Source organism: Melanotaenia boesemani, chromosome 5, assembly GCF_017639745.1.
Source record: "Melanotaenia boesemani isolate fMelBoe1 chromosome 5, fMelBoe1.pri, whole genome shotgun sequence".
Lineage (NCBI taxonomy): Eukaryota > Metazoa > Chordata > Actinopteri > Atheriniformes > Melanotaeniidae > Melanotaenia > Melanotaenia boesemani.
In genome coordinates, this window is record NC_055686.1 from 23,466,681 (window position 1) to 23,537,507 (window position 70,827).

At 37.6% G+C, this 70,827-nt stretch overlaps 6 protein-coding genes and 1 long non-coding RNA gene across 9 annotated transcripts; 5 read left to right on the plus strand and 2 right to left on the minus strand.

The window, feature by feature from the left end:
• Positions 1-1,213: 1,213 nt before the first annotated feature.
• Positions 1,214-6,256, minus strand: LOC121639277. The gene is made up of 8 exons (XM_041984436.1): positions 6,046-6,256; positions 5,316-5,440; positions 4,576-4,659; positions 4,087-4,251; positions 2,425-2,521; positions 2,199-2,314; positions 1,666-1,870; positions 1,214-1,474 (listed from the first exon to the last, which is right to left on the minus strand). The coding sequence occupies exons 1-8, from the start codon at positions 6,254-6,256 to the stop codon at positions 1,371-1,373; spliced, it is 1,107 nt and encodes a 368-aa protein (XP_041840370.1). The 3' UTR covers positions 1,214-1,370.
• Positions 6,107-12,140, plus strand: LOC121640790. The gene is made up of 7 exons (XM_041986664.1): positions 6,107-6,713; positions 6,814-6,894; positions 6,976-7,053; positions 7,233-7,367; positions 7,589-7,714; positions 8,649-8,723; positions 8,842-12,140. Exons 1-7 carry the CDS (start codon positions 6,618-6,620, stop codon positions 11,020-11,022), a joined length of 2,772 nt encoding a protein of 923 aa, XP_041842598.1. The 5' UTR covers positions 6,107-6,617; the 3' UTR covers positions 11,023-12,140.
• A 5,297-nt stretch (positions 12,141-17,437) lies between these two features.
• LOC121640624 (probable E3 ubiquitin-protein ligase ARI5) lies at positions 17,438-20,596 on the plus strand. The gene is made up of 4 exons (XM_041986417.1): positions 17,438-17,543; positions 18,342-18,442; positions 19,141-19,314; positions 19,847-20,596. The coding sequence occupies exons 1-4, from the start codon at positions 17,462-17,464 to the stop codon at positions 20,300-20,302; spliced, it is 813 nt and encodes a 270-aa protein (XP_041842351.1). The 5' UTR covers positions 17,438-17,461; the 3' UTR covers positions 20,303-20,596.
• A 4,044-nt stretch (positions 20,597-24,640) lies between these two features.
• LOC121639395 (ubiquitin carboxyl-terminal hydrolase 47-like) lies at positions 24,641-31,985 on the minus strand. 2 transcript variants are annotated; one of them, XM_041984591.1, is made up of 12 exons: positions 31,912-31,985; positions 31,615-31,720; positions 30,941-31,046; positions 30,715-30,830; positions 30,430-30,500; positions 30,215-30,340; positions 27,646-27,741; positions 27,396-27,527; positions 27,184-27,315; positions 27,038-27,072; positions 26,775-26,812; positions 24,641-26,689 (listed from the first exon to the last, which is right to left on the minus strand). In XM_041984591.1, exons 2-12 carry the CDS (start codon positions 31,625-31,627, stop codon positions 26,607-26,609), a joined length of 948 nt encoding a protein of 315 aa, XP_041840525.1. In that variant the 5' UTR covers positions 31,628-31,720; positions 31,912-31,985; the 3' UTR covers positions 24,641-26,606. The 2 variants fall into 2 exon arrangements, with proteins under 2 accessions (XP_041840525.1, XP_041840524.1); XM_041984590.1 differs by having other exon boundaries at positions 30,941-31,049; positions 31,912-31,984.
• A 3,015-nt stretch (positions 31,986-35,000) lies between these two features.
• On the plus strand, positions 35,001-37,719 carry LOC121639369 (probable E3 ubiquitin-protein ligase ARI5). Of its 2 annotated transcripts, none has more exons than XM_041984552.1 (5): positions 35,001-35,084; positions 35,324-35,486; positions 35,774-35,874; positions 36,171-36,344; positions 36,893-37,717. In XM_041984552.1, the coding sequence occupies exons 2-5, from the start codon at positions 35,405-35,407 to the stop codon at positions 37,346-37,348; spliced, it is 813 nt and encodes a 270-aa protein (XP_041840486.1). In that variant the 5' UTR covers positions 35,001-35,084; positions 35,324-35,404; the 3' UTR covers positions 37,349-37,717. The 2 variants fall into 2 exon arrangements, with proteins under 2 accessions (XP_041840486.1, XP_041840485.1); XM_041984551.1 differs by lacking the exon at positions 35,001-35,084 and adding an exon at positions 35,143-35,160 and having other exon boundaries at positions 36,893-37,719.
• Positions 37,720-54,073: 16,354 nt separating this feature from the next.
• On the plus strand, positions 54,074-57,723 carry LOC121639278. The gene is made up of 12 exons (XM_041984437.1): positions 54,074-54,592; positions 55,077-55,178; positions 55,268-55,500; positions 55,602-55,780; positions 55,898-55,991; positions 56,110-56,199; positions 56,419-56,477; positions 56,766-56,970; positions 57,091-57,208; positions 57,302-57,393; positions 57,477-57,594; positions 57,707-57,723. Exons 1-12 carry the CDS (start codon positions 54,169-54,171, stop codon positions 57,721-57,723), a joined length of 1,731 nt encoding a protein of 576 aa, XP_041840371.1. The 5' UTR covers positions 54,074-54,168.
• A 15-nt stretch (positions 57,724-57,738) lies between these two features.
• Positions 57,739-58,322, plus strand: LOC121639946. Its single transcript, XR_006010287.1, has 3 exons — positions 57,739-57,811; positions 57,911-58,081; positions 58,257-58,322. It is a non-coding gene; the product is annotated as an uncharacterized LOC121639946 (long non-coding RNA).
• The last annotated feature ends 12,505 nt before the right edge of the window (positions 58,323-70,827 follow it).

Genomic DNA, 70,827 nt, shown 5'->3' on the forward strand with positions numbered 1-70,827 from the left:
CCTCAGCGTACATCATTTAAGACAGTCTATCTTGCCATTAAAATGCCTATGCTGGAAGCTTTTCTTTTCAGGAATTATACATGAAAAATATGTACATTTGTTTTCAGGCCTTTAGCAACCACTGTAATACAGCAGATGCATGCACTGTTTTTTGGTTTGAGTTCATCCGCTTTGTGCCGTGCTCTTGGGTGCTAGGTATTTCGAGGCATGGGATCAAGTGACCCCAGGCGAAAAAAAAGTATACTTGAACATACTAAATTTAAGTACACTTAGTGTACTTCATGAGCACAAAAGTATTGTACTCAAAGTGTGTTATTTTCGAGTACTAAAAACGTACTTAGTATACTAATGATATGTCATTATTGCTACTTAAGATATACTAAAATACAACTTAGTGTACTTGACTGTACTATTTTGAGACACCATTAAGATCAACTTAAATATACTTAAGTACACTTTCCTCTACTAATACTGTACTTATTTATAATGTTCTTTAGTTCGATTTAAAGTATACTTTAATCAACATCTCAGATTACTATTAATAAATTTAGAATATACTGGAAATGTATTTCTAATGTAATCATAATGTGTTGCCATTGCATTTTAAATACATTTACAAAAATTAAATAAAAATGTAAAAGTTGTACTTAAGTATACTATAGTTCATCTTAATGGTGTCTCAAAATAGTACAGATAATCACACTAAGTTGTACTTTAGTATGTCTAAAGTAGCACTCATGATATATCATTAGTATACTACTATACTACTACTACTATACTTTGCACATCAAAAGTAATATACTTTGAGTACACTAATTATGTGTGCAGAAAGTACACTAGATGTATTTCATTAAAGTACACTTCAACAGTACACAGAAAGTATATTTTTTATATAATTAATTTGAATTTTAAATTACTTTTAAGTAAACATAAAAAATAATTAGAACATACTTGAGATAGAAAAAAAGTTTATTTTTAACATGCACGGCATTACAGGGAAAATGTGCATAATAAAGTACATTTAAGTACATCTTTAAAAACATCTAAAACAACATTTTCAAACAGTTTCTCTTCATCGTAACATTTTTATTCAAATTTGGATCATCTGACCCCAGAGAATTCTTTTTAGTTTTAACAACTTAACTAAAAAACAATAATAAAAGTAAAAAATAAAAAGAAACAATAGCTGTGTAGCACTACCCTGATAGCTGTGCACTGCAGAGAAGCTAGTAATGACAGGGATGAACATTAAACTGACTCTTGAAACTTTTACATGTGAAACATTGACACAGTTTGTTAAAACTCAAAATGTATGTCCACCAAAAAACAAACAAACAAAAACTATTACAAACAGTTACTGATGTTACTGCTTACTGTTTCTTTTTGCTCACAAAATTCTCATTGTTACATTTTCTCCGAATCACTGCCCTCACATCAGACACATTTGTTCCTGGAAATTCAGCAATAACTGTATCTGTAAAATAGAAAAGGACAAATAAAATGGTGTTACAAATCATGCTTTTCCAGAGTTATCACATTAGCAAGAAGGGGGCATACATACATGAGGACAACCTGAAACATGTTGCTTCTGGCTATGGCCAAGGCAAGGGTAGAGGCATAAAAACAAAATGATAATAAGGAAAAATAGACTTAACCAATACTTACCAACGAGGGCACTCAGCTTTTCCGGATTTAGCTGCTCTTTCGCTGTTCCAGTAGGCCCTGGTTTTCCTGTGAGAGTCGAGGATGCCAAAACATCCCGCCCAAAGATGAGCACAGCTAAGTCCTGTGTGAACAGGGACATTCTTGTTCGGTTTAGTCTTAGGAAACAGTTTTTGCTGATCTGCACCCCCGTGTTGCCCAAGGAAATCTGTGTCCAGGAAATAGAGTTAGTCAATTATTAGAAATGGTATTAGGAAAGCATTTCTTAAAAGACAAAGCCGAACTATTGAATGCCAAATATTAGTTGAGTTCTAATTTCTGCAAGTGGTCTTCAATGAATTAAAGTATAATTTCTGAACAACTGCATGCTGAAATGGAAAAAAACAGTTTCTATCAAATACAGTTCGTGCAAAATGTGGGTCGAGACTACAGAGACAAAACTGCTAACAGTCAAGTAGTTTACAACAATTTTGGATGAAATGTTTCCTGTAATAAAAAGGCAGTATTTACAAAACGTGTATAAATGCAAAACATACCATTTCTGGAGCTGGACTGGAAGAACCAGAACTTGTACTGTCAGTGTCCATGACAGGTGGCATTCTCTTCATGGTTGTAATAAGATCTCTGACACACTTGACTAAGGCTGGAATTTCTGCATTAAGGAAAAAAAACACAAGTCACAGATATATGAGAGATAAGACTCCTATCGATACAATTACTGACAAAAAAAAAAACATAAGCAATTCTTCTTTGTATGAATACCTTTCAGAGCATCCATCACGTCCTGTTGCATGTCAACACTGGATCTGGACTGATCCATCAGGACACTCTCCTCTTCACTTTCCCCTTGGCCCAGGTCCTGCATAAATGAAAATGTCAACAATGCTATGTTAGTATGACTCACCTGGGGTCTCATTTATAACCGTTGCGTACGCACAAAACGAGGCTGAAAGTGGCGTACGTGACTTTTCACGCCAAGGTTGTGATCTCTAAAAAACAAACTTGACGGGAGAATGTGCGCAGCTCTAAGCTAACTCTGACCCATGCGTACTTATTTTGCGTCGGGCTGATGTTTCAGAAACATATTCTTAGAATCTAATTTAATCACCACCATCTCTCCGTCATATTGTCCACTCCCAGAGCGCAGGAGGAAAGGACAGCGTGGCTGTATGGAATAAATGCATGGTGTAAAATAACTATATGTTCCTGTGATACTGTGTGAACATATAATCCAGAGTCAATTAAATCTCAAAGCCTGGAAAAAAATTCCAGTAATCGTTCGCACAATTGTTACATTCTGTTTTCTTGTAGGAGAAGTGTCAACTGATTATTCAAAGTTTTATCAATTGGTCTAATTACTGTAATTTACAAATTACTAATTACTGTACTGTGAACTGTACTGTACACTTTGAAAGACGCAGAGACTCTTATTCATGCCTTTGTAACTTCAAGGTTAGATTATTGTAATGTGCTTTTATCTGGGCTGCCCAAAAAGAGCATTCGTGGTCTGCAATTAGTCCAAAACGCAGCAGCCCGTTTGCTGACTGGACTATCCCGCTATGAACATGTTAGCCCTGTATTGGCCTCTCTTCATTGGCTCCCTGTTCGGGTCAGAGCCGATTTCAAGGTGCTGTTGTTCACTTACAAAATTTTAAATGGTCTTGCTCCAGTCTATATGTCAGACCTTGTTAAGACTTATGTACCTGTACGACCTTTGCGCTCCCAGACGATTGATTATCTGAGTGTCCCAAAGGTGAATAAAAAAAACAGCAGGTGAGCGGGCTTTTTCCTTCCGCGCACCTATTTTGTGAACAGTCTTCCCTTGGACATCAGGCAGTCATGTTCAGTTGAGGTCTTTAAAGCCAAGCTTAAGACCCACTTGTATACTGTCACGTATGAGTAGGTGTTTTTGCCTTTTCTTTCATTCATTTCTGAATTGTTGTTATTGTTGTGTCTGTTTTCACATGTTTTTTAACCTTCTGTAACTGTACAGCACTTTGATGGAAAATGCTCTATAAATAAAAATTATTATAATTATTTTTATAAATGTATAAATACAGTGGAAAGCCCTGTGCGTAATTCTGCACCGTGGCACCGCTGGAGGAGAAAGGAGAGAGAGTAAGACCATAATGAATGGTTAATAACTCGTTTCAGATTAGAACTGTTGTCACTGTTGTAACTATGTGCCGAACCGGGTCCAGCATGTGAGAGGGCAGCGCACTGAAACAACACCGCGTGAGATCTGTGCCGCTGACACCGTTAACAGCATTTCAGTCAAATTATGTCATTTTCCGTGATATTCAGTGTTAAAAAGTAGATTCCGTTTTTATTGCTCAATTCCGCGATTCCGTCTGCAATTCTGTGATCGCGGAAACAATAGGGCCCTAATTCTAGTTTTATTTCTTGTGTTTTGTAAATACTTACAGTTGATTCTGAAGCCTGAGGTGGGTCAAATAAGTCCACATTGGTGTCTATGTCTGTATCAACATCACTTGTCAAGGAGGTGGAGGTTGTTGGATTTCTTCTCAGCAGCGAGGATTTCAGTTGGGAAAGGGCTCTGTCTCTTGCAGCTTTTGTCATCTTCGGCTTCTTAAACAAAGGGCAGAAAAAGTAAAATGTTAAACTGCAAAGGCAAGAGGGGTAAATATCCATCTTTGTAGATGTTTGTAGAATCTATCACCTACTGTACAGCTTATTAAGGTATTGTCAGACCATATTTCACTAGAGTAACAGTACTCACTACTCACAATTTTATCTTTTAATATCATACAATGTGTCAGTATTTCAAAACTAACACAGCTGGAGTGCCACAAGCCACTTCTGCAACTGCACTGCTGTCAAACCTAAAGCCACTTATAAAGGAAAATATGTCTTATCCTCCCACAATATTCCCTTATTCCCGTAAATACTTACATTTGTTTGAAAAACTTGTGATGGGTCAATCTGTGTTTCATCTTCATCTGAAGTGAGACTGGAAGTTGCAGTAATTCTTTTTTTCTGTACAGAAGAGAAAGAATGTATTACATGACAACAACATATGAACTTTACCATAGACGCTTTCTGGTGAAGAGATTTTTTAGAAAAACATTTCAACTAAAAAACATCATAGTATTACAGTGTCATAAATTCATTAACGATTTTATGTGTTACAATTAAAAATACTATTTGAGTTTAACTAGTTTACTAGTTAACAATAGTGAATTTATTCCAGTGCATGATCATCTATCTGTTCACGATACTTCAGTTACAGTCGATGCAACAGCCTGTATAAACAGTTTTTTAACATTAGAGGCAGATTTGGATGCACATTGAGGAGCCTCTTGAAATAAACGCTGGTCAGTCAGTTTAGTTTAACTTAATTTAAAATATTTTTTATATTTTGCATATATGTAATAAATTCATGCCATCATATATATGCAAATTAGCACATGACGTTATCTAGAGACATCCAGGACTTTTCCTGCAGGCTTTTGCTACTTCCCACTGAAAATAGTTGGCAACACTGTTATCGACTTTGTTATGGACAAAATTGGATGCCGTCAGAACTATCTATAAAATTAGTGGTATTGTGGCATCCCTAGTTGCAACACAATATAACTATTAATTAAAGTGTGTTTTCTAAAGAAACTACCAACACAAGCAACAAAAATAACCTTTGGTTTGCTTCCATCACGTGTTGTGGTACATGGTGTGGTCCTTCTCCTTGCAACTGCCATGTGCCAGATGTCCTCATCCTTGAGGAAGGCTTCTTTTTTCCCCATCAACTCCTTGTAGTTGTCTGTAACCACAACCATACATCAGACAAACTATCAAAACCATGTTTTTTTTCCCTCTTTTGCTCAATATTTTAGGTATTTTGTATGTCTCGTGAAATGCACCACAGTCAATCTAATATTATACACAAGTCACTTTAAGTCTTTTTTATAAACATAGTTACATAAAAATTAAATTACATACAAGGTTAACGTTAACAATCATTAGCATGAGCCCCTGGCAAATTATTCACTAACACTAACAGCACTAACAGTAGGCTAGTGGCTGGCAAGTGCTAGCATAACAAATTTGTACCAACAATTTTTTTCTTTTTATTTTCTTTACAGTGGGCAATTTTGCTAAACATTCTCCACACAGCACGCTCACAAATGTTCACACAAAATCTCATCTGAAGTTGCAGAAGTTACTAAGTTAGCACCATTTACGCTAGCATTAGCTGCCGTCTGCCGCTAACAGCTAGCTAGCTAGTTATTAGCTAATGCAGCTTGTGAATGATAAGTTTGCCTATTATCTTGTTGAACTTAGTCATTAGTAGAAAGAACAGTTATTCAAAAGATATTTTACACCATGTACGAGCAATACAAACCTCCGAGTACGAGCAATACAAACCTCCGAGTAAGAGCAGTTTCGCGGCCACCTTGTTTTTAGGTGCTTTCATGGTGCCCCAGCACACTTGTATCCATCCGTCTTCACTGGAGAGGTCCGGCCGTTTTAATACCTGAACGAGCTGCTGTCTGTACTGAGGTGTCACAATGTCAGTACTTTCGACGTGAATTGTGTTGTCCCTAAAATAAAACATCCCGAACTTGAACTGCGCCATTGTAACTCAACTGCGACAACGCTTCCCTCAGCATCTACTGTACATTCAAGTGCGTTGCATTCGGGGGTAACCAATCAGCGGCAGCACAGCGCCACGAGTACTTTAGGGTCAATTGGGAAAATGTCCACCACATTCAAATTTTCCATTTTGACATTGAAAATGGTCTGTCAGACGCAGACGTTCTTGCAAAAAAAAATATATATATAATTACATTTTTTTTTAAAGTCTGTGTACACCGTAATGTCCATGCACGCATGCGCACGTTTACGATGACGTTTTATCCAGGACACTGCGCGCGCCCTCTGCACTTTACTTTACCCATGGATGTATTTTAGCGGGCTTAGAGAAACCGCCCGCAGACATGGCACCCAAAAGACATTACAAAGAATATCTGCTGAATGAGTCGAGCCAACCTTCAAAGGCAACCAAATACAGACGGCTAGCAAAGGAGAACGAGGTATTTGAGCTTTCACATTTATTATCAACAACAGCAGTGATTATAGAATAAGATGAATAATTCTTCATTTTAAACGCAAGAACTGTCTTGTTCATTGCAGAATACTTTAAACTGCAGAGGAAATTACAAGAAATACCTCAGTGCATCCTGTACAACTAACAATAGAGGAGTCTTGAAAGAGGTAGACCATTTTTTTCATTTGCAACAATATGAATTGCAGATAGTGTTACATGCAAGTTGACATTGCAACTGCTCTCCCCAGATTCCACTTTCAAATAACGGTGAACGAACATATTCTCTGGAGGAATATCCAGGAGACAATCCCACAACTAACAAACAGGTAAAAACAGTGATCATTATGTTTTATGTTTCCATTCTGAAATAAAATGAAGGGGTTCACAAAATACATATTACTTTCCTCTAAAGCTTTTATTCATCCATAATTTTATTTATGTTTATCATACCCTAAATGTTTACAGTATTATAGTTAAATAAATCGATGTGCTGTCTCATGATCAGAATGTTCCCGATGAGGGCCTTGTTGCAGAAGGACCAAGCGGTCAGTCATCTTTAGAATGTTTGAGAGGAAAGCATCTTGTCACTCCAATAACAGAGCATCTGCTTCAGGACAGACCAAACAGAGATTCATCAGAGGTATTAAAATACCAGCAATTGAAATTGTAGATATTAATTGCTGTGTTGTACTATATGTATAGTTTCTGTATAATAGTCATTTCAATTAAATTAAACGTGATGAAAATAATGATTGTCCTAGCCTCTATAGTGTATTTCCTTAAAATGAGACACATACATGTATTATTGTCATTAATACTTCACTTGAGAATTTCCATGTATTATATCTTCATTATATGCAGCCTGCCGGAGAGGGGGTCTCCAGAAATACCCACCCAGTGCTAGAATTGCCACCCTCCACCTACTCACACTGCACTTTTCAATTTTGTGGGGATCAACAAGATATGCAAATCGGACCAGAAGCACAGGTACTATAGTTACAAGTTACTAGTTTTATTTTTATCCTAAAAACAACCCCTTTAATTGATACAGAAAATGTGAATAGAGTACTTTTTATTTTTCTAAACCGACGTCTACAAATAGTAATATAGGCTACCGATAATAAACATGTATTGAAAGTGAACACCAGCAAGGTCTCATTTGGTCACAGAATTATAACTACAGTGTACATATAACTATTTAAAAGTATGATTGCATTATTCATTCATGTTTAATTTACATTGTGATTCAAGCAAATTAGTAGTTCCACATGAGGCTAACAAAGTTTCTAACAGGTGGCTGACTTATAGCCTACATTGGCACTTGATGGCTACAGTTCTTCAGTATGTGAAGCTGTAGTCACCATTTTCCTGGATATTATCCATCTGTTAGATCTTCACTGCACATATAATGCAAATGTGGCTTAACTTGCTTAATGTGACTTAAATCTGATGTTTTTTATTCCGCCAATACAACAATTTTGTTTTTTATTAAGCATTATTATGCAGTTTTGGCTTAATGTTTGAACTCACTGTCTTGATAGAAACAGATGCCCTGTCTTGCATCCACCCAAGGATTAGTGCTTTTCAGTATTCTTGTTTCTGATTTGTTAATAGAGTTAATTTGTTTTCTAGGTTTGGGCAAGGAGTTACACATTTTGTATATTTACTGAATACAGGCACTACATTCATCCTTTCCCCTGAAATCACATCAGTTTTATATGAAGCTAGTGTATATTCCATTTGCATAACTCTCTGCTAACAACCCCAGAAGGCAACATGGCAAATTCTTTAAATGTAAAAACTACCATATGACTTGTAGTACCTACCACTTATCTTTTGGAGCACTAGTATTGTTTTATATGTCAAAACTATAAAGGAAATGAAAATGAAAATATTTATGCTTCCATTTATATTTTGCCAGGACATGTTAGAGAAGCAACCAGGATGCAATGTGCCTGCTACTCCAACTGATCAGCAAGAGACACCAAACCAACAGGTTATTAACATGTATTATTGTACATTATGTTTTCTCTGTAAATCTGTAAGCAATCTTTTTTAATGCAGATGAATGTAACAGTTTTCTACAGTATCTTGTCTTTTTTATGTCTTCGCAGGCAGAGACATTTTTGTTGGATGGAGATGATCCAGCGTATCCTGGAGCTCCACTGACAAAGGGACAAAGTTTAATCTTACTGATGTCTTATGTACTAAGGCACAATGTGACAGGTGTGGCACTGGAACATCTACTGAAGATTGTTAATGAACATTTCCCTGGAATGGTACCAGTAACCACATACCTTTTTCACAAAGCTTATGGACAATATGGAAATTATGTCCCCCATTTTTACTGTCCAGCATGTGAAAACTACTTGGGGGTAAATAATACCAGTGAACTACAGTGTGGAGCTTGTAATGCAGTAACTGATTCAGAGAGCTGTCTCAAAAGTGGGTGTTTCTTTCTAGTGCTTAGTTTGGATTCACAAATCAAAACATTGCTTGAACAAAACCAAAGTTTAAAAAAAGACTGGCAATGTGCAGATGTCATGTCAGATATACAGTGTGGAGAAGAGTACCATAAACTCAAAGAATCAGGTGAATTAGGTGAGGATGACATAACTTTAATTTGGAACTGTGATGGAATTCCAGTTTTCAGGAGTTCAAAGTATCAAATTTGGCCCATTCAGTGCCAGGTTATAGAACTTGAACCTAAAGAACGGAAGGCAAATATCTGTCTTCCTTGTCTCTGGTTTGGCGAGAAGAAGCCAAACTTCTTAACATATTTGAAGCCATTTGTTGATGAACTGCAAATTTTAGAACAAAATGGTATTAAATGGAAGGACTCAGCAAATGTACAACATGTCTCCAAAGTGTATGCTCTGATATGCAGTTCAGATTCAGTTGCTCGCCCACTTCTAAGAAACACCAAACAGTTTAATGGCTTTTATGGATGTGATTTTTGTTACCATGTTGGTGGTGGTCCTTACACAAACAAAGGCCCAAAACCACATCTTAGAACTGAAGCTAAGCATTTTGATCACGCAATGGCTGCAACACCAGACAGTCCAGTAATGGGAGTAAAAGGACCTTCACCATTAATGAAACTCACAAAGTTTCAAATGATAAATGGATTTGTTCCAGAGTATCAGCATTGTGTCTGCCTTGGTGTGACAAGGCAATTAGCAAAACTGTGGTTTGACTCAAGAAATCATGACAAAGAGTGGTACTTAGGAGCAAAATCAGACCGCATTGACAAAGAGCTCATTGCAATTCAACCCCCTGTTGAGATAACAAGAGTACCACGATCTGTTGCAGACAGAAAATATTGGAAAGCATCAGAGTGGAGGTCATTCCTGTTATTCTATTGCCTGCCTTTACTGAATGGGGTCTTACTAAAGAAGTTCTGGAACCACCTTTTTCTGTTTGTGTTCGCTATGCACATTCTTTTGGGAGAAAAGGTGAAACGCTGTGATATTGAAGTAGCTGAAAGAGCTCTCAAGAAGTTCTCACTGCAGTTTGAGAAGTTATATGGTGCAGCAAATATGACATTTAATGTCCATCTTCTGACACACCTTGCAGCAAGTGTTAGGAACTGGGGCCCTTTGTGGGCCACATCAACCTTTTCCTTTGAATCATTTAATGGCACTTTGTTACAGTACTTCAATGGGACAACACATGTTCCAGAGCAAATAGTTAAAAGGTTTCTTTGCTGGAGGAGTCTAACACAAAAAGCCGAAAAGTACATGGTAGATGCTAATGAAGGGGTGAAATGCATTTTTTCACATCTCCTAAACAGCAATGTATCAAGTTCTAATTCATCTACCCTGAATGAAAATGTCAGGGTTTTTGGTAATCCCTGTCATCACAAACTGTCAGCATTAGAAAAACTTGCTATCAAAGACTTGCTAAGTGTTACAGTCGAACACTGTGTTTGTTTTCACCGTTTCATTGTAAAAGGCGTACTGTATCATTCCAGCAGTAACAGAAGTCTAAAAAAAAGGATCAACTCAACAGTGGAGTTACAGGATGGAAGATTATGTAGAATTCTTTGCATGTCAGTATTCAGAGCAGGCGATTTGTCATTGCACTGTATATTGGTAAAGGAGCTTGTGAAGACTGAGGGACAGCTCTGCAAGGATAGTCAACTGAACATTGCTTCCACTTTTATGTCTGAGGTGTCAGAATCTAGGAATGTTTATGCGGTGCCCACTGACCTGTTCCACAGGAAATGTGTTTTGATCCAATCAAGAGACAAACAATATGTTATTCCTCTACCAAATAATGTAGAGAGAGATTAAATAGTTACTGGGGAAGTTAGAGAAAAATTGCTGAAACCACTGCCAAATTGTAAGAAATAGGGATTACATATCAGTGTGTATTCTTGGTGTGCCTTAAAACTAGTGGACAATGTCCAAAAATGGCAACTTCAGAGGATTAAGTCTGTAAAAATGATAAGGCATACATGGGCAAGCACACAAAGACTGTGCTGTTAAACAGTTAGTATAACAGTTGTGGTATAACAAAACACAAACAAAATTGTAGGGGTGAATACTTTTGCAAGGCACTGTACCTGGCCTCAAAATGTTGAACTTTAACAGACTGTTTTCATGCAAAATCAAAGACTTTCAAAGGATTAATTTTTCTGTCAAGCAGCAAAGCAAATTTCCTGTTATCTACACATCTTAATATGTTCATAAGTGTAATGTGTTTTCTGATTGCTGTCAAATGTAAGTGAAACAATCCAAGCTTTGGAATATGTACTTTCCATGTGATGATAAGAAATACACAAGGTTGTACTGTTTTCTTATTAGAAATACTGGTGACTACTGCATTATATAAAAGCACATGGTCAATTGAAAGGAACTCTGTTGTTGATGTTCATGTTTATTCAAAACTCACCATTACATTTGGAGAATGGATGGATCTTTAAATATTGCATAAAAACAACTGTGCTGTTGAAATAGTCCAAATACTTTATAACACTAATTGCTAACATTTTAAAATTGAAATAGAAAAGTAAGGATATTTTTTCAATTAGAAAAGGTATTGTTACATAACAGCATTGTTGCATTTTGCTGGTAAAATACATTATTTTAAAATATTGAAGAGAAAAGGTCAGCTGCAGAAATTAACTGTTATTGTACATTATTTTAAAATGATCTTAGCACACTAAAAGAAATGGCTACATACTGATGAATTTGTTCTGGTTTATAGTGTACTTATCAAGAATACACTAATTTACCACTGAAGTAGTATTCAATTATTAATATACTTATTTTAAGTGCACTTTAACACTGCTGTGCTAACAATGATATAAAAAAAAGTATTATAAAAGTGAACTTATTGAAAGGGTGCTAAAAGTGCACTTGATAAAAGTAGATGCAAATACACTGACATTAAACTTATATTTAACACATTCGAAGTACATAATAAGTAAATATACTAATAAAACACTTATATATATTTCAGTGTTAGTATATTTTATATGAATATACTTAATATGAATTTAAGTATTAGTACTACATAGTGTACTTTATCTAAGTAAACTGAAGTACTACTGAGGGAATAATATATTTTTAATTAATACATTTATAATATATTTTTGGTTTACTTTATTTTAACACATAAAGTCAAAATGTGCTAGAAATGTACTTTCTGAAAATTAAGTACATTTTTAGTACATTAAAGTATATTACTTTTTTACCTGGGACTGCACGTGTTCGTGTAGGCCTACTTGCTTTTTGTTGCAGATGTTTCTCTAAACCCCACTAAGAAAAAAAGTTTTGAAACCATAAAAGTAAATTATTTATTGCTTTTTATTTGGATTCCATAAATTATAAGAAAATATAGTGAGAAATTATAGAGAAGTAGCCAGAGGATTGTTTTGGCGTTTCATCTTAAATCGAGGAAACTTCAACAATGAAATGGAAGGAGAAAAGATTGGCACACTCAGAGCTGCTTTCTGCAGCTATAACTGTGCTCAAAACAAAGTCACGGAAATTATAAGGGGTACAGAACTGGCGTCTCAATAATGTTTTCTTGTAAGTGGAAGAGAAAGTGAAAGTTAAAGACTGTGTTTGCGTTTTTAGAGTAACAGCAGCAAGCAGACATTTCTCGGGGACAGAGGATGTTGTGTTATATGTTCTTCTGTGGGTTCTGATACCTCAAAGAAAGACGGAGATCCGACTTACTGTTAACTGTTTATTCTCTAGCCTTTTTCCGGCCCCTTCCTGTGTAACCCCCCAAACAGGTCCGTGGTACAACACATAGTTTCTCACTAACATTCCATTACACAACACCTCCCCCTTAAGTAAGATCTTCCCATTTTCTCTCTGTGATAAACTCTTAAATGTATAAACATATCAATCCTCTAACACCTGGAACCTGAGTGTTATCTTACTCTGATTATTGCATACATCAACTAATAGAACACATCTCCACATTTCTTCCTCGTTTTTTTTTCTTTTTTTTTCCTGTTACAAAAGAGTCTTATAAATCCAGACATCTGGGAGGGCGTGAGACTCTTCCTGATGCTGTAATGTATGTGTTGGGTGCATCTTTATCTGTATATGTGTGTTTTTCTGTTTCTGTAGTGGTGCGTGCCGGTGAGCCCGTGTCTCCTGGCTCTGGGGTGCCCTCCGGTCCATTGGTTATGTCCAGTGTAGGTGTCTGTGTGTTGTGAACTGGGCGCATGTGTGTGCGATTACGCCTAACTGAGCCTTCATCAGTGTTGATGATGTAGGATCTGGGTGTTGGCGCTTTCTGTACAACTGTCCCATGCTTGTTTTCTGTGGGCAACCACACTTCTTGCCCTGGCTGCAGCTGCGGCAAGACTCGAACTCTGTGGCGTTGGTTGTACCGGCGCTGCTGGTTCTCTTTCGCACGCCTTTCCTCGATCCGGAACCGCCTGATGTTTGGCCACCAGGGGCGAAATGCAGCTGGAATCTGGGGAACGCCTGTGCGAATCTGCCTCCCCATGAGGAGCTGCGCTGGAGAGTAACCACTCTCCAGGGGTGTGGCTCGGTACGTTTGCAGCGCCGCTGCCTTGTCGCCTTTCCCTTTCCACAGCCCTTTGACTGTGGCAACAGCCCGCTCTGCCTCGCCGTTGGCCTGTGGATATCTGGGGCTGCTGGTGACGTGAGCAAATCCATATGCTTTGGCAAAGGAGTGGAACACTGAACCACTGTACTGCGGTCCATTGTCGGACATGACAGTCTCTGGTGTCCCATGGCGAGCGAAGGCTTCCTTTAAAGCAGCCACTACTGTCTCAGCCGTGGCCACTCTGAGGTGTGCTACTTCTATGTAACGTGAAAAATAGTCCACGACCAGCAGGTAAGTGCTGTTTTCCCAACAGAACAGGTCAGTGCCGACGCGTTGCCAGGGTCTATCTTGCACTGCTGTCGTCAGCAGCGGCTCTCTCTGTTCTGCACGATGCTGTGAGCAGATGTTGCAGTTCTCCACCATCTGTTTGATGTGGACCGACAGTCCTGGCCACCAGACTGACTGGCGGGCCCTAGCTCGGCATTTAACGATCCCTTGGTGCCCACTGTGCAGCTGCTGCAATATCTCCCCCCTCAACTCACCCGGGATGACGATGCGTTGGCCTCGAAGGAGCAGCTGTCCATTCAAGGTGAGGCTATCTCTTTCAGACCAGAATGGAGCCAGCTCGAGGGGTAGTGCATGTCTCTCTGGCCACTGTGACTCGCAGTATCGGATCAGCTGTGCACAGATTAGATCGCTTTTCTGCTTTGCTGCTATCTCTCTCAGCCGCTGTTCTGTGGCAGGGAGGCTCTGAGTGACGGCGTCCAGGAACACTTTAACCTCGGCCTCTTTCTCCTTTTCCTCCGCCGTAAAGGTGTGTTGGATTGGGGCCCTGGATAAAGTGTCTGCTGTTATCAGGCTCTTCCCTGGCACGTGCACGATGTCAAATGAGAATCTCAGCAATCTCAGTCTGAAGCGCAGCACTCTTGGTGGGAGTTCGTCAAGAGCCTTGGTGCTTAGCAATGGCACTAGGGGCTTGTGGTCAGTCTCCAACCTGAATTTCAGACCCAGCAGGTAGGAGGACAGACGCTCGCATGCCCACGTAGCTGCCAGAGCTTCCTTCTCAATCTGAGCGTAGTGTCTTTCCGTGTCTGACATGCCTCGAGATATAAAGATGATTGGCTTCCACGCTCCATCTGGCTGCTGCTGGGTGAGGACGCCCCCCAGGCCAAAGGATGAGGCGTCTGCTGACACGCACGTCTCTGCAGCTGGTGAATAGGCCCCCAGCACCTGTGTGGAGCTCAGTTCTGACTTAAGTCTCTGAAAAGCCTCTTTCTGTGGTGCTCCCCAGCACCATTCGTTCTTTCCACACAGCAAATCTTTAATTGGGCGAGTGTATGACGCGAGGTGTGGCAGAAACTTGCTGAGGTAGTTCGCCATGCCCATCAGTCTTTTCACCCCCTCGACGTCAGTTGGTGCAGGCATGTCTTGTATGGCTTTGATTTTGTCAGGGTCAGGTGTCACGCCGTCCGCGGAAATGCGGTGGCCCAGGAACGTAATGCTGTCCTTGCTGAACTCACATTTCTCCCCGTTCAACGTCAGTCCCTCTTCCTGAAGTTTCCTTAGGACCTGACAGAGTCTCTCGTCGTGCTGGGCCTTGCTGTCCCCATACACCAGGATGTCATCGGCGTGACACACTGTGCCTGCACAACCCTCCAGCATCTGCAACATGCGTCGCTGAAAGTGTTCGGGTGCAGAGGAAATCCCGAACGGCAAGCGGTTAAAGGCATATCGCCCGAATGGGGTGATGAAGGTGGTCAGCAGTTTACTTTCCTCCGCCAGCGGGATTTGCCAGAAGCCAGAAGTGGCGTCCAGCTTGGTAAACACTTTCCCGCCCGCCAGCATGCCCAGGGTGTGGTCAACGGCTGGGAGGATGTGTCGTTCCCTCTGAACCCACCTGTTGAGGTGTGTCAAGTCCACACACAGCCGTATCCTGTAATTGGGCTTTGGAACCACGACCAACCCGGCACACCACGGCGTGGGCTGTGTCACCCTGGAGATGACACCTATGCTGACCATGTGATCTAGTTCCGTTTTTACCTTGTCACGGAGGGGAAGAGGCACGCGTCGTGGAGAAGACAGCGCATATGGGACGGCATCTTGATCCAGAACGATGGTGTAGGGCTCCTTTAATTTCCCTAGCCCCGTGAATACAGATGGGAACAGCGCCTTGCAGTCCTTTTGTTGAGCTTCCACTGCGTGGATGCGCTGCACCAGATTGAGGGCCCTGATCGCTGGGAGGCCTAACAGAGGCTTGGACAATTCATTGACCACATACACCTCCTGTCTAGTGGTTTTGCCCTTCAACGTCAGACTCCCTTTAAAACACCCCTCAACCTTAAGCCTGTGGTGTCCTGGGCCGTACAGCACTTTCTTTGGCTGCTGCAGTGCACCATGAACTCTTCTGGAGTATGTGCTGCTGGGAATTGCAGTGACTGCAGCCCCTGTGTCCAGTTTGAATGCAGTCTCCTGTCCGTTCAACAGCAACTCACCAATCCATTCATCTTCTCCTCCCGACCTCACTTCTCCCAAGAAAGCGAAATCCTCCTCCTCACATCTCTTGTGCTGTTGTGTGATGTCGTGCACCCCTTTGGCTGACCTGCACGTTTTAGCGTAATGTCCCTTTTTGTGGCACTTTCGACACTCGGCATCCCGAGCTGGGCATTCTTTCCATGGATGTTTTTTAGCGTTCCCGCACCTGCCACACTGTAGTGTCTGACTGTCTGTTTTCTCGTACCCCACTTTACGCCCTTTCTGTTTTTTCATTATGGTTTCTATCTGTCCTGCTGTCTGCTCGGCCGCCCGCAGCACCGGCTGTTGTTTCTTTACTGCTGCACTTTGCTTCACTTGAGTCATGGCTTTTTCGAGGGTGAGTTCCGCATCCAGCTGTAAACGTTCCGACAGCCTGGCATCTAGGATTCCCACTACAATTCTGTCCCTTATTAATTCATCTCTCAGGGCCCCGAAGTGGCAATGTTCAGCTAGCGTGTGCACGGCAGTGATAAAAGACTCCACACTCTCACCCGGTTGCTGGTTCCGACGGTTGAAGCAGGCTCTTTCATAAATCACATTCCTTTTGCTGACGAAGTGTTTTTCGAATGCCGCCGTGACAGCGTCGTATGATTTCTTCTGAGCTTCAGTCAACGGCAGCACATTTAAAACATCTTCAGCCTCCTCCCCCGCCGAGTACATAAAAGCATTCACTTGAAATTCCTGGGACTGTCTGTCAAGCCCTGATGCAATCCTATAGCGATCAAATCGCTTAATCCACATCGGCCATCCCTTCGGATTTGAAAAGTCGAACTTACTCGGCGGGAGGTACTGAGGTAGCTGTAGCGCGGTGGCTAGCTGTGGCTGAGCTAACGGTGGCGTCGGTTGGGCTTGTGGGTTTTCTTCACTCATTTTTCGCCTTTCGTTGTCCTCACAACGTTCCGTCGTCCTCTCGTTTCGGTACACTTGCGTACTACCACTCTTCTGACACCATGTTGTGTTATATGTTCTTCTGTGGGTTCTGATACCTCAAAGAAAGACGGAGATCCGACTTACTGTTAACTGTTTATTCTCTAGCCTTTTTCCGGCCCCTTCCTGTGTAACCCCCCAAACAGGTCCGTGGTACAACACATAGTTTCTCACTAACATTCCATTACACAACAGAGGAGGTTTGTTTGGAGACAAGACGAGCTGATCAGATCCAACATGAGCGACAACGAAAAAAGATACGACCCCAAAGACACCACGTTGAAATTTGTCAACAGGCCTGATGATCTGGATCCACTGCATGAGCACTAAAAATTGCAATATAATGTGTATCATAATGTTTAGATGTTGTTTTTTCCTTTTACTTCCAGTTATAGCAGGCCTACTGTAATGTCTGCATCAGTTAAACTAATTAAAACAATTGCATGCGTGTCAAGTCGACGATTTGTGAAAAAGTACGGTGGCCGACAGGTGCAAACGCGCTGCAAGTACAGACAAGCGCTATACGAAAACAACGCAGAAGAAAACGCTGCAAATTAACTGACACAACGGAAGTGACACAACGGTTTCTAGGGCCCGCGGTGCGTTTTCACCCGAGAGACAGACAACGGTAAGAACAGAACTGGTGGGAAGTTTGAACAGAGCAGGGAGAGGAACTACATCAAGGTACGTAATTTTATCTTTTTATTTATTACATTTGGCCTCAGTCTTGTACAATATTAGAAAAAGATCAGCTGTTTTAAGTTATTGACATAAGCATAGTAAAAACTTTTGGTAATGTAGTTTCTCTCCCTGCTCTGCTCAAGCTTCCCACCAGTTGTGTTCTCACCATTGTCTGACTCTGGAGTGAAAACGCACCACGGACCCTAGAAACCCGGAGCACTTCCGTTGTACCAGTGAATTTGCAGCATTTTCTTCTTGCAGTTGTTTTCATTTATGCAGCGCGTTTTCTGAATTTGCAGCGCATTTATGTATTTGCAGCGCGTTTGCACATGTCGGAAAGAAGAAGAAAGCAAGAGCAGTATCTTTTGTTCCATATTCGTGCGCTATTTGCAGCAGTGTTGAGTTAAGTGTCCGCTCTTGTTGCTGTGCTTTTCAGCCCCAGAGGAAGGAGACATGAATCACCGAGCAGAGATGTCCTGCGGTCACGCTGTCACCCCGGAGACTCTCACCGGGTGGTGTCGCAGCCTGCTGGATCAGGTGCTTTCCTCCATCTCACACAACTCTTCTAATTTTATTTCCTGCCCCCCCCCCCGAACTAAAGGCTCACATCAGTAAGACCATTCTGACCTACATTTGTGTATCTCATCTAAACGTAATGAGATATTAGTCAACATGGCAGAAACATGTTCAAAATAATATGTATCTGCCCGTCTGTAACCAGTATGCATTATTTGTGTTTAACTTAGGAAGTTATCTAGGAAGATTTTTCATGGTTTTCCAGGCCTTTGGCATGCATTGTTAATTTTAGCCCCCATTTCTCATTTGGTTACCTAAATATGCTTTGCTATATTTTTATACCTTTCGTCTGCTTTGTGGGCAAAAACTTTGCACTCAGAGGATCCCATGGCTGCTGACTTTTGGAACAAGGTTTTAAGAGCAAGTCTTATTAAAGTGTTGGATGGTTTGATCTATGACTTTAGAGACAAATCAGTCCTCTCATATAACGATGAAGTTTAAAGGATTGTTTGACTGGTTCTTTAAACTTGTGCTCACAAAAAACATGTTATTTTCTAGTAAAAATGTATCAATTCAGAAAATAAAAAGGCCTTTCAGCTTTATGAGGACTTCCCTCTGTTCTCATCTGCCATCATTTTGTCTGAGGTCGTCAATTTTCCCAATAATTTCTACAGCTTATGTAAACGGTAAAATAATGATAATGTTCTTTTAAATTTCAGGGCCAGTACAAGTTCAAGTGTCCCGCGTTAAAGGAAGGCACCCTGCAGCAGTGTGGTACTGTGTGGACTTATCAAGAAGTGCGCCGGCTTGCAGTGCTCACACCTGAAGAAATGCGTGACTTTGAACAGAAAATGGCCCGCCTGGCTGCTGCACAGTTCTGTGACTGTAAATCAGTAAGTTTCCCACTACTTTCAGTCTGGTTAAATCCCCAACAGAGGCTGCTAAACAAATCCTAACAACCATGCACAGCACAGAGGTCAGAGCTCTATTTGGTTGTCTGAAATTGCAATATTTATACCACTCTGGAAACTTGCCAAGTTCAGTCCAAATTAAGCTTCATGAAATTTAATACAGTAACTACTACACAGTGTAGAGGACAAGCTAATTTACTTTGTTATTGTGTAACTGGAAAACAAAAAGCCTGATAGTCCCAACAAAATGGTCAACTACAAGTTTTACTTCTTCAGTTAGATAACTTGTATATTTGTGAGCTTTAGTAGTGTGAAACATACATTAAACATTGGTTTGATGGATCAGACCTTTGCTTTTCCTCCACAAATATTGAGAAATTCCCAAATTCCTCCTGATGACCAGACTGGACTCTTTACATGACAACAGCTTTATCAGTGTGAGACTAACTGTAAAGTTGTCAGATTAAGTTACAATAAAAATCTTCCTTTTTTTCTCACTTTTTCTCTGTGAAAGTGTCCTGGTTGCAAAACTTACATAGAGAGAGAGGACCCAGCTAACCTCAGCGTGCAGTGCACGGTGTGCACGGCTGACAAGAAGAAAGTATACAAGTTCTGTTGGCAGTGTTTGAAACCGTGGAAAGGTAAAGCTTCACGCTCTGATCGCTGCGACAATGATGGCTGCATCAACCAAGACCTCGAACTCCAGAGGACCTGCAAGACCACTGCTCTCCCTCAAGTGGAGGGGGTCACCGACTGCCCCTCTATCCGGGCCTGTCCCACCTGCAGTCAAAAGGTGGAGCATGGCAAGATGGGCTGCAAGAACATCATCTGCCCCCGCTGCCAGGTAGAGTTCTGCTTTGTGTGCCTGAAGCTCACTCCTGAGTGCCTGAAGACCAGCTCCTACTTCATCCCCTGCAGCGATGGTGTGGCTCCCAGACAAACATCCATACCTGTGTGGCACAGAAACTAAATACATGCATGCTTCAGTTTTAGCATCTCGAGAAACTAAAACTGTTACAAACCAACTTGTCCATGTTCATTAAGAGAATAAAGCTTAACTGCTGTGTTCCTTTACTCTGCTATTATACTCCTGTTCAAATATACAACTGTAGATTGTTTACTCACACCTGATGTCTTCTCAATTATGGTTAATAAAATTTTCTTTTAAACAGAATGTGTATTTGATGTCTAAACCCAATTAATGCATATTTCTTATTAACTAAATAACATATTGGACAGAATTAAAGACAGAGAGGTAAAATAGCATGAGATGTCATTATAGGACTTTTTTCAAACCTGTAAAGCAGATCAAACCAAAATCATTCACAACACTACAAACTTTCCACTCATACAAAGTGAAATACTTTAATATAAACTCCCATAAACACTGATGAAACTGGCAAATACAAGCATGCATATATGTTTACATGCTTTTACATGTTGAGAATGAGAGAATTTCAGAGAAATATTGAACATTTAGCAAGTCTGAGGAGATAATGGGGTTCCGTTAAGAGTGAGCAGCTAATGAGTTGCATCTGGATGCTGCTTTTAACTGTTAAAATACAAAGAGTATATTATCCATAAATAGAAGTTGGCATCTGCATGCAAGTGTATGTTGCTTGCATGTCTGCTAGCTTCATAAAATATATAGTCTTTCAGTACTGCTTTGCATTTTGCATGTATGCATCTCTTGTGTAAGTAAAATAGTTTCAGTATGTGAATAAGTTTAGAACCAACAACATTATTAGCATGTTAATTTTTATATATAAAAACTTACATCCATATAAGCCTATAGCATAAAAGTAAAAGCAGGAGTATAGATTTTGCATAACATCGCTGACAAAGGGTCAAATCTGTCAGATAGGAACAATCAATGACCAGTTAAGTCTGTAAGACATGTGGAGCTGGAGGTACCCCTCAAAGCCAGTCCTAAAATAATACTGAACAATAATAAAAGTTTAGTTATTGGGAAAATGGTTTACAGTGAACTTAGAAAAGTTCAACTACAAAAACATTTATCCATTCTCCTGCATACAGACAGAAAGACTTGGGCCTGTTTTTTCTTCTCTTTCTTACTTTGTTTTCTGTAAGCAGCACATGACGGCTTGGGTTGTCTTGTTGGCAAACTACAACAAGGTGGCATCATCCATCAGTATTATCATTACGAACATGGATACGCCGCTCCCCTCCTCCAACTCTCTCACCTTGCCAGCCCACAGCAGCAGGTCAGATGAGGAGGTCGACATCATTACAGAATTTTGTGGCTTCTTCTAATTGTTATAATTAGTTTTGTCTAGCTATTATTTACAAGGAAATTGATTGGAAATATGCCTGTCCCACCTGTGGCTGTCTGCTGGAGCATCTCAATACAAACTGTAAACACCTCCTCTGTCCCCAGTGTAAGGTTAAATCTGTTTTGTGTGTCTGAAGGTCTATACTGAATGTATGAAAAAAAGTTACGTTAGTGTACCATGCTCCACTGGTGTTGCCCCAAGACAAACCTTTATACCTGTGTAGTGGAAGAAATAGCGTAAACAAAACAGGCCATGTGCTAACATTTATTTAGATCGGAATGGCTTTTTCAAGTTACACAAACCTTGCTGTAATTTCAATCTTGGATTCTGATAAACAGAAATTAAAATTATGTATATGAAAAAGAAAAAAAGAGGTAACTGTAATACCATATATTATAAGGCAGGATCAAAATGTAAAGTTACAACAACAAATCTATATGTAACTTCAGTACCATGGACAGCACCACAGCTATACTGATATCTAGTCAACACGTCATCTACAATTCCAAATAAGTTGGGATGCTGTTCAAAATGAAAATATAAACAGAAGGCTTTGAATTGCAAATCTCATAAATCTATATGTTATTCTCAAAAGAACACAAAGAACATGTCAGGTCTTAAAATGAAAACATTTTACCATTTCATGGACAATATTAGCTTATTTTGAATTTGATTTAGACATAGTTTGTCACAGACTGGTAATCCTCCACCTATCACACATCTGAGAGGCTCTGCCTCTTTGAAATGCCCATGTTATTTTAACCTGATTAGTTGTGAAATGCTCCTGCAGTTGTTTATGATTCGTGCTAACTACTTTTCCAGCCTTTTGTTGCCTGCTTTTGAAGTCTTTTGAGATGTTTTGAATTCAAAATGAGCTAATACTTTCCATGAAATGGTAAAATGTCTCAGTTTCAACACTTGATATGTTGTTTATGCCTGATGTGAAATAAAATATGGGTTTCTGTGACTCAAATTAACGTAAGTGACTGTCACATTAACAAGTCACTGCTGTTATAATAAAAAAAAAGTTCAAACTAAACATGCACAAGTCTGTACATAACAGATTACAGCAGGTAAATAAAAACTCATGCAAATTTCCCCAAATCTGATTGTCTTTTGATCACTAATTATAAGTAAAACTGTAGTCAGGTCAAGCATTGTTGCCTTAATACATTTTATTTAAGGAAATATGTTTAATTCTTGTACTGTGACCCTTTCAGGTCTCTTAAGTTATTTCAACCAAACACATGTTGTGCAGCATGTTTAGATTATAATATAAATTAACCAACAAATATTGTTTTGTGAAAGAAATAATGTTTGCTTCACCAAGTATCCTGATAACTTTGAATCTTGATCTGACACTTTACAGAGAGAAAAGGTGTGTTCTCCAGTTGGGAAATGCATGAAAACAGCTTTAATTCTCTATTTACTTAAACATTTCAATATGTAAACTTCAGTATCTTATGATGTATTAATGAATCTTTAGGACATCAGTTTGCCTTTACAAAGCAAAATTAAAACCAAAAGTTTAGCTTTAGATCATCTGCAGTAAATAACGTATTTGCATATTATTTCCAGCATGATTTCCAGTGAGATGAAATTTCCTCACAATGCCCTCCTTTTGTCAGTTTTCTGATCAGAAGGAAAACATTGCAAACCACTAGGAAGACAAGCCTGGATCATCCTTTTTCTTTTGTTTTGGCAAGATGATTAAGCCACCACTTGAAAACTGGAAACAACCTTATTTTATTTTATTTATTTATTTTTCGTGTTGCACCACATCTTGAACATCTGTGCAGAGTACTCCACACTGGAAGAGATGACTTCCACAGCAATGAAAATATGAAAGCCAAAATGAGATTATATAATTGGGTGATAAGCATTGCTGCTGTGCAGTCATGTGATTTCTTTTAACTGCAGGAGAAACTGAAAGTAAAAAAAAATATTCTGAAAATGTTGGGGAGTTTCCATGAAGGTAACACCACACACAGCTTCCGTGTATATAGCTACGGTTTACAGCAGCAGGATGATGTGACTTTACACTTTGCCCAGACACTGGAGTCTGGGCAAAGAAAGAAATTTGTATCATTACTTTTGAATATTATATTCAAAATATTCATTAAAAGATTTTTTAAACGGTGGCCATGACCACTTCCCACTTAAGACAGACCACCCCACGCAAAAAATTGTGAAGTCCTAAATTGGGCTACTCATGTTTTCATCAAACTTGAGTTGTAACTGTATATCACTAACTCCGACTTTATTTGGAAAGCAGATTTCATACTAACTGAATGTAGCACAACAATCAGAAAACAACTATACAAAGAAACATTTACAACATGACAATAGAAACTGCTTCTGATTAAATTTGATCAACCAAAGGCCACATAATCACATGTTCATCAGAAGGAACATTTATCAGCATGACCCAAGTAAATGAAACACCAGCAGATGTTGTAAGACAGCTATGCTTCTCTATGCTTGGAAAGGAAGTGATTCCATCAGAAAAGCTTCACTTGGCTTACCAACACATTATGATTGTTTCTTCCTGCAACAGAAAACGGGTTATTTGATGCACAGCTCCCCCTAGTGGGAAAAAAGGTGCAGTTTTTCTGATACTGAGGATTATCTAATATAATTCTGATCAGTGCCTTGAAAAAGAAAAAAAAAGTCAGTCATTTTTGCTTGCTGCTATGATTCAACATTATTATAGAATTCAGGTCACCAGCTTAGTGAAATCTTGTGTTTGCCCTATCCTCATGTGAGCATAAATATGACTGTTCTAAATGAACGAACCATTCACTTTTGGTGAAAACGATAACTCATCTGAATTTACTGCTGCCTTCTTATTACAAAATACATCCACAGATAAACAAGTAACCTGAAGATTTCAACCATTCTCACCCACTTTGTAAGATAGATCAAACAAAAATTGAGGCTCTTTGAATTTCTGGAGTAAAACAGACTTTTGTCAAATGTACATGTACAAAAGTAAATCTCATGTAAACTTTAAATATCAGTGATTATTTTAATTAAAGTCAGGCCACAAGACAAGCCTGTATATTTTTCTGACAACAGAAAAAAAAACAAACATTTGAATTTAAAAACTTGATTGATGTTATTAATTAATCACATTCTCAAATTTTAACACTTTACTACTGAACAAAATAACCTCATTTGTTAATCTTTGCTTCCAGTAACTGTAATATTACTAATGCCGGGGTACATTTTTGGTTTTGTTTATAGATAAAGAAATGTTGTACAAGAATATAGAGAGATGACATTGATTATAATATGAACAGCATGAAAGCAGTATTCTGAATTAACAGCGGATTCTTTTGAAGAAAACTATGCAAAATATTTACCCAAATGAAGCAATTTAACACAGCAAACTACAGAAAAAATAAACACACAAAGAGTTTAATTAAAACATAAAAAAACTACACAAGTTTGTTTTGTCCAACATCATGATGATTGTCTCCCATGTCTCCTCTTTCCATTTCCTGACTTCTTTCCTGACTGCCATATTTCAGAATATTTTGTTTTCTGCCACTTGCTGTTAAACTGTCCTGACAAATTACCATCCCATCCTAAATCAATCTTACCAACTTAATAATCATTAACGTTCTGTTTAATCTCAATGATCCTTCATTATTGATGTTTTGCAGGAGCAAACAAAGTATTCTGCTACAGTTTTTCCTTATGTGCAAACTGCTGGTCTTTTTCTAGTTTACATTCACTATTCTGCCTTTTTTATAGCTAATCTCATTTTATTAAGCACTGGATATATCATTTAAGTCTAATACATATCTTTTGAATCACAACAATGACATGCACAGTTTGTCTTAAACTGGAGCAGATTTCCTCTTAGAATGTCTCTGAATCCTGATCCTTGCTCTTCTGTCTTTTTGGTAAAGAAAATCACTCAAATATTTTCTAATATGCAGTCTTTTCCCTTTTCTGTAAGCTGCTAGCCTTCGTTGTCCCGAGTGGCCCCAACGTAATCTCTTTGTTAAAGCTCTCTTTTTAAGAGTATTTATAATTCCAGCTGCTTCCATTTGTTCATCAGTGACTCCTTTGGTTCTGTAGTTCTCCTGTTTTCTCGAAGGTGACTCTCTGAGCTTCATATTGCTGACAGCTGTAGATGAACTAGCTTTTACATTGTTTGTTATATCAAAATTCCCATTAACGTTTCCTTCGTTATTCCTTTCATGCTTTTCAGTGGTGGCTTGTGAGGTTTCCTCTGCAGTTTCTGTGTTCTTAGTGGTTTGGTTTCTTTTACCACCACTGGGGGCCTCACTAGGCCGTTCCGCTATAATGCATTCATCTCCTGGCTGTTTTGAACTTTGATGGCCATCTGTAACTCCCTGCAATTCACTTCTTGCTTTTAGCTTTGAAATATTTTGCCTTATGTTCTTATCATTACCTGCACCCTGACTCCATATTTGTCTTTCTCTTATTTCTGAACCAAAATTTCCTAGTTTTTTGTTGTGCTTCTCCACACTTTCAGTGCTTTGCATTTCATGTGTAAAGCTGTTTCTCTGCCCTGATTTATTCTGTCCAACATCATGATGAAGGCTGACTGGTGTAAAAACAAGATTTACATCTGGTTTCACCTCCTTAATCTCTAAATTTTCATGATCTTAGACTTCAAGCTGAGCTCCACTAGGATGTAGACTTTTGTGTTCTGTCTGGACTCTGTCATCTCCCTTTTGATCATCCCTCATTATTTTCCCCTTATCACTGTCCTGTTCTCTAACATAACCTTCTGGAGAATAGACAGACCATTTTGGATCAACCTGCTTGGCTTTGACTTCTGGACAACATGTTTTAAATTTGTGGTCAGATGACAACTCATTTTCTTTGGAAACACTGATTGTATCTATAAGTTCAGTGCTGTTGTTAAGGGCAACTGTCATAGTGTCAACACTAATTTCTTCTTCATGTTCATGCTCCTGTGTCCTCCTTTCTGTTTCTGCATCATGACTTCCGATTATAGTTCTCACAGGCAGAAGTTGGGGAACCTCCGTTTGTGGGGACCATGCTTTCTTGTGCACCAGTTTCTAAAGAATTGTTCAGAAAATGTGTTTAAAGTCAACAAAGTGTTAAATAAATGCAGTAAATCACATTATCCTTGTCTTGTCTTACCTTTCTTTCTGTAAAAAAGAAGATAGGCACTTCTAGATCTAGTAGACATTTGAAAAGAAAGTAAAGCTGTCACACAACACCTCGGTTAACTTGGGACATTATTTAAAACATGGGGGAAAAAACTGGTCTCTTAAACTTAAATTCTTCAACATTTGGATTCCAGGTTGACTAATAATATGCAGATCATATTTTAACTGGAAAGAATGCATAAAGAGTCACAAAAATATGTATTATTAGAGATAACTAAAAGGATTAAAACTTACTTTACATATTGCACATCCAGGAAAGGGGAGTTACGCTAATGGAGAGAAAAAGCAAACAGACTCTTTAATAGTTGATATTTCTCTGCTGCTATACGTAACTTCACCACGCAGCAGTTTGGGAGCAGCTTTCTGCTGCTGAATGTTACCTGTGTGACTGTGGTATCATCAAAGCAGAACCATTTGTCTTCATCATCCTGATCCTTGATTGCTGATATGTAATGTCCACTTCTCAGGTCACCAAAATGCTCCACCACTGCATACAGCTCATACTTCTGATTCTGCTCAAGACATGGAAAAGTGACACATTAGAATAAAGAATGAGACATTTTATGTATTATAACCAGGACTAAAATCATACCTCTGACACTTCTACGGTGTTCGGAACATCCACATCACTGTTGATTTTGACAAATGACATGTAGCGGTAGCTGAAGTCAAACCTCTTCAGCAGCAGAATCAAAACATCTGGATGATGCTTTACTACACTTTTCTGAACAAAAGAACACAAATTGCTCAATGAGTAATTTTGTTGTTCAGCTTCCATTATTACAGGAATGTATCATGAATAAGACAAATAATAAACAGAAACACAATTTATTTGCACTCACCCTTTTAGCATTGACTTTAGTATCACACTGCTCACAGTACATCTGGTTTTCTCCATTCAGATCTGAGGTTTTGAAAAACTCCTTAAGACCATCTACCTGAAAAAATGCACCTCTGTCACTTATGGATGAAATCAGCTCTGACAGTAAAGTGCTGACCTGTGATCAACAATATTGTCTTAACAAAGATCTATTTAAGGAAGCCGAGCTCAGTTGTGTGTGTTTTTTACATTGTTATCTAGAGATAACAAGATAACTATCTCATTATCTCGAGATAACGATGACTATTTTCTCGTGAAGCAGGATCATATATCTTGATATCTCAAGATAAAGAGTATTTTTTTAGATAATTGATTATTCCGGTTGTGATGGACCAGCAGCTACTGGTCCATCACAGAACCAGCACAGAGAGACAAACATTCCACCAGGCTCACACTCACTCCTGGCCAGAATTTAAAGACTCAAATCAGCCTAACATGGATGTCATTGGACGGTGGGAGGAAGTCTGGAGGGAACCCACACAGTCATGGTGCAGAACAAGTAAACACAAATTTCTTACAAAAACTGTCTTGTTGTGTATGAGAATCATAACTACAAATATTGATATGTACAATAATAAATTATATTGGCTTTCATTGATTGTATTTATGCTGTACTGGAAGCGGTGCTGGTTTTCAGTGTAACTGCTGCAGGAATCAAGGACCTGCAAAGGCCTCTTCACACTTGTGGTGAAGCAGTCTGTCACTTAAGCAGCTCTGCAGAGTTGTCAGTGTTTAACATGTCCTTCAACATGGATGAGACATTAGTCATCATCCTCTCTCCCACCATTTCAACTATGTCCAAGGACCATCCCAGTACAGAGCTGTACTGTACTGGAATACCTCTGTACAGTCAAGCCAGCAAGGATGCAAGCTGATGTCATATTGAGTAACATCAATCACTGATCAATGCATCTGATTTTACTTCTATCAAGTCTGACAAAGGCTGAAATTGTGACCTGTCTGACAATTAAATTTTACCCCAAAGTCATTCACAGAATTACACATACACTTTCCATGACTTGTAGACTTCCCCAGCTGTCATGGGCTCGTTTTTAGATCAATGGAATCTGGTGTAACACAGTAACCACTTAATTTTGAGTCCATCTTAATCATCTGATTATCTTGAGAAAGCAAAGTTTGTTTTGAAAGGTGTACGAATTTACACATAACACAAGGTAAGCACTGATATCTGAGACTGAAACAGATGGAAAAGCATCTAAAACTGAATTAATTTGTTGTTCAGCAGTGTGTAATTAGCTAATATATCAATTACTGCTGTTTCTGCACCATAATGACTCTTTGCTTCTCCCATGAGCTTTTTCTGGTACAGACATTTCTCTCTGTGTGTTTTTAACATGTTTTTAAAAAGTTTAACAGTGAAAAAAAGCTGAAAGTGTAGATGTAAATAGTAGTTTGGTTCCCCTAAAATGGTGGACGAAGCCCCTGTGATGTCACATGTGTATTCTCTATATGTTTAAGACTGCCGAGTCCAGCTTCAGAAGCTCTTCTTAATTCACATGATGATGTAAATAGAGATGATACGTTTTTCTGATTATTATGGATGTCACAATGTCAGAGTTTTGTCAAGAAAGCTGTGAAATCGCCAGTTATTACATGTTTTCCAAATATCATTTGAGGAGGAAACATTAAACTAAATCTGTTAACAATTTCAAGCCAGAGCTGGGTTTGGAATAATAATCTCTTTTTATCAAATGTATTTGTAGCCTTTGACGAGCAAACAACCCAGCAAATGCACAATCAACATCCCAGAATCATGATAAACCTGAAACTAGTCCTGATAGAACAAGTAGGATACCAGTTATAACTATAAGTTATTGCAGTTTAACAGAAAATAAACAAAGATGGTGCACAGATGAATTTATTTTAAAATCTTCATGTTTAGAGGTTTCTAAGGTTCTGATGTGCAGTAGATTTAAAGTAGCACTATGTAACTTTGACCTTAAAAATAAGTGCTTCTGGCTCTTTTTGATGGTACAGGGACAGTCACTGTGCACATTCATGCAGCGAGGCTGGAAAACCACACTTCACATCTTGTTTTCCAGGATGTTGTGCCACTTTACAGCAAAGTTTCACTTTACGGTACTGTATAACACATCAGCAACTGCATCAGTATTCTGGTTTTTTTAACGAGCAGTGTGGCTGATTCAGCAAAGAAACCCAAGAGGACTTTATTGTAGGAAGCAAGGCAAAGTAAGAGAGAGAGGGACAGAGCAAGAGATAAGACGAGTCAACATTAGACTGACTTTTACTTGCTGGAGAAAACTCTGAGTACAGGTAAGATAGAAGATGGATGCCAAATTAATCGTCATTGCCTCACTGAGAAAATCTGCCAAAGTTCAGTAGTGCTTCTTTAAAGAACAGCCTACTGTTAACCGTGTTAACAAGAATAAGACAATAAAGTTTAATCAGTTTTATCTCTACATATCACACATATCTAAAATCATTGTGCACCTGTAAATAAATGCTAAATAACAGGTTAATAATGTTTAATCAATACACAATAACCTCACCACACTGTAGACTCCACTGCAGGAATCCACCAGTGGAAGAGGAAGATACCAGAACATCCCATCTCTGTTCATCTCCGCTCTACATTCAGAACAGGTGGTGGTGTTGGACAACTCTCCGTGGAAGATCTGGAAACACAAATGCAGAGAAGCCTGTGAATAATTTTAATTTTTCATCCAAATCACAGTTTTCACTTTGATATTCATCAGAATTTTACCTTTGCTGCATCAGGACTGGTCTGCCTTAAAATCTTCTCAAGGTACTCTGCAGCATCACACTGTTCATTCACTGGGAGAAGTGGGAAAATAATTCCTCATTTTATCTCCTTCATCAAAATAACATCAGAATGTACGAGGCTGATTTTGGTGTTTCTACTTTTTAATTAACCATTATAATAAAAGCTAGGGCTCAGGGTCATTAAATAACTGAATATAAGCACTTTGTCTTAATAGTCAATATGCTTAGTAAACTATGTTTTTTTCTGTATGCAAACATACTGTACCTCTCTGAATGTGCAGGGTCTCCAGTATTTTATATGTGTGTGCTGTCCCTTTCGATAAATCATCAAACAAGTCTTTAAGATGGCGATCAATGAACTCCGGATTGTTGTTGGTCAATCTAAAACAATTGTAGCCACACAAAGGTGCAGCATAAACTTAATCTAGTTTAAATATAATATAATGCATAAACTGCAGGGAAGGGGAGGCAAATAAATAAAATAAACAAACCTTTGTACAGCTTCTCTGAAGTCCCTGGTCATGAACAACACCTGCAGCACACTGTTCAAGTAATCCGTTGCTCCATGGTTGTACAAGCCGTGGTACTTCTTCAGATCTGCTGCATGGGAGATTTTGATAAATGTGTGTAAACTGTCTTCATATTAGGCCTACTTAGTATACTGTGAACTGACCAAACATAAACTCAATGAAATAGAAAAATAATCAAATATTACTTCAAGTAATATTTGATTATTAGCTCTGTATCTCCTCTGTATATTATCATTTATACACATGGGTCTTTCCTAAATTTCTGAAATGCTCCAGTATTTTACAGAATAGTAACACCAGTACTACAAACTTCCTGTCTCGAAAATAATTGTACATGTAAATACAACCTAAATCAAAGTACAGATGTTATCTTTAGGTTACTTGTTGACTGGTTTCACTAACACAATGGTTATAAAATCAAGATTTTATCTGTGCAGAGCAGCATTCTGTTAAGGTTCTGTAACGTTCAACACTCGGTTAGCCAAAGAACAGAAAAGTAGTCTTTAGAGTGAGAGTTGCATTTGGGGAAATCCTGTTGAATTAAAATGAACAATATGTGAATATAAAAAACAAGTAAATATTACAATCACCCCTAAGAGTCGAGCCCTTCCCCCACTGACCAAACGCTGTCTTACCTGAAGTGTTCATTTTAGATTGATTTTCCAACAAAGTTTTTATTTATTTTCTTGTTGCACCACATCGTGAACATCTGTGCAGAGTACTCCACACTGGAAGAGGTGACTTCCACAGCAATGAAAATATGAAAGCCAAAATGAGATTATATAATTGGGTGATAAGCATTGCTGCTCTGCAGTCATGTGACTTCTTTTAACTGCAGGAGAAACTGAAAGTAAAAAAGAATAATCTGAAAATGTTGGGGGGTTTCCCCGAAGGTAACACCACACATAGCTTCCGTGTTTAAACAGACCTACCCTCAGATGTAAGATTCACACATCAAACCATTCCTTTTGGATAAAGAACATCGTTGCAGACCAACACTAAGCAACACACTCACTGCTGTAAATTTAAAACTCTTTGCATACTTCCGTCATGTTCACAGGATGCGTTCAAGTTGTGTCAGAAATTTCGCGTATAAATACAGATATGAACACTTATGGTGAATATGATTTTAGTTTAAAATTGCTTTTATAGCCAAATATATATAAAGCAGTTGTTTTCTGCTGCTATCGTAGTAGACTTATTAGTCTTATTGTGGATTTCAGATTACACCAATACAAATTAGTTCTTGTACAACAGTTTTAGTCTTCATTTTGTGGGAGACTCAAAGCTCTTGAGGGTGTGTATTGTAATTATTGTTAAAGATCTGTTGTTGAATGTCAAGTAGGCCTACATTAGTTGTATCGTGTCCCCCCTGTTCATTTAGTTTATGTTCAATAAAGGCATTTTAATACATAATGTTCTCAATCAAACAGCTTTATTGTAACATTCGAGCAGTAAAAGAAACAGATAAAACAAACACCTGAATTTTATTAAAATCTAACAGACAATAAAGCTCAATCATTTGTAAACAGTATCTTTATCAGCTGTTGTGGGAGGCATCAGCATGCAGCTGCAGGAGGAGGTGAAGATGGGCTCAGTTAAGGTGTCAGACCTCCGGGGACCCTGACCACCATGTGGATGACGGACAGGTGCTGGATCCCATATGTAGACAGCAGCGCTGCGTTTTCATCCAGCATCTTGTCTGTAAAGATCAGCCGTAAAGTTTCGATTCCTGCACATAAACAAGTGAACACATGGCGATTAAGACAATAATTCCCAGTGGGGGGTTTCTCGTGATTCTGGACCCTCACAATTTGTGAAGCACTGGATCAAAAGAATGAAATTTTTATTAAACCTTCTAGGGAGATTAATTATTCTATTATGTATTGTATCCACTGATGTACCAGCAGACTTTGGAGCAGTCTTTTCTCAGAAGGCTCTGATTTAATCACTCATATTATCCAAGAATAACACTTCTGTCTTTCTAACCTGATTGTTGTGGATTTGTGATATTTAATCTTTAGCCTATAAAATGTGGTGGACAAAATCAATTAAATGAAGTCTTGAATCTTGAAAATTAAACGTTATTTTTACTGTAAAGTTACTTCTAAGTAACAGTAACACCAATTTTAAGTATAATATTATCTTCTATAAGCAAATCTTCTAGCATGTTTCTCCAAAACTGCTTTCTACTATATGAATATACTTTAACTACAGTCTAATTACATGTTTAACTTGAAAGTAAAAAACATTGTCGTAATTTCATCTTCACTACATAAATGTTCTCACACTTTACTTTAATTTCAATTTTCAAAAATTGGTAGCCTCAGATTCATCTATTTTATTCTCTAATGGAAGCCTAGAGTGTCATGTCAAAATTAATGGACTTTTCACTCCTCATTATAAATCTGTTCCATAGATATGGACTGCCAAATACAACCTGTGCTTTTGTGACATCCATCCCCATTGTGGGGTTGGTTGTCAATGCTGTTTCAATTAGGAAATAAACTAAAAGAAGTCATCTGAAAAAAATATATATATATTGTTTAAATCTTTCTATTTAAAGCATTTAATTTAATATTTTAGTTGAGACAATCCTTTATTGAGGCTACAGCCACTCAACCCTCTCAAAAACGGACTCAATTACTTGAAAAGAAACAGTATAAAAATGTATATAATTACTGTACAACAGAAGAGACATAGGCATACTAAAATCTGGTATTTCTTTCACTTATACCATGAAATCAGTATCAAGAACAATATATCAGACAATAAAAATACAACAGAACAGATATAGGTCCATAACAACATGAGGGGGTGTTTGGCCAAAAGTAGTCTTCCAGACAAATTTTCTGCCCATCTTCTATCAACAAAAAAGAAGAAATTACTATACCATGTATCACACCATGCATGGTTGTGCCAAAACTGGGGTTTTGGCACAATCAACCCCAACAGGCATTTTTACCTAGGCGTTAAACTAGCAAACATAAACAATAGCAAAGACAAAAAAAAAAAAAAAAAAAAAAAAAAAAAACATTTTGAACTGTAGCTCTCCCTTTATATTATAAAATAGTAATAAGTGTTACATTTTAAACAAGTGCATAAAAGACTTAGAAGAATGCAGAAAAACTGAAAAGCTACACTTTAATGTCAAAAACAAAAAAAAAAAAAAAAAAAATGACTAAGTTAACCATGTAGTTAATATATGACAACTATTAAGGAAACTTCAGTACAACTGTCTTTCAACAGCTTCCTCTAGTGGTCGAGTTGTTGAGTTGTAGCCACTGTGACAACCAACCCCGTTCTCTCTTACTGAGTGCTTGATGTCCATGTTATTTACATGTCTACTGTATATACGAATATACTTTAAATGAAATCTATTTCAATTATACACGTTTAACTTAAAGGAAAAACATTGCCGGAGTTTCTTCTTCAGAAGTTCACCAACAACCTTTCTTCATATTAAAGCCAGAACGACTGACAGAGGAAAACAGTAAAGGATAAATCCGTTGCTTTCGCTTTTGAGTCTTAAATATGTTTAATTAAGATATACTCATAATAGACTTTTGTAGCTTTTACTTTAAAGTATTTCTATGAACGGGTTATTATTTTTCTCTGCGAAAGCAACTCCAACCTCTGGAAAGCCTGGTTTAAAATCGATTCTAGTTTCTCGGAAGAAGGAAACAGGGATATGGGTCTAGCACTGATGGAAGAAATTAAAACAAGCATATTGAAGCTGCTTAAAATTAATAGGAAAAACAAAGAGAAAGTTACTTATTGTTGAGCTTTTGCGTGTGAAACTGTTGCAAACCGTTTTACCTGCGCCCTCTGGAAGCCTCTGGGCAACTTTTTCTTTCAGCTGCACGACGGTCATTTGCTTCATCTGCTCCTCGGTGTTACACAGGTCAATCATCATCCTTTCTCCTCTCAGTCCATACACTTCTACCTGGTAGATTTTTCCCATTTTGTGCCGCTTGCTGCGCTCCTGTCTCTAGTGTTGTGATGTTAAAGCCCTGCTGGTTGTTGTTGCTGAGGTAGCGGACTGACGTCAGACACAGGACGCTGAATACTTTCACTTTCACCATTTATTTATTTATTTATTCGTGTAGGTATTTATTTTATACTTATTGAGGAATTCTTAGCATTTCGCCTAAAATTTAGCAAACTTCAACAATGAAATGGTAGGAGAAAAGATTGGCACATTTAGAGCTGCTTTCTGCAGCTAAAACTGTGCTGAAAACAAGGTCACGGAAATCATGGGGGAATATAACTGGCGTCTCGATTGTATGTTTTCTTGTAACTGGAAGAGAAAGTGAAAGTTTAAGACTGTGTCTGTGTTTTAAGGGTAACAGCAGCAACCAGACTATATTTCTCGGTAGAGGACAGAGGAGGTTTGTCGGTGGAGACAAGACGATCAGACCCAACATGAGCGACAACGACAAAAGATACGACCCCAGAGACACCACGTTGAAATTTGTCAACAGGCCTGATGACCTGGATCCACTGCGTGAGCACTAAAAATGGCAATATAATTTCTGTCGTAATGTTTAGTTCTGTTACTTTAGTTATAGTACTGTAATGATGAGTAGTAAAGCAATTGTCAAGCTGATGATTTGTGAAAAACAGGCTGTTCACGAATTTCTTTCTTTCTTTCTTTCTTTCTTTCTTTCTTTCTTTCTTTCTTTCTTTCTTTCTTCTTAAAAGAAAGCAAGCGCAGTATCTTTTGTTCCATGTTCGTGCGCTATTTGCAGCAGTGTTGAGTTCAGTGTCTGCTCTTGTTGCTGTGCTTTTCAGCCCCAGAGGAAGGAGACATGAATCTCCGAGCAGAGATGTCCTGCGGTCACGCTGTCACCCCGGAGTCTCTCACCGGGTGGTGTCGCAGCCTTCTGGATCAGGTGCTTTCCTCCAGTCTTATTAAAGTGTTGGATGGTTTGATCTATGACTTTAGAAACAAATCAGTCCTCTCATATAACAAGGAAGTTTAAAGGATTGTTTGACTGGTTCTTTAAACTTGTGCTCACAAAAAACATGTTATTTTCTAGCAAAAATGTATCAGTTCAGAAAATAAAAAGGCCTTTCAGCTTTACGACGACTTCCCTCTGTTCTCATCTGCTATCATTTTATCTTCCCCAATAATTTATAGAGCATATTTAAGCTGTAAAATAATGATAAAGTTCTTTTAAATTTTCAGGGCCAGTACAAATTTAAATGTCCCGCTTTAAAGGAAGGCACCCTGCAGCAGTGTGGTACTGTGTGGACTTATCAAGAAGTGCGCCGGCTTGCAGTGCTCACACCTAAAGAAATGCGTGACTTTGAACAGAAAATGGCCCGCCTGGCTGCTGCACAGTTCTGTGACTGTAAATCAGTAAGTTTTCCACTACTTTCAGTCTGGTTAAATCCCCAACAGAGGCTGCTAAACAAATCCTAACAACCATGCACAACACAGGTTAGTTTGGTTGTCACAACTTAAATTGCAATATTTATACCACTCTGGAAACTTGCCAGGTTCAACCCAAAGTATGCTTCATGAAATTTAATACAGTAACTACTACACAGTGTAGAGGACAAGCTAATTTACTTTGTAATTGTGTAACTGGAAAATAAAAAGCCTGACACTTAGTCTCAACAAAATGGTCAACTACACGTTTTACTTCTTCAGTTAGATAACTTGTATATTTGTGAGCTTTAGTAGTGTGAAACATACATTGAACATTGGTTTGATGGATCAGTCCTCTGCTTTTCCTCCACAAATATTGACACATTCTTTAGCAAGAAATCTCCAAATTCCTCCTGATGACTGGACTGCACTCTTTATATGACAACAACTTTATCAGTGTGAGACTAATTGTAAAATTGTCAGATTAAGTTACAATAAAAATCTTCCTTTTTTTTCTCACTTTTTCTCTGTGAAAGTGTCCTGGTTGCAAAACTTACATAGAGAGAGAGGACCCAGCTAACCTCAGCGTGCAGTGCACGGTGTGCACGGCTGACAAGAAGAAAGTGTACGAGTTCTGTTGGCAGTGTCTGAAGCTGTGGAAAGGTAAAGCTCCACGATCTGATCGCTGCGACAATGATGGCTGCATCAACCAAGACCTCGAACTCCTGAGGACCTGCAAGACCACTGCTCTCCCTCAAGTGGAGGGGGTCACCGACTGCCCCTCTATCCGGGCCTGTCCCACCTGCGGTCAAAAGGTGGAGCATGACAAGACGGGCTGCAAGAACATCATCTGCCCCCGCTGCCAGATAGAGTTCTGCTTTGTGTGCCTGAAGCTCACTCCTGAGTGCCTGAAGACCAGCTCCTACTTCATCCCCTGCAGCGATGGTGTGGCTCCCAGACAAACATCCATACCTGTGTGGCACAGAGACTAAATACATGCATGCTTCAGTTTTAGCATCTCGAGAAACTAAAACTGTTACAAACCAACTTGTTCATGTTCATTAAGAGAATAAAGCTTAACTGCTGTGTTCCTTCACTCTGCTATTATACTCCCGTTCAAATATACAAGATTGTTTACTCACACCTGATGTCTTCTCAGTTATGGTTAATAAAATTTTCTTTCAAACAGAATGTTTATTTGATGTCTAAACACAATGAATGCATATGTCTCATTAAGTAATTAACATATTGGACAGGATTAAAAACAGAGAGGTAAAATAGCATGAGACGTCATTATAGGACGTTTTCAAACCTGTAAAGCAAATCAAACCAAAATCGTTCAGTTTTATGTACATGAGCTTATCTAGTACACGAGAGCTTTTCAATTGTGTATTTGAAAGCATTTCCTTTGGATGCTTGTAAAACTTTCAGCAAAGATCACTTACTTGTTTGTGAAGCTGTGTACATGTTATGGTTTGTGTGTGTATGTTGCTTGCATGTCTGTCAGCTTTATAAATTTGCATGATTTATATTTTTCAGTACCATTTCAGTAGCATTTTGTGTTCATTCATCACTTGTTTAAGTAAAATAGTTTCAGTATGTAAATTAGTTTAGAGTGACCAACATTAATTTCCAAGTTAATTTCTAATTAAAAATGTAAAAAAAACTTACATGTATCCACCTAAGCCTATAGCATAATAGTAAAAACTAGAAGTATAGTTTGTTTGCATTGCACCCCTGAAAAAGGGTCAAATCTATCAGATGGGGACAACCTGTAAGACATGTGGAGCTGGAGCTCCCCCTTGAGGCCAATCCTAAAATAACACTGAACAATAATAAAACCTTTGGATATTGGAAAAATGATTTGCAGTGAACTAAAAACAGCTCAACTACGAAAACATTTATCCATTCTCCTGCATACAGACAAGCACATCACAGTTTCTTGACATTCAAAGAAATCATACTGCATTCTTAATGGTGACTGGTTGCTTTAAAAAGACAAATGGCTACCAATATGGGAGAGCGAATGCTTTCCTGCTGTTTAATTTTACTGGATCAGAAGATTAGAGCCCGCAGGAGGGGATCGATAAGAATCACACAGATGTTCTTGACCACTTCTTTATTCCACCACAAATCCAGTCTGGTATTACAGCCGTCTGGTGAATCAATGTGGTTTTGCACTAGACGCACTTCCACCAGATGACAGCTGTTATTACAAGAATGCGCTTGGATAAGTCGTGGTGTTTCAGCACCGAAGCAACTTGTTACAGTGCAGACTCCGGTCTAACTAACAGGCAAGAATGCGGCTGTGCTTTGATTGGTTGGCGGTTGAGTGAAGAGCAAGTGGGGAGAGAGAGCTTAGGCTGCCTTTCCTATGCAGTATGGCCGCTAGAGGGGGCCTTTTTCACAACCATGGATCTCCAACTTCTGTCCTCGTGAGCTACTGTCCTGCAGGTTTTAAGTTTTTCCCTGATGCAACACACCTGACTCAAATCACTGGGTGTGTTGTAGTAGGAGACATATAAAACCTGCAGGACAGTAGCTCATGAGGACTGGAGTTGGAGATCCTTAAGAAGACAAATCTAATGCAAGTCATAAAACTCAATAATAACTCAGACAGGATAGATTGAAAACAAATTTGAGAAAACCCTAGGAAACCTAATTCTGTAACTTCCCAAACTTCAGCCATTTTGGAATCCATTGCTGATCCTAACGATCATATAAGATGTTTAAAACTGACTGCTTTAAAGAGGAGATTAAAAACCTAACTTGGGGTGAAATTTTAAAAGAATGTAATCCAGTCATAGCTTTGAACAAATTTGAAGAAATTTTGTTGCCGGTAGTTGACAAACATGGCCCTCTCAGAAAATGTACACGTACACCCTGGTTAGATCAAGAAACCAAAGAGCACATGAAACAAAGAGATCAAGCAAAGAAAACTGCGATACTAACAGGATACGAGTCAGACTGGATTATTTATCGTAAATTTAGAAACCGTGTTACGAAATTAAACAGAATAAAAAAGAAAAAATGTTATGAAAATAGGATTAGTGACATTAAAAATGATAGCAAAAAAGTATAGAAAACATTAAATGAACTAATGGGCATCAAATCTTATCAAACACCATCATTTTTAAAAGTGGATGGTTGTTTCCTCACTCAACCATCTGACATTGCATGCCATCTAAATAAATATTTCATAAATAAAATTAACAAATTGAATGATAATATACCCCCTATCGATATTACTTACATATCTAACCTCCTAATAAAACATAAAATGGTGAAAGATAAACAATGTTCATTTCAATTTGATAAAGTGAGTATAAAGGCAGTAGAAAATTTATTTAAAACTTGTAAAAATAAACCTCCAGGCATTGATAATCTTGATGGTAAGCTACTAAAAATGGTCGTAGAGGAAATTGCACCACGAACCTGTCATATTATAAATATGTGTTTTTCCAGCTGTCTGTAAAAGCGGTCCAAGATAATTCCAATATAGAAAAACAAGAAATTGCCATTTTCAGGAGCAATCAGCCTCTTACCTGTAATAAGTAAAATTATGGAATGTGTCATATTTGAACAAATTACAAACTACTTTTCTGTGAATGATTAATAACAGATTTTCAACACGCATATCACAAGAGTCACTCCACAACATCAGCTCTGACTCAGATGACAGATAACTGGCTAAAGGAAATAGATAAAAAGAAAATAGTTGGTGCTGTTGAGGTATCTAAGCATAGCATTTGTATGGTACACACTCAAGTTTTTACCATATAAGGTTCTTTGTCCTACAGACTGGATTGACACACGAACATGCATTCTATGCAAATGAGCATCCTATAGGCAAACTCTATGATTGGAGGACACAGGACTGTGGAATTTTCTTTGTTTAAACTCTATATAAGACAGAACGACACACCAGGTCTTTGGGTCTTCGTTCTGGTTTTGGGACCTCCAGATTTTGCTGCAGAAATCTGTTTTGATGTCTGAAGTTTTGTAATAAACTTCTTTTTATTATTCAAGTCAGCGTCCAGAGACGTTTTTGCCTGAAAGCCAATTTTTCCACATCTCCTGATGAAGATTCACTGTTATGTTGGATTTTTCTGCAGCATTTGATTTAATTGACCATAACTTATTGTTGGAAAAACTTGAATGTTATGGATTTGAGGTGTCTGCAATGTCCTTTCTTAGGAACTATCTAACAGTTGTTTTTCTGATAAGAGTGCTGTGTCTTGTGGGGTACCACAGGGAAGTTGTTTGGGACCTTTATTGTTTACCATTTTTAATAATGACCTTCCACTTGTTCTGAGAAATACAAACATAGGAATGTATGCCGACTCAACCTTATATACAGCTGCACTGAATATTGATGAGCTGAATTCAGTTTTAAAAGAAGATTTAAAAGTAGTTGTAAACTGGGTAAAACACAACAAACTTGTTTTGAATGTTTCTAAAACCAACTGTATGGTAATTGGTTCCCATCACAACACGAGTAAAAACCCTCAGCTAAAGCTGAAAACCAAGAAGGTATTTATCAACCAAATGCAAGAGACCAAGCTGCTGTGAGTCGTCATAGATGACAAACTTTCATAGAAAACACATATATAAATAAAACTGTTAATAAAATGGGAAGTGGCATCTCTGTCATTAGAAGATGCAGGGCACATTTGTCACTAAAATCAGTAAAATTAATACTACAAGCTTTAATCTTGTCAAATCTTGACTACTGCCCAGTGGTCTGGTCGAAGACATGCTGTCAGAGGTCATTTTTCACTGCCAAATATAAATACAAACTATTGTAAAAAACGATGATCTACAGAGCTGTGTTGGCATGCAACTCACTTCCCAAACACTTTGAACAAAATACTAGCATTAAAGAATTTAAATTTTTAATAAATAAATATCTCTCAAATGGATATATATATATATATAACATTTAGGCAATCATTATTAAATAAATTATATAAATTATATAAATATTTTAGTTAAATGGGTCATTGGCTAGAGTTATAATTATACAATGACTTTATTGATGCTGTATGATAGAATGTGTGAATATGTATTGTTTTGATTTTCGTAGATTGTTTAAAAGGACTACCTTTTATTTTATTTTTTTTTATTTTATTTTTTTTTATTTTATTTTTTTCTTTTTCAATGCAACATTTGTATGCTTATAATTAAAATTGTTCTAAGTTTTATGGGTCGGACCCCAGGAAGAATAGCTGCAATTTTGCTGTAGCTAATGGGGATCCAATTTAAACAATAACGATGAGGTGTGCCATGTTCATGTCAATGAATGAGTGAGTCTCCTGATTCTCTGTTTTTTAACAGGTCACTACTCTTGCACCACATTTTCTTTTCTTCTTATTCCTTTATAATTGCTTTGCTGACATAATTAAAATCTGCTGAGATGTTTTGCAAACGTTACCCTGTGTTGTAACAAAGTACTTTCAGTAATTGCTATTCAGTCCTAAGACTCTGCTGTACATGAAATAAATGAATCCCATGTTGAAATTATAAGTGAGTGGCATTTCAGGATCAATGCCAAATCAGTCAAGAAAACTTTATTACTCTGATCTTATTTCTGCAATCGAAGTCTTAGCTAAATATTAAGATCTAGAGTATTTTCTGATCATGCTAACCAAACAAACTTAAATGAGCAGCCTCTTTACAGAGAAAACTACAAGTGGTGATGTATTCACAGGTGTTTAACCACATAAATACATAGGACCTGGGATTACAAATAATTGTTATAGATATAGTGTTTAAGACATCTTTATCATTTAGACAACTCTAGGCTAGTATAAAACATGTATTTGCAATGGAAAAAGTACTTTGGGAAGGCCTTGTAAATGCAGACATTTGGAACCTATTCTTCCTGCTAGTTTCCTGCCAGAGTTTCATAAAGCTGTAATGTTGGCAATGATATGGCTGCACATCACCCAAGGAAAAGCTGTCTCAGGCATTCTTAGGGCCTATACAGTATCTGTAACACTTTAATTAATTTCCACCAGGTTTTTGAGATGTCACTCTTTTGGCCCACAGAAATTTCACAGTTGACCTAAATTTGCTTGTGTTTTGAAAATTGTTTATGCATTTTTATTTCTCGTGTCTAGTTGTTTCTTTATTTATTTATTAAATCAGTGTGATTACTTACATTTCAGTTATGATTCTCCACTTGTATGTCCACCACATGTTTAAAGGACTTGTGTTTGTATTGTAAAATCAAGTGGTAGAAATTTTTTTTCTAAGTCATGATGTTGTGTTTACAGACACTTCTGTACCTGAGGAAAAACGCATCTGGGACTGTACAAGAAAGTTTCCTTTCACCAGCAGGGGACTCTGTGTTACTGACTGAACAAGTGAGGGTTGACAGTGAGAAGAGTGAAACCATAGTAAGTAAGTAAGTAAATGTTTATTTATATAGCACCTTTCAAGATAAAATCATAAAGTGCTTAACAATAAGATAAAACACTAAATAACAGTAATACAGAGAGAATAAAAACAAATAAAACTAAGTAAAAGCAAGTTTAAAAAGATGTGTTTTTAGCTGCTTTTTAAAAGAGATCATGGAGTCCACAGATCTCAGGCTTAGAGGAAGGGAGTTCCAGAGGACAGGGGCCACTGCTGCAAAGGCTCTGTCACCCTCAGTTCTCAGCCATGTTGGTTTAACAACCAGCAGATCTAGATGACTCGATCTCAGGGACCTGCTGGGCACGTAGAGCTGTAAGAGATCCCTGATGTATTCAGGTGTCTGGTCATGTAGGGCTTGATAGGTAAACACCAGAATTTTAAAATGCACCCTGTAATAAATGGGCAGCAGTGCAGCTGGATTAGTAGAGGAGTGACATGGGTGAATTTGGGGGATTTAGTTATCAGCCTTGCAGCAGCGTTCTGAACCAACTGGACACGGTCAAGCGATTTTTTGTTTAAACATGTGAAGAGGGAATTACAGTGATCCAGTCTGGATGAGATGAAGGCATGAACGATCATCTCCATCTCAGATGATGAAACAACTGGACTCAGCTTAGCAATGTTTTTGAGGTGATAACCATGTCAGTAATTCATGAACTGTGATGCTGAAATGTACATTTATTTCAGCCTTTTCCTGTCTCCCATGTTTCTACCACCAATGTAACACACATCTGACACAGAAAACAGACAAGAACAGCATTAAATGCCATGAAAGTAAAAATAAACTAATGAAAACATTTCACAGTGGGAAACAAGGGAACAAGTGGAGCAGCACATTGACCTCCTGTTTTGCAGCTGCTGTTTGCAATAACAACATGCCATGTTTGCTCCTCATTTTTCTCTAAGCTAATATTCTGGAGATGTGAGAAGAAGTTACATTATTTATTCTTTGTTGGCTGTAATTAACTTGCTTGGTATGCATGCATAAGTGGGTTTACACATTTGGGGGGGTGGGGCAAAGCCAGTCATGGGGTCCTGAACTTCCCTTATTTTAAATTTTTTAACCATTATTTTATCCACTGTTGCTTATTTTTCTCAGTGGTCTTTACTCAGACTCAAGAAACCTGTGTTTTGGTCATAAAATGCAAGAATAAGGGCTGCCAGATAGTTCACAGTTGCAATTAGCCTTCCTTAAGTTTTTGCCTAAAATGGGGTTTTATGGATTAAAGACTTTTTGTGAATCAATCTTTTTACTGGACTAATTTTACTGCATCCTTGCTGATGTAACCATCATTTTTGTTGCTGTATTTGCTGCTGGAGTAGAGTGTGGCTTCAAAGATAAACTGCAATTGTGACTGGTCTAAAAAAAAGTGTTTACTAAATCTATAGTTATGATTGTAGTTTGGAATGATACGCATCATTCAAATGTCAAGAATCTTAGCTTTCCAATGGCGTATAACATGTGAAGGTACTTGGAAGGGACACTAGGACTAGAGTAAAATACATATTTAATTGTTATGTCCCACCCACGGTGTGTCTGGTATACTGGTTAATATTTCCTTGCATTGATGATCATTCTATTTGATGTATAGCTGTAGTTTATTGTGCCAAGTAACCATATTAATGATGTCTTCTCTAAGAGAAAGTTACTGCAAAGTATGTTATGTACCCCTTAATACTGAGTATCTGTTTTTCATACAAAGCGGCTGGAAGATTACTGCACAGGTGAAGTTCTTATCTCACCCAGGTTGAATGTCAAGTTTTCTTGTTGTAAGTAACCACACCCACACTTTACCACACTCAGTTTTGTTATAATTCAAAACGCAGTAATTAAATCATTAAGTTTCTCTTTGCACTACTAAGCAACACTCTTCTAGTTATCATGGCGTGTCAGTGATTCGGTTTCAGTATCTTCTATTTACCATTAAAATATTGTTACACCCTTAAAGTTTAAAACCTTTTTAAACATAGTTATAAAGTAAAAAAAAAAAAAAAAAAAAGTCAAGACAAGAAAGAAAATACAATCCCTGCAGGAAGTGCAGTAAACATTTAATAGATGTCATGGTGCCATTTTAGGTCAGTAAAACCAACATGTGATTACATTGCAGTCACATGAATTTTTGTAAATGGGTAAGACTGAAAATGAAACTTTAATGTTTGTGCGCTTTGATAAAAAAAGACAAAAGTGTATTGGGTTTATATTCAAAGGGTCATGAGTCAGTGGTGTACACACCTTAAGCCAAAATATGTATTTTCTGAGACAGTGTGCTCAATGGTATCTTAGGTAGGAGGTTGGAAATGAAGATGGTTATTCGTCTCTCACAGTCTTAGGTGTTATATTTGGCCCCTTGTCCAAAATAAAATGTTTACTTTTGGCATAATCAAAACAACATATTGTCATCAAACCTTGTTGGATTTTCTTTGGTCAGTACAAATGAAACTGGTTTACAAAGTTTTAACCAAACACAGGAAAGAGGTACATGTGGCTTTCTTTCAAATTTTTGACTAATCTTTTTATATTTGATACATTTTAAATTACATTTTACAATAGGAAAAAATCAACACAATAAAACAATGTTTATATCACCTAAGTGTGTCATACATAATAAAACATCTCCCATGACATTTAAAGTTTTATTTTGTCTAATGTTGCATTAACTTTCTTTCACTAATGTCTACATAGAACACCAGAAAAACATAAAACTATATGTTAAACTGACTCAATCTAATTTTACAAAGTCAAGGTGATTGTGGATTAAACAAAGGATTTCAGTGGAAGGTTAATTACACAATCCAGTTAAACCCTGACAAGACTCAGGATTCAATAATAATAATAATATTAATTTCAATATGTCTCCAACTGAATGATTAATCCACATATTTGTTCTCACCAAAATGTAACTAGAAAGAAATAGACAATGTTCAATGATCAACATATCAATAATATATATTAATAACCATCAATTATAAATAATTTTGTGGTTCAGTAAGATAACACTCAGTCTTTGAAAACAGCTTTTTGTTTGAAAATCTCTTCTGTCATCTAAATCAGCTCATTCAATTTTTTAATGACAATAAAACCAGTGAACTTCCACAATTATTGCTATAAAATTCCCAATTTAGCTCTTTTCCTCACTCCCAGCTACGTGTTTTTGTATTCCTGACTTTCCTAATCCTGACTTTGTAGAAGGATACTTCTCTTTATCCTCATCCTCTTTATTTTTCGTTGACCTTTGGATGATTTGTGCACAGTGACATCTTTTTGCATTTTAAAGTAGCCCATTTTCTGCTTTGGCCAAACATCATCTGATGTTCTCTTATCCCGATCCTCCAAACAATCACATGGATGAGGTTGTGCCACAGATTTTGCTCTTTATTGATCCCTGTTATTTGTTTGTTGTCACCCTCAACATTAATCTTCCTGTTTCCTGTTGCTTATGCATTATGTCCATTTTGTAACTGATTTCCTGAGACTAATACCTAACACTTATCCACTTACCCTTTTCTTATACGTTGTATAGTTCTAAACATTGTATAATCAGATAATCCTGTTTTATACAGCTAATTATCATTTCTTGATGTCAGTCTATCAGTTCCAGTCTTTTCTTTATTTGCCTTAATCTTCTCTTCATGTCCATGTTCACTATGTCTGGTCTTTTTATCACTGTCTGTGTGTACCACAGTTTTCTCCTCATTGCAGCTATCACCTCATCTTTTGTCCTTTCTACCTGGTCATCACCTTCTGCATTTCCTCCAATACCCCCCTCGTCATCACCCCTCTTTCTCCCCTCCCCTCATCCTTATCTCTTTGTCTGACATGCCCATCATAGACTTCATCACATGAGCCTTGAGCATGAGCACATGATTTCTTTCTCCCTTGTCATCCTGGGTAATGTTTTACATGAGCTCCATGGCTGCAAATCTCACAGAGGGCAGATTCAGTTCTTGGCAAGGCGCTGGGTCTGTTAATAAAACTCATTTTCTCATTTCTTTCTACAGCATCTTCACTACCATCTCTCTTGTTAACATCTTGATGCTGCTCATAGTTCTCATTGGTGTCGAATGGGAGATTTTCATTGTTCTTATGTCTTGGATCCCAGTATCTGCAACATCATTAACAAAGCAGTTTCTTTTGTTTGTTTGTTTTATTGTGTGTGTGTGTTTTTTTTGTTGTTGTTGTTGTTGTTTTTTTTGTTTTTTTTTTAAGTTACTTGAAGCAAAATACCAAAAGTCAGATGCTGTTTAAAATCAATGAAAATGTTTGTTTCTTACTTTTCTATTTGTAAAACAGCAGATGTGCAGTCTTGGATCTAGTTGGAATAGAAAAAGTTGAGTCATTTTCAGTAAAATTAATCAGAGAATAGAAAAAGCGACAATAACTTACCTCTCATTTTTGTGTCTTTGGAAATGTCCACTTTTCAGATTGTAAAATGTTGAATCATCTGTTTCCATCTCATCACTGAAGGTGTGTCCAGAGGCATCAGCAGCACCCCAGTCGGATGGATCTAACAACAACAGACCTAGATAATGGACAAGCGACTATGAGCATACAGTGTACATGTGGTAAAGTCAGTAAGGATGTCCGGGGCTTGAAAATCCACAGAGCAAAGATGAGGTGTTTAGTGGCAGCAGAAGCAATACACCACACAGGAGTTCAACATGGTGAAACGCAGGCATGGCCCAGTCACCCCTCCAAGTGTTGTTGACTGATCCCCCAAACATTAAGTTGGACTGGAGGTTGATTAAATGGCCTGCAGACGTCACTGTGGAAGCAGCTTGATGATAATATCGACCAAAATGGAAGAAAACCTCTGTGACATCTTACTCAATGAACCAGAGAACTGTAAGACCAACAACATCAGGAAAGAGATAAAAAGCTTAAAGTCACAGTAACAGGTGGCAGCAGAAGAGGAACACATCAAGCCCGGCCCAGCTCATGTGCATCCTACAACATACGATCAGAGTTCTCCACTGAGCAGAGTGGAATTGGAAGCAGCAACGTGACAGGACAAATAAACGAACCATCTTCATCACCAGCCCATTCAAGTTCAATAAAGACTTGCTGGGGCAGAAGCACAGCAGGAAAGTTGTCTCCTTGCAGAAAGACATAGACCAACATCTTTCTGAGATGCACACACACACACACACACACATACACTACCGTTCAAAAGTTTGGGTCACTTCCCTATCAAATCCCATGGCAAAGTGATCCCAAACTTTTGAACGGTAGTATATATATATATATATATATATATATTTTTTTTTATTATTAACAACAGCCTTGTTAACAGGCTTTTCTTTCTTGACTTTCCTCCCCAGGTGGTTTTACAATGGTTGCTTATGAAATTACACCTTGGATCTTGTGATCAAAACATGATGGTCAGATAAGTCATCTAGTTGGCCCATAAAACAGGTGTGTTACTGACAACCCAAGCTACTTTCAAAGTGTACCAAAGTGTACATTTTCCAACAACATCTTTTAGGCTTTAAACTCCATCATAGTCAGTCAGAATGAAAGAAACCTTTTAGGTGAACGGTCAAACTTCTTCAAGAATTAAAAAACTAACAAACAAAAAAGAAGACCTATATGCTTCCCTTCTCTTTGAGCACTTTGGGTGCTTTCTGCTGTAAATAAAACTTAAACAAACATTATACAGAAGGTACACTAATATGTAAGATGATTAATATGGAAGATTAAGATGTGTTTTCTGGTCGTTTTTACAGTTTTTTTCAATCACTCACATCAGAATTAAAATTCTTATAATTACAGTTACACAACAATTAGTCATTTGTACACATCAGAGTAGCTTTTCTCATTGCATGGATCACGTTGCAAATGCTTTTGGACAGGTAACATTTGCTTTCATACAATTCTCTGCTATTGACATTATCATTTGCTTTGGTCATATCACTCACTATTAACTATTCTTACAACTGATGAATAGTCAGTCCCCATAAAACTTACGGTCATTGCATTAGTAATTATCCCGAAATATTTCCCTTACTACTCCCCATTCCTAAATCCAACAAAGGAGTTTTTCTCTGTCTGGAGATGGAAGGTGTACGATCAACGTCCACATACTCAGATGGCTTTGCTAGCAGCCACAGATAAAGAATGCAATGACATCACAGCAGAGTTCTGCAGAGGGTGGATTTGCCATTCGAAGAGATATTTTCCTTGTTGCATTCCAAGGGATGATAACCGATGTGATGTCAATGAAAGTATGTGGCCAGACAGACAGGAACATCTTGATGCACAGAAGTGATTTTGTATGTTCAGTTACATACAGTACAGTAATAAGTATGCACAGTTACAGTAGTATAAAGTTTACAGTTGTGCACAACTCTACCCAAGGGTTGATAGTTACTTAAAGTTTGTTGTATAAGTGACTGATTTGTGTGTTTTTTACACAGTGCTGTGAGCAAATTACTGTAAGATGGTAAAGAGTGTAAGAAGTAAAATGGTGAAACAAATGTATTCTGTGTCATGTATTCAGTTATCCTACTAACAACAGTAACGTATAACTTTACTGTAGTTTTAAAATGGCTGTACATTTACAATGCTCTTTTAAGCATTGTCAGGACTTTTTTGTATTTAAAAACACTTAGTGCTTAGATTGTCGTAATGAACACATGACTAAACTGTTTTAGTACCTTGGTTGTACTTTATGGTGACAGGACTTTCAATTTTGATGGCTCTGACAGTTTAATTGACATAAATACTTGCTCTTGAAGAATGAACTATATTTTTAGCAAGAGACATGCTTTTGCAGGTTTTCCGCAAGGATCTGCAGTTTGTACTTATTGATTTGAGAAATGCACCAACTACTGCATAAACATTATTTCTGATATGAGAAATGCAACAAAGTGACTTTATTTGTAGCTTCAGTGGATGCCGTTATTGTTAAATTACAATAATATAAATAAATGATTTGTGTGTTTATTTTTAGCTGGTCTTAGATCAGAACAACAGCAAGACTGACATAGCTTACAATGTGTCTGAACTATACTAAATATGATAGATAGATAGATAGATAGATAGATAGATAGATAGATAGATAGATAGATAGATAGATAGATAGATAGATAGATAGATAGATAGATAGATAGATAGATAGATAGATAGATAGATAGATAGATAGATAGATAATAACTTCATGTATTGGTGGATAATATGGATACACAAATATGTTTTACAGATTATGCATCAGAATTATTGTCATGCTTGTACTTAATGTAAATGTCAGCTATAAGGATTTATTTGGAAGAAACATTTTTACAAACAAAACACAGAGATAGATGTTTAAGCCAGATAGATGTTTCTAAAACAAAATTTTGTATTAGATCATCATTCAGGAAATTATAAAAATTACCGCAAGGTACATTTGAGTAACTTGACTGCAGACGTTCTCATTTCAAAGAAAGTGAAGCACACAGGTTAGTGTTAACATCATTTTTTCTGCCACACAGGTATAGAGGTCTGTCTGGGGACAACACTACCGGAGCATGCATTGAATTTTTCTTTAACATTTTTCCAACATTGAGTAGCAAGCCTCAGGCAAACAAAACAAAACTCCACCTTACATCGAGGGCAGCGAATGGTTTTACATTTTTTTGAGCTATGTTGCAACATACAGCCACAGGTGGGACAGGCCCGGATGGAGGGACATCCTGTGACTCCCTTCACAGACTCAAAAGTGATAACTGGACAGCTTCTCAGTGTTTTTAGGGCCTCGTTGTAGCAGTCTTCATTTTCACAGCGGTCTGTTCGGGAGTGATCACCTTTCCATTCCTTCAGACACTGCCAGCAGAATTTATAAAGCCGTCCGTTTCTTGCTGTGCAAATATTGCAGCAGACACATAGTTTGGATTCATCCTTCCTCAACACATTTTGCTTGCATTCAGGACACTGTGAGGTGGCAGATGGTGAGTAAAGAGAGGGATCTGTTATCACCATTTCATTTTACTACAAAGCAAAATTTCAAGTAATAGATTTTAAAGTACTGCAGATATATGTTAAATGAGATACTCACTACTTTGTAGTCAAAGTAAATCTTGATAGCATTTAGGCCCACGTTCCTTTCAAAATATTCCCTTTCTTCAGGGGTCAGGAAAGCCATTTTCCGAACCTCCACATAAGGCCACTCTGCATTACAACCATACAGGCCACATACAAACCTGCTTTCACCCTAAAATGACATAATGACAAATAAAAATTAATCTGAATCGCACAAGTCATGTAACACCACAAAATACTTCAGACTGTCCAATCTATAACCTTTATCTAGAAATGTTATTAACTAACAATGTCAATATCTAGATCTGCATTAAAAGTAATAATAAAAAATCTTTAATTAATTAGGAATATTTGTTTTGAGTGGAAGTTGACAATTTGAAAAGACCAAGTTGTGTGTCTGGCATACAAACATTTGTTAACTTGGACAACGAAACATTCACTTATCAGGCAACAAGAAAATATTATCACCTGAACTAGAATAACGTATGTAAGTTGGTTTATTGTATTTACAGTGTTTTGAATTAGCGGCAATAAAAGTAAAAATGTTCCTCATGACAAAGACTTTGTGCTGATCAGTTATCTGACAGGATCGACGTAAGTCACGATGCACAGTTCTGATCTTTCTGGAAAACTTTAGGTATGTGGAGATTTAAACACAAGCTTCAACTTTAAAGACAACTTTTAAAGATTCACATATTATTATTTGACATACTATAACTGTGATTAAGAGTGGTATAATTAAATATTTTAGAACTACAATGTCAAAATCCATGTGGTATAGCCTCTGTATATTTGTTGAAGAACACTGGAATCTGATAAACTTGATCTGATGCAAAGTTTATGAAAAGATATCATATTCTGGACATCTTTGAGTTTGTTTCATTATTGCATATGAACTATATGAACTGTGTCATCTTACCTTTACTTGTTCATCATTTACTAAGTAATAAGTCATTACTTAATCATTGACTGGTCATTATCTATTATACTGTTTACCTTCATAAAAAAGTCAAACATAATACCAAGTACTTACTGAGGAACGAAGCATTAACTACTCAGTACCTGATCAGTACCTACTACTTTTGTGTACATTATTGTAAAGTCAAACATCATACCAAGTATTTACTGAGGAACGAAGCATTAACTAATCATTACCTGACCAGTACCTACTACTTTTGTGTACATTATTGTAAAGTCAAACATCATACCAAATACTTACTGAGGAACGAAGCATTAACTAATCATTACCTGAACAGTACCTACTAGTTTTGTGGCATTTTTTCTATATTGAAAATAACATTTTGATCTCTTTCTAACCAAAGGTATTATACCTATGTTAGATACCATTTTTATCATAAGGCTTTATGCATATATAGCTATCTAACATGTGCAAACCATTCAAAATTGATAACAACTGCAGAAGAGACAGTATTTATTACACAAAATGTACCTTAAAGTTAGACACACACACACATGCAAGCATTTCCCCCAATAAATGGAAACCATCGTTTCCATATATTTTAAATTTTGTACTGTTTGCATATCTTGTGAAGCATATGTCCAAGTGCACCATTCTTGTGAGATTTGGCCACCCAATGTGTCCACTCTATTGAGGCAAGCTGTTTCTTCAAGGTGTTCTCTGTTCGATTGCCAGGCAGTCTCCAGACCTGGGATTTGTAGGTAGACCACTCACAGTCAATGTTCTTTGTATGGGCACCTGTTTCTGCATTTACAAATGACCGGCTGTGGTTTACTGAATAGTGAACATATCCGCTATTAGCCAGTGCCGTCATATAAACCCTCCATTAATCTGAGATGATAGTGGTCCCTTGGCAATCATAACACCTTATGACTGGGATCAAGTGCCACCAGGACTGTTTTCTGACTAGCCTCAGAATGGGCCGCCTTCTCATGCCTGTTATGCCTAGCATTCCAAAGACCCATGTTCGCCTCCTCCAGATTCGTCCAAATCTTCCCCGACCATACTGTTCAAAATAAGAAAACATGGTAGTAAAAGAAAGTTTAATATTGTCCACAAATTCACAAAGTTCTTTGTATTTACTTGTAAAAACACACAGAAATATCACATAATTGGATATACTATTAGATCATTTAATTGGCTGTGTAAATATCAAGTTAAAAAGTACAAAAACAATGTATAAAAAAATCACTTATAAACATCTTTACAAGATATTATCATTCCACTTTTAGATCACAAAACCAAAGTGTGGTCACATTTTTTCTTTTAAATGAAGAAAAAGTTGTCAAATTACACTGATTTGCAACGACATTAAAACATGACATCCGAAATAACATTATCTGGTTACAATAGTGTTGAGGAATCTGACCTCTGATGCTGATTTTTTTGCCTAATTGACCACTGCGGGGGAAGCCATTCTTTTGTCTGTCAATAAAAAAAAACAAACAAAAAAAAAACTGGATGGTAGAATAATGTTAATAGATATAGAGAAAAGAAATGGTTTTCCACTCAGAATTATCAACATGTATTGCGTTACTGATATGCAAGAACGGATTGTATTATTGCAAATGCTTCAGCCCTATGTGTGTTGTGGAACAGAGGTTAGCAGGTGATTTCAACTGTATAGTGGAGAAAGCGGACAGAATATCACGTACATCCACCACAACACGCTTGGATGAAAGTTCTTATGGCTTAAAAAGCTAAATATCAGTTACAGCAAGGGCTATCTTTACAATTTCTCTAGCTCCTGTAGCCAACCTCACGTTGTTGCCACAAGCGCCTGCAAAATATGAGACACACACGCGCAGCCCTTTGATAACATGGACACATGTTTCTGCTTGTGCGCATGTCCATTCAGCAGACCCTGTCAGCTGCTGCAATTTGGTTCTATTTTTCTTTGACAGAGATAAAAGATTTGTCCCTCCTGGGGATCAGGCCCGGTGGCAATGGACGAGTGCCTCAATTGCCTATGGCTATTGAGTTACTTGTTAGCATAGATTATTAAATGCTTTCTGATAGAATGACTGTTATAGTGTGTGCATTAGGGATCCAATGTGTGTATGTGTAGGAAACACACTTTTCTTCTCTCTTCACTAGTTTTAATCCAAACACATTAGTGCATATCTAGCTTTAGTAGTCAGAATTATCATTTTTGAATTATTGCCATTTTTATTGAAAAACATTTTTGCCACAATCTACTAATCCATGATATTTCTCCTTAGAATCTGATATATAAATTGAAATTTCTTAGTGGCGCTACAGTAGCTAAATTGGAAGCATTGCACATATTTTGACTTAAGAGAATACTGTCACCTGTCATTTTAATATTTCATTGGCCTAGATCGTGATTTTGATATAGTTTTGGATGATAACTCAGGCCTGATTTTGCTTAATCAATGCATTTTATTCTTTCTGAGACAGACTCTGTCCTTAAAGAGCTGGAGGGCCTGCTCAGTGACGCAAGTGTTGCTGATTCCACCCCTGAGATAAGCTCTCAAACAGCCGCCAGTGACTGGAAACTGAGGAACACTGCCTCATCTGAGAGGTGGAAGGAAGCCAGACCTCAGCTTTTAGACAATATGCTGAGACAAAACTGCATAAAACCACGGCTCTGTCAAAGATGCCAGAAGACAGAATCCATAATTAGATGTGCTGAATGTATGCCTATGCAATACTACTGTAGTGATTGTGATGTAATTTACCACGAGTCCAAAGCACTACACAATCGGACATCTAGGATCAATGGCTTCCACATGCCTCTTCCCCCAACAGTTGTGGTGATGAGCGATGCAGAGGGCAATTATTCACATCAAACATGCGGTAGTACATATATACTTTGTGTCTTTCTGTGCCAGGCAAACTTTTGTATACACTTCCAAATGTTATGGTTTTCTTTTATCATTTTCTCTTTTGTAGAATAACATACAAATAGAATCATGTAAGTGGGGAAAAATGTGATAGAGTAAAAATTCTTCATTTCTTCAACATAAACACCTTTGCCTGAAATGCCAGTTTGTAGCAGTTACCGTCCTTCAGGACTGTTGGAAAACCAACTTTGTGACAACTTCAGGAAACTGGTGTAGATTATTATAGGTAACAAAAATGTTCACAAAGAAAACTGGTTGACAGTCAAAAATATATTTTTCTATCTAGAATTTCTATATGGGTTATTCAGTAACTGTAGTATGTAAAGTTGAGTAGTACACAATGTTGAAAATATGAAATTGTGTGCCTGCATATGTGTGTTCTTTCTTGTTAAAGAGAAAAATGTTTTGGTATTCAATGAATCCCTTTTCTTTTGCAGTTAGAATATTACCAATGGAATTACCACAGCAAATCTGTAGTTGTCCTGCAGAGAGGACGACTGTAATCCCTGGTCGGTCTGTGGTGTTTGTCAACATGAAAGGTAACTGCATGCATGCACCTTATACCTCACTGTCTTGACAACTTTTGTTTGTGGATTTTGTCATCCATAACAAATTATGTTTTCATCAGGGCGGTATGATCTGTCCCTTCCAGAGCTGCACTGTGGAGGCTGCTCTGCAAGCTGGACACCAGCATTACATGATGTTCAGATAAGTGGCTACTGGCCTGCTTCTATTCATTTCTGCACACTATTTGATGTGGCAGTTTTTCGTGGCTTCAAGGAAATGAAGTTGGCAGCACCAAGTAATTCTCGCCTGACTTATATAAGAATGCTAGAAGCTCAAACAAGAGAAAGTGGCAGGGTGTGTTGCCCTAAATATAGACATGTTTAATCACTTTCAACTCTGCATTTAAGTATTACTGTCTTGAAATATAAGTAATGGCTTAACAAATCTTTCAACAGACTGGTAAAGTGTGCTCTGACACTTTCTACAAGAGCTTCATGGAGTGGGTGATTGTCTCTGACATGGTGGACAGGTTGTGTTTGGAGGAGCCATTTACCTGTCCAGCCTGTACTCCACAAATGTTAGCTGTGTCTGTGGATGGAAACCGGAAGCCTTACCGCTTCAGAAAGGATGCACAGTAAGTTTATATTTGTGTTTCTGTTGTTTGTTTATGTCAGTTTGCATTCTCACGAAAAATTCTATTTCAAATGTTAATGGTTGTCCAGCCAACAATTTGGGCATTCATGTTCTCTAGCTCTGATGGAAAGGGTTACTTTGATGGTGTGCTTCTCTGTCGAGATGATGAGGTAGCAGCGTTTGTGGAAGACATACAAAAGAGGGCAAAGCATGTAAGGGTTTTAATTGTTTGCTTGCATACTAACGCATAATTGTGAATTAAATCTAAAAAATGATCACTGGTGAATCCAGCATTTGTAATTTCGATGTGTTCACTTTACTCTGTTGTAGGTACCAGGAAAAGGGGTCTGTGGCAAATCTCTACTGAAAGCAGCCAAAGAGACCTCAAACAAGAGAAATAGCTCCAACCTTGATGAGCAGGTAAATGTTTAAAAGTTTCTGTTATTGTCACATTATGTGTCTGTTCATCTCATCAGAAGTATTTGATATGAAAATTATCCATTTTAATCTGTATTATACTGAGAGATATAGTTTTAGTAGTTTCTATATGATTGTGTTGTCAAACTTAAGGTGTTCAGTAATATTTTTTTATTAAGACATGCTGAATTGTGTTAAATTAAGGATTCCATTTTTCCTTAGGGTCTAGAAGTAGCTGTTTGCCGTCATGGCATTATTCTCCGTGCCTTGAATATGTACAGGTAAGCTCCGAGTATTTCCACCACAGATCCATGTATTTCAAGTTATCTCAATGCGTTATAGTTACCTGCACATCAGTCAGCTGTACTCTGTTAAATATACATTTTCCTAATACTTTCTTACAATCATGGAACTAAAAAGTGTCACTGTTACTATACATAACCTCACTGATACAGTGCCATTATTCCATTTCAAGGACTTGCAGGCTTACAAAGTCACCAATTAAATGACAGTTGACCACTTACTGTTGTGTTGTTGGTATACTCTAATGTTGTAATGCAACCCTACAGGGGTGAAATCTTCGCCTACCCAATGTTTCTTCAAAAGGAGGTGGCAGCCATGAATTCGCCAGTCTTCTTTTGTATGGATGTTGTCTGTAAATACTGGCCATATATCACAAGAATATCTGAAATCTGCCCAGAGTACAATCAACTCACCACAATGAAGCCCTTGCTGTCTGTGCTCCATGCCAAAGCGCATGGAATAAAGTGTGAGGTAATTTCTCTAAAGGTTCCATTGTTCCATTTCAAATCCACTATACTGGATTATAGAACCACAACAGTATTGGAAGCTTCAGTAAACTAAGGCACCACACTATTTATTCCTAAATGACAGATAAAGTGGGGAGGAAGCAGTCAAGATGGAGCTGGTTCCACCTTAGGAGAAGAAGTGGAAATGGTCAACTCCTTCCTCTCCCGGACTGCCATAAATACCAAGTTCATGAGTAAAGGAGGTCAGTTTTCGGCTTCTAAGTTTTATGTTCAGAATATTCAAATAGAGTTGCTGAGTGTAAACAGTTACAAACAGTAGTGCTTTTCTTTTCCAGCCCGCACAGACATGCTTACTGTCCAGGTCATGGCCTGGAATAGAAGAAAGGTGGAGAATATGTGTGACACCTTATGCAAACGACTTCTTAAGGTAACTGTCATCTTAATTGTCTTTTTGTTAAAGGTGCCACACAGTAATGTGAATGAGATCTGAACATATTTTAAATCCAACAGACACAGCAGAATCTTCAGAGGGAGAGGCAAAGCCTTGAGACCCTCAAGAGTGAGATGTCTCCCAATGAAGGGACCGTACATCAGTGGGTCAGAGATGTCCAGGAGTGGGCTGAACACGGTGAGTGTTTTGAATGGTACATGTTTTTACTTTGAATCATCAGTGGCTGGCTTGAAACTTATATTTCTATATAAAATGTTTAAAAATTTTAAAAGTGCTTTGTGTTGTACAGAACTCCCTGTGGACTGAGATGATTCTTTGATTGCACTGAGAAGAAGAATCGAGGAGACTTCTCTAGGCTACAGACAGCGCAGAGCACGTCTCTATAGCCAAACAGGTACAACATTCGGCATTTGAATTTTTGTTTGTTTGCTTTTTTACCATTTATTTCATGTGATTATGTGTGTTCACTCACTTTATTTGCGATGTGTCCCAGACAGCAACACTGGACGTTCTGTAATCTGCAGCCGAATGTGGCGGGAAAAGCAGCAATTAGAGAACTACATAGCTCAGCATGATGACATGGTCCAACCTAAAGATCAAATCGGACCATTTAATAATTCTTTACAAGCTGGCTATATATTTCCTTGGCAGTTACCACCCTCTGGTATGTTACATGATTTTTAACATTTGACACTGAACATTTCTAATATTGAGCACAGTACTCCAACAAAGCATTTCAAACTGCCTGCCTACTGTTCACAACTTTATTTATAATTTAGCAAATTATCTTTATTTATTTATTTTTTTTTTACCAATAATCAATGTGCATCTATTTCCAGATGGAGTGGATTTCCTGTCCAAAAAGAAGGTTTTCGACAAATTCATGCATATACGTAGACTAGAGGGAGGAGGTGATGATCCTTGCTACAGAAGTAAAGCAGCACTGGGAGTTCATCAAGAAAAGGGAGCAGACCTTGGGTGCTTTATCCATCTGTGCTAAAGGTAAGTATTAGCTGTACGTATTTTGGCCAAAGATTTAAGATGTTTTTTTTGTTCTGTTTATATAATATGATTTATGATAGATCATAGAGCAAGTTTTTTTTTTTTTCTCACCAAGTCTTTATATTCACCACTATCCAGATAGACACACCAGCCTCTCTGAAGAAGGCCTTGAAGGTCTTCAAGGAGAGCTTAAACGAAGAAGGTTCCAGCACCAGTCTCTCCTTGTCACAGTCCAGACAAAATATTTGCAAGTGATACAGGCTGGACTTGACGGATCTGTGCAAGATGCTGATGAGGGGGATGACTTGTTTGATAAAGAAGGGACAGAAAGTGACTTTGACTGCAGCTCAGATGAAGATGATGCTAATATGAATTTGAAAGCAATTTAAGTAAATGAACAAACTGTTCCATGAATAATGTTGTGGGGTTATTCTTCTATATGTATGCATTCCAGACATTAAACAGATGTATGCTGTTCTCTCCAACCTCCTCCACTTTTACCAAAAAGTGACTGGACAATTGAGTTTAACAGCAGACTGCAAAAGAACACGGTCAACAAGATAACATAGTTTTTTTTATTTTTAGTTTGTATTTTGTATTTTTTAGTTATTATTGCCAACTTTAATTAACCAACTTTTGTGAATTATATTTTATTGTGTTTATAGATTTACTGCTGTCTATAAACGTGACATGCTTTTTTGACTGTATAATATAATGTTGCCATAAAGGACATCTGCCTTTATTCTTTGTTATATGTGCATACAGGTTCCTTATGTAATATAGAAAACATTTATAACATTTCTGTCTGCTGATAGTTACATTGTCAAAAACATGTTAATGAAAAAGGGCCATGCCACAACGATGTAAGCTCTAAGTGATTTGTTGAATGTTAATGAAGGAAGATGTGAAGTACGCAGTAGGAAAGGGAGAATGAAAAATGTCAAAAGAATGAGCCAAAAGGGAGATGATGATGTAAACTGATTATAAGAAGGCGCGTGGCCCTGCTCCTGAACCTCAGTAAGTTTGTTAACCTTAGTATAAACTGTCCATAGTGCATTGCATTAAATTAAATTTTTTAAAATAAATTTAAAATGAAATTAATAGAATTATTTAATATTTGAATGTTTTTGTTGTATTTTATTGTCATTGTTCAATTACAATAAATTAGTTTAATTTGTCCCCAGAAGGTGATCGAAACACTTACACACACACATACGTGTACAACCCACAGGCGGGGACTTTGATGACTTCAGTTTGGAAACTTTTTAGAGGAAATGTCTTAAAGAAACTAATAATATAACCTTTTCTAGCCTGCTATCGATGAGGCTGTATTATATATTTCATATATCCTAAGTAAAGCTGTTTTTAGAACACTAATTTAATCACCAGTCGGCACAGCCACAAGCTGGTAGTTGTTAGCAGAAATCCCTCTGTTGACTCGGTGCAACTACGTTTTTAGTTAAAATATGTTAAATTACCAATCATTGTCACTGTTTTCTTTAAATGCTGCACTACAGTCGGTATGTTTGGTAGTTCAGCCATATTATAAGTTTGATATACTGGGTGGATATGTATTTTTAAAACCCTAATTTTCAACCCTAGTTTGTATACTAAAAGAACTGCATCTATGGTGGTAACGTACACGATGCAGCTTTGCATAGTTGTTGGGAATTGTAGTTTCATTTTAATAGTTTTGGCTCATAAATAAAGGTAACATGTAAATGTTTATTTTAAAGTTAAGTGAATAATTTCAGGAAATTGTGAATACATTATAATAACCATACTATATAGACTTAGATTTTATGTAAATTACTAAGTGGTGAAACTTATTTCACGTTGCTCTATGCTGTTGACCATGCTTATATGGGAGATAAGGTCTGTAATATTCTATATCATATTGGCCATCAGTTGCATTTTTAATTATAAATTGTGAGCCTTCAAATGTGCATTGAGGTCAAGATTTAAAAGACAAATATCTTAAAGCAAGAGCAACAAAGGATATAAATTTTGACACGATGACATGACATGAACACATCCATACGTCAATGCAGCTGGAACCTGGACTTCCTAATGGACAGAATTCAGGTGGTGCTTATGTCCAATGTGACATAATCTTGGTGAGTGTCAGTGCCCCCAAGGAATGTGTGCTCAGACCCTTGCTTTACAGCCTGTGTGCGATTGACAGTATTGCCACAAACAACATTGTTTGGAGTTCTGTCTAGCTGTATCACAACCTGGTACAGCTGTTATAATGCAGGGTAATAAGGTATAGTCAGTTTGCTACAGCACATGACCAGGACTGACATGTTGTTCATCCAGGACCTCTACCTGCAGCTCAGGTGAAAGAGAAAGGCCCAGCAGCTCCTCTCTGATCCTAGCCATTCCAGCCATAATGTGGTGAAATTTGTAAAGCACTGCTTCTTTTTTGATGTTTGTCTTTACCCTTATTTTAAATATTCTTATCTCATTCTCATTCTGTGACACAAATATTACTTTTCCCGTTTGACTTGTATTTATAAAAGAAACTTTATTGTCAAGAATACAACAAAATTCTGTTTGGCAGCATCTAGGTCTCAGTTACAAATTTACAATATTAAAAATTAATAAATAAAAATAAAACTATATAAGCAATCAATATTAAAGTGCAATTAAAATATTAGACATAACAGAATGGTCTATATCAAAACTTGTGCAAAAAATTGTCTGGACAGCCAACGTTTATGTTCCGCCTCCTGTCAAAAACAAACCAATCAGAAAGTAGTTTCCTAATGCAAGAGACACGAGAAAACTCGCGACAGAATAAAGCTGTCTGTGGTTATGGTACAATTAGGCATGGAAGCAAAGTGTCCTTTAATCCAAAAGGGACATTACATTTATTCATTAACAGAGACCTACATTAATATTATGAGAAAACATTAAGCATTTTTCTTCATTATCTGTCCATGACAATTCATTCATCCATGGTATTGATGGAGAAGATGCGTGATCTTTTGAAATTCAATGGATACTGCTTTGAATGACTGTGACGTAATTCATCACAAATAGTATCACATGATCTTCTTCTTCCAAGCATTCTTATATTTGCATGTGAAAACGTCAAACATTTATAACACTTTAAGGTATTTGCCATTATGTTTTCTAAGAGCCCCCTTTATGTGTATGCCCCTTAATATTTCCCTCAGCTTGCCTTGCCTCACACCTGGTGAGGCTGGATCACTGGATGTTGTATTTGTCAGTGAACAGTAAATAATGCCACAGTATAGTAAATTTAGCTCTTACTTCTTAGTGTCCTTCGTTCCACTGATGACAGATAGAAAATATGGCTTATGTAAATGTAGACACACATCCAAAATAAGTAATTAGATTTATGTGTTTTAACTAAAACATGGTTGGATGCCTGTAGATAGAATGCAGGCAACTAACTGACACCTTTATATTTAATTAACACATACTTGAGAATAAACAGTACTACAGAGAATATGCTCTCAGTGCTCATACTACAGGAACAAGAAAAGTTCTCCGTTGGTGTCCTACCTCTCTATGGCCCATGACGTAACAGCATTACTGTTACTTTACCGTTACTAATTGCAAGAGGTGGCTTTCATATTTTTTATTTCATTATTTTAAAATGTAACACAAATAACTTAAAAACAATGTAATGAACAAAGTTAGACATTACAGAACAAACAACAGCTACACATGCAAAAAAGGTAGAACAGTAGACGGTAGGAAGTAGACTGTTAAACTTCAGTCTACTTTAGGTCATCGGCAGACACCCACGAATCATTCCATTTCATGTTGCTAGAAGAAAGGAGAAACTTGCTTTACTTTTATCTGGATAGAATGAATGCTTAAAGCAACCAGCATACAAGATCTAAAGGCTAACACTGAATTTGTGATGTTGCACCTACAATGAATGGCAAACATACCATTTTGGGCATGGGAGCCATTTCACTTTCACCTCCCTTTTCCCTGAAAAACAATCAATGACAAAGTCATTTACAGAAATAATTACATTAATGATCGATTTTAATTGTTGCATGCAGTACAGCTCTACATAGATATTTGTGCATGCATTGCATGAAAGTAATGTTTTTGAATGTGGCAGTTGTTTATGTCTGTGAATGTACGCCTCACAGGAGATGTGTAAAACCTTCATTCTCCATAATTTCTGTAGCATATACAGTTTACTGAATATATAAATATTTTGTGACGTGCTAAACAAAAGTGTGCATTAATCAACTAAAAACAATCATGAAATTAAATCACTTACGTTTCGAATCCTTCTCGACACAACTTTAGTGTATGGAAAACTTTCCACGTTCTTATGGAATTCACAGTCTGAAAAGAGTTAGAGAAGAGCAGTTAGTTTTTAATAGTATTATTACTATTACCAATTATTATGAATATGATTATTATTCATTTGTGTTTGTGTTTATACACACCTGTGCACCTGCTTCACTTAATATATGTATTACTGTACACACTGTCAATGCAGAATGAATAAAGATGATAAACATTACCTTCTGGGGCCACTACGTGGACCTGTATGCTGTCACCTAGGGAATTAGAAAAAAAGGGTCAATTATCTCAATGTGACATGTAAAAAGTTGTTATTAAAGTTTGGACATTGTGTCTCATGTTTGATTTTTCAGAATGGAAGCCTTTTTGCATCCTCTAGAGGAAATGCAAAGTTTTTAAGTTAAGAAAATATCAAGTGTAAAGATGTTTTTGAGCAAAATACTGATCATACAATGGAATGGATTCTTCTTTTTCTCAAGTTGTTTGTTGCCAGTAGATGGTATTTATGACATCTTACCTTTGTGCTTCATTTGAAGGGGGGGCAATGGTGCAGAAGGTGTAGAAGGTGGGGGGAAAAAGATCAGGACATAAGGACTCTGAAAGCATGTCAGGGGGTGTCACTGCAGCATCTATAGTACAAGCAGACAAAAAAGTTATCAATGAAAAAGGTAATCACAATGTAAAAATCGCAATGTGAAAAACAGATAAAGCATTTGTTACCAGGTGACCCGGAGACTGGAGAGGATTTTGAGACTGTGGTTGGTGTTGCAGTTCCAGGCCCTAGTGTACAATTAGAAAAAAAAGAGAATAAACAGTTTTAAAGAGGTGAAAAACATTTTACAATTTTTTTTTTCTTTTAAAGGTGGCAAGATACATAATGCACAAATACCCATATTATATTAAGTATGACATTAAGTGTCATGTATCTAACCAAAATATATATACAATATAATTACAATGCTTTCTCCTTGTCTGAAAGAGAACCTTGATTCTGTACTGTTCTACAGTCAATATTTGATGTCAACTACCTTCCAAATTGCATCAGTTCTTGGGCAGCTGTAGCTCACCAGGAAGAGCCGCTGTCTAACAATCAGGAAGTTGGTGGTAGACAGTGCATCAATTACAGACTTCTTCCGACTACATACTAAAGTCCTAATGCTGTCTATTGGGGTATGAATGTGTGATAGATGAAAACCACTTCGTCAAACAACAGAGGTGCTGTGTGAATAGGTGAATGTGATGTGTAATGTAAAAGTGCTTTGAGAGGTCATCATATGTTTAGTAGAGCATTATATAAGTACAGTCCATTTACTGTTCTTTTGTACTGTGTTCACTAGCACAAAGATGCAGTCTTTCTTACCACAAGGTGTTGAGAGAGCAGAAATAGTTCCATTCTCCTCCATGGCCTCAGGTTGCAAGGAGGCAGGGTCCCTCTGTCCTTTTGCATCCGACAGAGTGGATGTTTTGGCCTCTCTCTTTCTTTTACCTGTGACTGTTTGCAAACATTTTATCGTAGTTATTGTTTTCATCATATATGTCTTCCCTGTTTTATAGACAATGTAAACTGCATAATAGCTGTCTTTAAAATTAGCAGGTACTGAAAAGTTATCAAATCCTACAAAAACTTGAGTAGTGTTGTAAATTCTGTAGGTGTGGTTATATAGTGTAAGCAATCTTTAGCTTCTTCATGTACATCAGTCTGTCCCAGTAAACAAAACTTAAGTCTGGTACGCACATAACAATTTTTGGGCTGATTTTGTCCCAGTTTTGCCTCTTCCTGACCTTGGACGGCAAATGCCCGATCATCATGAGATTTCCCTGTCCAATCATCATTTGGTCTGAGGTTACGAGCCGATTTGTCCCGATAATCCGCTCCGAAACGGGCCGTAGCCAACAATCGGGTATATTGAACATGTTCAAAATTTCAGAGCCGATTTCTGAATAATGCCGACGACTCGTGCATTGTGACTGCGTGGATGGTGACGTGGTATGGAATGTAGCCAATCAGAGAGCGAGCTGGCTGGGCAACAAGGAAGTAAAAAAAGTCTGTGTTCACGTTGTCTCCAGTCTGTTATTTCTGTTAACAATAGTCCCAAGACCGCCATCATTCCCTCGTCCTATATATCCCCTTCCATGCTGGGTGTTGTGTTTTCCAGTTGTTACTATGGTTCTTTTCGACATTTGTCTGGCTCGGAGGATAGATTGTAGATGAGTTGCAGGACAGCATCATTATGTGTGTGTTGTTCTGTGATTAGATTATTAGCACACACTACACACAAAACTGTTTAATGCCTGATTTTTTTATCTTCATGTGTGAGGTCTCAAACAGATAAAAAATCTCATAAGATTAAAAAAATCGTTGTGTGTACCAGGCTTAAGACATTAGTCACTTGTGTTTGCAAGAGACTAGCTTGTGAAATCAACTAAGTAATGAACAGAGTGAAGCAGCATGTTTCATATCTGCAGACATCCAATCAAGGGAACATGTGCACATGTAAACCTTCTGCGTGATGCTGGTTTAGAATTAGAGAGTAATAGTAAAAAAATAAAAAATAAAAACAAACAAAAATAAAAAAAAAATTAATGTAGAATGATCAACACTAAAGGCTTATTAATAGTTATTTCCATAAACTGAGGATGTCTTTGAATAATTTCATCAGCACAGAAAACAGACAGCTTCAGATATGAGGATCTGGATTTGAGACCATATTGCTCACACATGATCTCCATGTAATAAATTACAATAATTAAACAGTGCACAGGTTTAATCAGTTAAAAAAAAAATTCTAGGATTGTAAGCTGTTTTATACTTAAAAATTTCAGGACTGCACCAAGTTATGGATTGTAAATTGTAAAGCAGCTAAATGTATATGTTACATTGGAATAAATACACATGAATAAAACATTATGTGGACTAACCTTGTACAAGGTTCTCATAAAGGGTTTTTATGAGCCTTATGGTGTCCTTCTCCTTCTCAGTTTCCACCTCTAAGCCATTCAAAAAGTCACAGAACACAGTGTGCTTCTTTTCGTACCCAAACATAAAAATTGGGTTCAAACCAGCCATCTTGAACTTGTGAATCTGCAAACAAATTATATTCCTTATAAAAATGGATGAAGTGAAAGGACCTACTGGTGTTAGTTGTTAAATGTTCTAAATTCCAAATGTGTCTTTTGACCATGCAAACTTTTTGGCTTAAACATGCTTCAAATTTAGGTCACATTTATAGATTTCAATCTTTTAAAATAATGTTAAAATGAAATGCTACCTGGATAACATTAACCCAAAAGATCCAAAACTTCAGCCCTCCATGCTTCTCAAGTGCAAACACACACTAGACAAGATTCAAATTAATAATCTACCATATCTTTTTTTGGAATTTCATTGGATCTGGTAATCACACAGATTGTCCAATTACCTAACAAAATCAGATATTTGAGGACATCAGACGCAACACCTTGGGAGGCAAATGAAAAAAATAAATAAATAAAAAATAAATTGTTGACAAATTGAACAATATCTTCAGTTCAGTGTGTTAAACAAATGGTTATTTTAGTATGCAGAAAGAAATTACAAATGAAATGCTACCTAAATATCTAGACAAGTCTAGCTTAGTACATCTGACTTTCTGATATATAGTTGTTTTAAAATGTGTGCAGTTTGACATGTCAGCAGTGTTTCTATTTCTTACCAGAATATGGGCAGAATCCACAAGTTTGCAGGTGTTACCTCCCATCTTTACTTTTTCACCCCATTGCCTGTTGTGCTTCTCTTTTGCCTTTTGAATATTTTTCTTTAAAGGCTGTTGAGCCCCACAAATTTTGCATACAGTATCGTGCATGCAACACGTATTTGCATCATGCACGATATGCATGATTTCACTGTTGAGCCTGGCATTTTAGCTGAAAGGAATAAAAAACACAAAAACAAACAACCACAAAAAAGAAACATTTGTTTTATAATAAATACAAGACATACAATGAAAAGCTAAATTAGCCTTATTTGTATAATTATCAGTGTTAAACTAGTCCTTCTACAACCATGTTGGAAATCTATGTTCTTCACTGTGCCCATTCAGCATCTTCAGTTATTCTTTACATTTATATAATCCAGGGCCGGTTCTAGGAATGCATACATGAGGGGGCAGGCATAAATTTGAAGGGGGCATTATGAGTACATACTTCAGCATTTTCTTGTTGTTGTTTTTTAAGTGTTTCTTTAACGGAACTGTGCTGTTAGTGGAGTCCAACTTCAAAGAAATGGATTGCACTTTGTCAGGCCTCTACTCTAAGACCTGTCCAGCTTGGGTGTCCCACCTGAAACCAAAGCTCCTGCTGGTATAGCTCTTAGAGTCACTGAGGCACGCAAACCCCCTGACCACAATAAGGTGGCAATCCCTCAGGGGGGGAACAGAAAATATCAATAACAAAATGAAGTAAGAAAAAAGAAAAGAATGATCCATTATCAAAGCTTTAACAACCAACAAAATAACAATTGCCCTATTGGACAGCCATTAGATGTCTAAGCATTTTGAATAAATTTGAAACTAATAACAATAAACTCAACTATCTGTGTGTTTGTTTCTGTCTGTATATAGACCATAATGATTAAAGAATCATAACTATCAAGCACAACAATAACAGAGCAAAAAATTAAACCCCCTACCAAAATAAGGCAGTGAACCTTCAGGGGGAAATAATGATAATAATAAATGAAAATGAGTAAAAACTAAATGATCCTTCATCAAAATTTTAAGAACCAACAAGGCATACATGAAGCTCTGAGCTGAACTGCTGAAAGCAGCGGGAATGTAGAGTGAAACTTTCTGTTATTTTTTTCTTCAAACTAGCATGCTGAACTAAAGGCTGGGCGGAGCTTGAGGGGTCTCATATGCGCAGCTCGTTTTCCCTCAGTCTGTATTGTACCGAGGAGGCAGTCACATCTATGGCCCGTGCGTGATTGATCACTGCTCCTACTAACAGGCGTAGACACGTTTAAATAGAACAGAAACAAACCCCAGTTGACAGAATAGATGCAATAAATACGTCTGTTATTATAAGTATTTATTCAGTATCGCTACAACACATTTAACAGAGCTTTACTCTATAAGTTTTACCGCTGGAGCTCAGCAGCCGCTCTCTCTACGAGGGGGAGAAATATGACACCGCAAGATCAGGCTGTATGTCAACTCATTTGCATACTAAACACTGATTGGTTGTTTTCTGTGGTGGTGGGAAGGACTTGTTGAAGACAGTACAATGGATCCTGTGAAGCTCCGACACACAGAGTTCAGTACAGAGGGGAGAGAGCGTTTGGAGAGATTTGCCCATTTCGGCGCATTTGATTGAGGGGGCAGAATGTTTGTTTGAGGGGGCACTGCCCCCTCTTGCCCCTGCGTAAAGCCGGCCTTGATATAATCTATCAATCCATAAAATCAATCAGTAAAACCAATTAGTCAGTAATCAGTTAATCAATTCAGTCAATTCTGAGGATGACAAATTGGCTCATGAAGCACAGATAGACATGATCTGGCAGCAGGTTACCTTCAGAATGATTTAGGATATCTCTTAAAGGAAAACAACTGTGAAAAAGCTAAATAATTAATTGTAATTTTACAACGTGTAACAAGTGCACAGGAACTTGCCATGTGCTGCTTCTTTGCTAACATTAGCTTTTTTTATCCACTCTACTTTAGCAAAGCCAGACGTTCTCGCATAAAAAAAACAAACAAAACAAAAACAAAAACAAAGAAAAAGTCCTAGTTAACTACTCACTGTTCCTGTTGCTCAGTTTAGGATTTGCATCTAATTTATTTGATTGATATATTCATATACATATAATAAATAAATGTCTACTTACGTTCGAGGAAGACAGAGAAATATCCAGCAGAAAGTATGGCTCTCAGCTTCGGCAGCGCCACAAACTCGACAGCGCCACCGTGTGACATCCGGTTAAAAAAATTTATTTTTAGTAGAAATGACGGAACAAACTAAAGGCAATATCCATTTGCAGAAAATACAAATTAATAAATTAATGCATGTGCGTAGTTTTAAATATAGCACTTTCCAATGAAAATAAAGGAAACGCCTACAGAGCAAACGTCACGTCAAAGCCTGGTGAGAATTTCGCAGGATATGTACGAATATCAGTGCATTACTTTTCGTATGAAATCATACGAATCATTTGTGAGAGTAGACTGCATAGTGGTGTCCGAGACGTCCCTCGCTCCCTCCGTGTCATCCTCCTGCTGACTTGTAGTTGGAAGCTCGTCAGTGGAAGTCAGCTGCAGGTTGTCCTCGTCTCCATCAATGCAGCTGCAGGTTTAGTTCTTCACTCGCCTCTTGTCCCTCGTCAGTTTGTTATCTTGCTTTATTGGCGTATGATTTTGGACAATTTCGAAAAGAATGCGTGTCAGAATTACATAAGTTGCATTTTTTTTGGTAGAGAACAGTCTTTGGTGACGTGTTCCGTACTGCCACAGTTCCTGCAATAAGTGGAGGTGCACTCTGACGCCAGGTGAGATATGGAGCCACACTTTCTACAGGTCTTTGGTTGGCCTTGGTAGAAAACGTAACCTCTGATTGCTCCTAGTTATATGGTTTGGGGCAGATGGTTAACGTTCCCAGTTGTTTCATCTACTTGCAGTTGTACGAGAAAGCGTCTTGCTCCAGTTTTAATTCCATCTTGGTCTCGAAGTTCCATGCCCTTTAACACTTGACACCTTAATGACAGCCAGGTGTGAATGTCCTCCATTCGCACTTGTTAAGAATACATAATCACCGTGACAGATTTTGGTTCCCTTTCCGAGAGTGGGGTCATTGTAATGTTTTTTAAGTATGGTTTTGAGTCTTTCTGAGTATGGAAAGCCTGAATGCATTTTTCAAAGAAAACACGTGTAGAAAAGATTACCTCAAAAGATTTCTTTCCAGGAAAGGCAAAAATAAAGTCCAATTGTATTGGCGTGAATCCCAGTCCCTTTTGGATAACATTCATGCTGAACTGTAACCGATCCATTTCAGTTTCTCCTTGCAAATCGAAGCGTACTGCGTTCCGCCTGGAACCAGTAAAGTTGAAGGCCATCACGTTACAGCCGGTGTATACTCTCTAGGCGGAAATAAACCCAAACAACCACTCGTGTGATCATGGTGTCTTCCCTGCCAGGTAAGTATATCAGTTACAGCAAGGGCTATCTTTACAATTTCTCTAGCTCCTGTAGCCAACCTCACGTTGTTGCCACAAGCGCCTGCAAAATATGAGACACACGCGCAGCCCTTTGATAACATGGACAAATGTTTCTGCTTGTGCGCATGTCCATACAGCAGACCCTGTCAGCTGCTGCAATTTGGTTCTATTTTTCTTTGACAGAGATAAAAAATTTGTCCCTCCTGAGGATCGGTGTGCCAGCAGCTGCCCTCCCTTGCTGGAACAACCAGACAATTCAATTTTCAATTTTCAAAGTTTTTATTTGTTCACAAACAAAAGGGCTTTTTACAATCATTGGCTCAAAGATACAAAAGCAGAAAGAGAAGCAAAAAGCCAAAAACTTAAGGAATATAGATTTTACAACACTTCTTTCTTCAATACTAAATTTCTTAAAAACCCATATATTCCTTGCCTTCCAGATTGCGTCTTTTGTACAATTAACAAGAATCCACCAACAATAAATGTTTTCTTCTGGTTCTTTTGCTTGACGACCATATACAATTTTTTCGTAGGATAATGAGCATTTTTGTAAACTTTGGAGCCATATATTCATTAAACGCCATACCCCCTTAGCAAAAGGACATGTCCTGAAAAGATGTTCAATTGTTTCATCATCACCACATGACGGCCTAGGACATTTTGAGCTCCGTGTTAGATTTCTTTTTTTTTTTTTCAAAAAAACACGTGTTGGTAAACATTGGTGTACTATGTACCACGCTAGATCCTTGTGCAAATTAGATAAACTTTTACAATTAATATTTCTCCAAGTTCTTGGACATTGTTCTTCCGTCAACTTTCCTATTGGCGTTAGTCTTTTTAAGTCATATAACTTCTCCTCTATCTTTTTCCTGCTCAATATTTCAGCAGAAATCTGAGTAAGATCTGGGTGTAATTTTTTTTAG

Coding starts and splice junctions, on each gene's coding strand:
- LOC121639395 (XM_041984590.1), bottom strand. Junction 27,742..30,214: donor GCAGTGGAGTCTACAGTGTG/GTGAGGTTATTG, acceptor GCATTTTTTCAG/GTAGATGGTCTTAAGGAGTT. Junction 27,316..27,395: donor ACACCGTAGAAGTGTCAGAG/GTATGATTTTAG, acceptor TGTCTTGAGCAG/AATCAGAAGTATGAGCTGTA.
- LOC121639278 (XM_041984437.1), top strand. CDS start 54,169: ATGCATTTTATTCTTTCTGAGACAGACTCTGTCCTTAAAGAGCTGGAG. Junction 56,200..56,418: donor GCTCCAACCTTGATGAGCAG/GTAAATGTTTAA, acceptor ATTTTTCCTTAG/GGTCTAGAAGTAGCTGTTTG. Junction 56,971..57,090: donor CGCATGGAATAAAGTGTGAG/GTAATTTCTCTA, acceptor CCTAAATGACAG/ATAAAGTGGGGAGGAAGCAG.
- LOC121639369 (XM_041984551.1), top strand. Junction 35,487..35,773: donor TGATGACCTGGATCCACTGC/GTGAGCACTAAA, acceptor TGTGCTTTTCAG/CCCCAGAGGAAGGAGACATG. Junction 36,345..36,892: donor AGTTCTGTGACTGTAAATCA/GTAAGTTTTCCA, acceptor TCTCTGTGAAAG/TGTCCTGGTTGCAAAACTTA.
- LOC121640624 (XM_041986417.1), top strand. CDS start 17,462: ATGAGCGACAACGAAAAAAGATACGACCCCAAAGACACCACGTTGAAA. Junction 18,443..19,140: donor GTCGCAGCCTGCTGGATCAG/GTGCTTTCCTCC, acceptor TTTAAATTTCAG/GGCCAGTACAAGTTCAAGTG. Junction 19,315..19,846: donor AGTTCTGTGACTGTAAATCA/GTAAGTTTCCCA, acceptor TCTCTGTGAAAG/TGTCCTGGTTGCAAAACTTA.
- LOC121639277 (XM_041984436.1), bottom strand. CDS start 6,256: ATGGCGCAGTTCAAGTTCGGGATGTTTTATTTTAGGGACAACACAATT. Junction 4,660..5,315: donor GTGATGGAAGCAAACCAAAG/GTTATTTTTGTT, acceptor TCTTCTGTACAG/AAAAAAAGAATTACTGCAAC. Junction 1,475..1,665: donor AAAGCTGAGTGCCCTCGTTG/GTAAGTATTGGT, acceptor TCTATTTTACAG/ATACAGTTATTGCTGAATTT.
- LOC121640790 (XM_041986664.1), top strand. CDS start 6,618: ATGGCACCCAAAAGACATTACAAAGAATATCTGCTGAATGAGTCGAGC. Junction 6,714..6,813: donor GGCTAGCAAAGGAGAACGAG/GTATTTGAGCTT, acceptor TGTTCATTGCAG/AATACTTTAAACTGCAGAGG. Junction 7,715..8,648: donor AAATCGGACCAGAAGCACAG/GTACTATAGTTA, acceptor ATATTTTGCCAG/GACATGTTAGAGAAGCAACC.